The sequence below is a fragment of the Aegilops tauschii genome, chromosome 6, assembly GCF_002575655.3.
Source record: "Aegilops tauschii subsp. strangulata cultivar AL8/78 chromosome 6, Aet v6.0, whole genome shotgun sequence".
Taxonomy (NCBI): domain Eukaryota; kingdom Viridiplantae; phylum Streptophyta; class Magnoliopsida; order Poales; family Poaceae; genus Aegilops; species Aegilops tauschii.
This window is the reverse complement of record NC_053040.3, coordinates 85,678,257-85,750,345: the sequence shown is the minus strand read 5'-3', so window position 1 is coordinate 85,750,345 and position 72,089 is coordinate 85,678,257. Positions and strand designations below refer to the sequence as shown.

The following is a 72,089-nucleotide window of genomic DNA, read 5'->3' as shown; positions in this document are numbered from 1 at the left end:
AATTTCTCTTCTTCATGCTCTGAAAGGTTGGCACTAATAATAACAAGATATATCTTCTTTTCATCTAGATAAGCATATTTAAGATTATCAGGTAAAGGTTTAAGCTCAAACACGGGATCACCCTTGGGTGGAGGAGGATCCCCTAGGATGTCAACAGGCAAGTTGTGTTTTAGAATAGGTCCCTGTTTAAAGAATACTTCATCTATTTCCCTTCTTTCATTCATAAACATATCATTTTCATGGTCTAGCAAATATTATTCTAAAGGATCACTAGGAGGCACGGCAATAGAAGCAAGACCAATAATTTCATCCTTACTAGGCAGTTCCTCTTCACGGTGTTGTCTACGAAATTTAGAAAAATTAAACTCATGAGACATATCACCCAAACCAATAGTAACAACATCCTTTTCGCAGTCTATCTTAGCATTAACAGTGTTCAAGAAGGGTCTACCAAATATAATGGGACAAAAGCTATCTTGTGGGGACCAAGAACAAGAAAATCAGCAGGATATTTAGTTTTCCCACACAAGACTTCAACATCTCTAACAATCCCAATTGGTGAAATAGTATCTCTATTAGCAAGCTTAATGGTAACATCAGTATCTTCTATCTCAGCTGGTGCCATATCATGCATACATTCTTTGTATAAGGAAACAGGTATTGCACTAGCATTAGCACCCATATCGCACAAGCCATGATAACAATGATCTCCTATTTTAACAGAAATAACAGGCATGCCTACCACAAGTCTATGTTTATCTTTAGCACCCGGTTTAGCAATTCTAACAGTTTCGTCACAGAAGTAAATAACATGCCCATCGATATTATCAGCCAAGAGATCTTTAACAATCGCAATATTTGGTTCAACTTTAACTTGTTCAGGGGGTGTATAAGTTCTAATATTACTTTTATGAACCACAGTTGAAGCTTTAGCATGATCCTTTATTCTAACAGGTAAATGTCGTTTCTCAACATAAGCAGTAGGAACAATAGGATCATTATAAGTGATAGTCTTTTCTTCAACTTTCATAGGTGAAACTACTTTTACTTGTATGGGAGGATTATATTTAAACCACTTCTCCTTAGGGAGATCAACATGAGTAGCAAAGGATTCATAGAAAGAAGCTACTATCTCAGAGTCAAGTCCATATTTAGTGCTAAATTTACGGAAAACATCGGTATCCATAAAAGATTTAACACAATCAAACTTAGGTGTTATACCTGACTCCTTACCTTCGTCGAGATCCCAATTTTTAGAGTTGCGTTTAATTCTTTCCAATAAATCCCATTTGAATTCAATAGTCTTCATCATAAAAGAACCAGTACAAGAAGTATCGAGCATGGAGCGATTGTTGTCAGAAAGCCGAGCATAATTTTTTGAATAATCATTTCTTTTGAGAGCTCATGATTGGGGCATGAATATAACATTGACTTAAGCCTCCCCCAAGCTTGAGCGATGGTTTCTCCTTCGTGAGGCCAAAAATTATATAAATAATTACGATCACGATGAACAAGATGCATAGGATAAAACTTCCGATGGAATTCCAATTTCAACCGTTTGTAGTCCCATGATCCCATATCATCACATAGCCTATACCATGTCAATGCATCTCCCTTCAAAGATAAAGGGAAGACCATCTTCTTGATAACATCATCGGGCATACCTGCAAGCTTAAATAATCCACAAACTTCATCCACATAGATTAAGTGTAAATCGGGATGCAATGTTCCATCTCCTGCAAAAGGATTAGCTAGCAGTTTCTCTATCATACCTGCAGGAATTTCAAAGTAAACATTTTGATTTTCAGTAGGTTCAGTAGGTTGAGGAGCAACTCTTTGCTCTACTGGTCGAGGTGAAGATACCCCGAACAAGCCCCTCAAAGGATTACTTTCCATAGTAACAAGTGACAGTAAATTTCAGCACACTATATAAATTTTTCCTTACCAAATTCCACCTACCAAAGGCGCTTCACTCCCCGGCAACGGCGCCAGAAAAGAGTCTTGATGACCCACAAGTATAGGGGATCTATCGTAGTCCTTTCGATAAGTAAGAGTGTCGAACCCAACGAGGAGCAGAAGGAAATGACAAGCGGTTTTCAGCAAGGTATTCTCTGCAAGCACTGAAATTATAGGTAACAGATAGTTTTGTGATAAGATAATTTGTAACAGGTAACAAGTAACAAAAGTAAATAAAGTGCAGCAAGATGGCCCAATCCTTTTTGTAGCAAAGGACAAACCTGGACAAACTCTTATATAGGGAAAAGCGATCCCGAGGACACATGGGAATTATCGTCAAGCTAGTTTTCATCACGTTCATATGATTCGCGTTCGGTACTTTGATAATTTGATATGTGGGCGGACCGGTGCTTGGGTGCCGGTGGGGGATTCAATCACGGAGGGCTTCAACATCAACAACATAGCCTCTCCGATGATGTGTGAGTAGTTTACCACAGACCTTCGGGTCCATAGTTATTAGCTAGATGGCTTCTTCTCTCTATTTGGTTCTCAATACAAAGTTCTCCTCGATGTTCTTGGAGATCTATTCGATGTAATACTTTTTGCGGTGTGTTTGCCAAGATCCGATGAATTGTGGGTTTATGATCAAGATTATCTATGAACAATATTTGGTTCTTCTCTGAATTCTTATATGCATGATTTGATATCTTTTCAAGTCTCTACGAATTATCGGTTTAGTTTGGCCTACTAGATTGATCTTTCTTGCAATGGGAGAAGTGCTTAGCTTTGGGTTCAATCTTGCAGTGCTCGATCCCAGTGACAGAAAGGGAACCGACACGTATTGTATTGTTGCCATCGAGGATAAAAAGATGGGGTTTATACCATATTGCTTGCGTTTATCCCTCTACATCATGTCATCTTGCCTAATGCGTTACTCCGTTCTTATGAACTTAATACTCTAGATGCATGCTGGATAGCAGTTGATGTGTGGAGTAATAGTAGTAGATGCAGAATTGTTTCGGTCTACTTGACACAGACGTGATGCCTATGTTCATGATCATGCCTAGATATTCTCATAACTATGCGCTTTTCTATCAATTGCTCGGCAGTAATTTGTTCACCCACCGTAATATATGCTATCTTGAGAGAAGCCACTAGTGAAACCTATGGCCCCCGGGTCTATTTTACATCATATTAGTTTATCATCAACTTGCCAATTTCTGTTGCCGTTTATTTTGCAATCTTTACTTTCCAAACTATACGACAAAAATACCAAAAATATTTATCTTATTATCTTTATCAGATCTCACTTTTGCAAGTGGCCGCGAAGGGATTGACAACCCCTTTATCGCGTTGGTTGCAAGGTTCTTGATTATTTGTGCAGGTACTAGGCGATTTGCGTGTAGTCTCCTACTGGATTTATACCTTGGTTCTAAAAAACTGAGGGAAATACTTACGCTACTTTGCTGCATCACCCTTTCCTCTTTAAGGGAAAACCAACGCATGCTCAAGAGGTAGCAGGGTGCGAGGGAGCAATATGGACCGTGGAAGCGAAGCAACATCGTACACTATGCCTATAGCGCGACATTGCATTGCAGTGCAGCCCTTAGTTAGATCCTAGAGAAAGATTATGACTTTGGGTTACTATAATAGACATGTTTGTGCCTGAGGCCAGCCTTCAACACTACTAATATATATGTATGCTTAATTGTTGGAGGAAGCTAGCTTCTCATTCACTTCTTAAATAACTCACTTGAAGGAAATATGCTCTAGAGGCAATAATAAAGTTGTCATTTATATTTCCTTATATCATGATAAATGTTTATTATTCATGCTAGAACTGTATTAACCGGAAACTTAGTACATGTGTGAATACATAGACAAATAGAGTGTCACTGGTATGCCTCTACTTGACTAGCTCGTTAATCAAAGATGGTTAAGTTTCCTAGCCATAGACATGAGTTGTCATTTGATGAACGGGATCACATCATTAGAGAATGATGTGATTGACTTGACCCATCCATTAGCTTAGCACTATGATCGTTTAGTTTATTGCTATTGCTTTCTTCACAACTTATACATGTTCCTATGACTATGAGATTATGCAACTCCCAAATACCATAGGAACACTTAGTGTTCTATCAAACGTCACAACATAACTGGGTGATTATAAAGATGCTCTACAGGTGTCTCCGATGGTGTTTGCACTCCGATTGTCGGAGAGGTATCTCTGGGCCCTCTCGGTAATGCACATCATTATAAGCCTTGCAAGCACTGTGACTAATGAGTTAGTTATGGTATGATGCATTACGGAACGAGTAAAGAGACTTGCCGGTAACAAGATTAAACAAGGTATGATGATACCAACGATCGAATCTCAGGCAACTAACATACCGATGACAAAGGGAACAACGTATATCGTTATGCGGTTTGACCGATAAGATCTTCCTAGAATATGTAGGAACCAATATGAGCATCCAGGTTCCACTATTGTTTATTGACCAGAAGTGAGTATTGGTCATGTCTACATAGTTCTCGAACCCGTAGGGTCCGCACGCTTAACGTTCGATGACGATCGATATTATGAGTTTATATGTTTTGATGTACCGAAGGTAGTTCAGAGTCCCGGATGTGATCATGGACATGACGAGGAGTCTCAAAATGGTTGAGACATAAAGATTGATATATTGGAAGGTTATGTTTGGACACCGAAAAGGTTTCGGATGAGTTCGGGCATTTTCCGGAGTACCGGGGGGTTACCGGAACCCCCCGGGGAGTTAATGGTCCTTAATGGGCCATAGTGGGAGAGAGTAGGAGGCGGCCAATGGGAGGCGCCCCCCCAAGCCCAATCCGAATTGGGGAGGGGGCCGGCCCCCCTTTCCTTCTCTCCTTCTCCCTCTTCCTTCTTCTCCTACTCCAACTAGGGAAAGGGGGGAAACCTACTCCTACTAGGAGTAGGAACCCCCCTTGGGGCGCGCCATAGAGAGGGCCGGCCCTCCCCTCCTCCACTCCTTTATATACGGGGGAGGGGGCACCCCATAGACACACAAGTTGATTGTTTAGTCGTGTGCGGTGCCCCCTCCACAGATTTCCACCTCGGTCGTATCGTTGTAGTGCTTAGGCGAAGCCCTGCGTCGGTAACTTCATCATCGCCGTCGTGCTGACGAAACTCTCCCTCGGCCTCAGCTAGATCAAGAGTACGAGGGACGTCACCGAGCTGAACGTGTGCAGATCGCGGAGGTGTCGTGTGTTTGGTACTTGATCGGTTGGATCACGAAGACATTCGACTACATCAACCGCGTTACTTAACGATTCCGTTTTCGGTCTACAAGGGTACGTGGACACACTCTCCCGCTTGTTGCTATGCATCACATAGATAGATCTTGCGTGATCGTAGGTAAATTTTTTGAAATACCACGTTCCCAACAGTGGCATCCGAGCTAGGTCGATGCGTAGATGTTATATACACGAGTAGAACACAAAGAGTTGTTGGCGATAATAGTCATACTGCTTACCAGCATGTCATACTTTGATTCGGCGGTATTGTTGGATTAACCGGCTCAGACCAACATTACTCGTACGCTTATGCGACACTGGTTCTACCGACGTGCTTCGCACACAGGTGGCTAGTGGGTGTCTGTTTCTCCAATTTTAGTTGAATCGAGTGTGACTACGCCCGTTCCTTGTTGAAGGTTAAAACAGCAAACTTGACAAAAAAATTTTGTGGTTTTGATGCGTAGGTAAGAACGGTTCTTGCTAAGCCCGTAGCAGCCACATAAAACTTGCAACAACAAAGTAGAGGACGTCTAACTTGTTTTTACAGGGCATGTTGTGATGTGATATGGTCAAGACATGATTATATAAATTTTTGTATGGGATGATCATGTTTTGTAACACAGTTATCGGCAACTGGCAGGAGCCATATGGTTGTCGCTTTATTGTATGAAATGCAATCGTCATGTAATTGCCTTACTTTATCACTAAGCGGTAGCGATAGTCATAGAAGCAATAGTTGGCGAGACGACAACGATGCTTCGATGAAGATCAAGGTGTCAAGCCGGTGACACTGGTGATCATGACGGTGCTTTGAAGATGGAGATCAAAGGCACAAGATGATGATGGCCATATCATATCACGTATATTGATTGCATGTGATGTTTATCCTTTATGCATCTTATTTTGCTTAGTTCGGCGGTAGCATTATAAGATGGTCTCTCACTAAATTTCAAGGTATAAGTGTTCTCCCTGAGTATGAACCGATGCTACAGTTCACATACAACGGGTGCAAGCAAATTTTACACACGCAGAATACTCGGGTTAAACTTGACGAGCCTAGCATATGCAGATATGGCCTCGGAACACTGAGACCGAAAGGTCGAGCATGAATCATATAGTAGATATGATCAACATAGTGATCTTCATCATTGAAAACTACTCCATCTCATGTGATGATCGGACATGGTTTAGTTGATTTGGATCACGTGATCACTTAGATGATTAGAGGGATGTCTATCTAAGTGGGAGTTCTTAAGTAATATGATTAATTGAACTTTAATTTATCATGAACTTAGTACCTAATAGTATTTTGCATGTCTACGTTGTCTTGATAACCCACAAGTATAGGGGATCAATTGTAGCCTCTTTCGATAAGTAAGAGTGTCGAACCCAACGAGGAGCTAAAGGTAGAACAAATATTCCCTCAAGTTCTATCGACCACCGATACAACTCTACGCACGCTTAATGTTCGCTTTACCTAGAACAAGTATGAAACTAGAAGTACTTTGTAGGTGTTGTTGGATAGGTTTGCAAGAATATAAAGAGCACATAAATAAAAACTAGGGGCTGTTTAGATAAAGACACAACTAAATTAGTTTTAGTAAAGAGCTTTTTGTCACGAGAAAGTTATTTGTCCCTAGCCAATCGATAACTAGACTGGTAATCATTATTGCAATTTTATTTGAGGGAGAGGCATAAGCTAACATACTTTCTCTACTTGGATCATATACACTTATGATTGGAACTCTAGCAAGCATCCGCAACTACTAAAGATCATTAAGGTAAAACCCAACCATAGCATTAAAGCATCAAGTCCTCTTTATCCCATACGCAAACAACCTACTTACTTGGGTATATGCTTCTGTCACTCACGCCACCCACCATAAGCAAATCATGAACATATTGCAACCCCTACAGCGGGAATCCCTCACGCTTGCGCGACACGGAGGGCACCGTAGGACAGCACCAATAATAAAACATGCAACTCAAACCAATCACGATCATCAATTAACCCATAGGACAAAACGGATCTACTCAAACATCATAGGATAGCCATACATCATTGGGAAATAATATATAGCGTTGAGCACCATGTTTAAGTAGAGATTACAGCGGGTAAAAGAGGGGTTACACCGCTGCATAGAGGGGGGAAGAGTTGGTGATGATGGCGGTGAAGTTGTTGGTGAAGATTGCGGTGATGATGATGGCCCCTGGTGGCACTCCGGCGCCACCGGAAGCGAGGGAGAGAGAGCCCCCTCCTTCTTCTTCTTCCTTGACCTCCTCCCTAGATGGGAGAAGGGTTTCCCCTCTGGTCCTTGGTCTCCATGGCATGGGAGGGGCGAGAGCCCCTCCGAGATTGGATCTGTCTCTCGGTCTCTCTCTGTTTCTGCGTTCTGGGATTCTTCCCTTTCACCGTTTCTTATATATCCGGAGATCCATAACTCCGTTTGGATTGAAACCTTTGCCCAGATTTTTCTCCGAAAATTAGCTTTCTTGCAGCCAAAGAAGAGCAGCAACCGCCTTACGGGGGGCCCACGAGGGTCAGCGGCGCGCCCAGGGGGCAGGCGCGCCCCCTACCTCGTGGCCACCTCGGGCACCGTCTCGCGTTGATTCTTCTTCCCATATTTCCCAAATATTCTCCGTCTGTTTTTATCCCGTTTGGACTCCGTTTGATATGGGGTTTCTGCGAAACATAAAACATGCAACAAACAGGAACTGGCACTGGGCACTAGATCAATATGTTAGTCCCAAAAAATAGTATAAAAAGTTGCCAAAAGTATATGAAAGTTGTATAATATTGGCATGGAACAATAAAAAATTATAGATACGGCGGAGATGTATCAGCATCCCCAAGCTTAATTCCTGCTCGTCCTCGAGTAGGTAAATGATAAAAAAGATAATTTTTGATGTGGAATGCTACCTAGCATAATCTTGATCATGTAATCTAATCATGGCATGAATATTAAGACACGAGTGATTCAAAGAAATAGTCTATCTTTTGACATTAAGACAATAATACTTCAAGCATACTAATAAAGCAATCATGTCTTTTCAAAATAACATGGCCAAAGAAAGTTATCCCTACAAAATCATATGGTCTGGCTATGCTCCATCTTTACCACACAAAGCATTCAAATCATGCACAACCCCGATGACAAGGCGAGCAATTGGTTCATACTTTTTAACGCGCTTCAGCCTTTTCAACCCTCACGCAATACATGAGCGCAAAACATGGATATAGCACTATGGGTGGAATAGAATATGATGATGGATGTTGTGTGGAGAAGACAAAAAAGGAGAAAGTCTCACATTGACGCGGCTAATCAACGGGCTATGGAGATGCCCATCAATTGATGTCAATGTGAGGAGTAGGGATTGCCATGGAACGGATGCACTAAGAGCTATAAGTGTATGAAAGCTCAAACTGGAAACTAAGTGGGTGTGCTTCCAACTTGCTTGCTCATGAAGACCTCGGGCATTTGAGGAAGCCCATCATCGGAATATACAAGCCAAATTCTATAATGAAAATTCCCACTAGTATATGGAAGAGATAACTCAAGAGACTCTCTATATGGAGAACATGGTGCTACTCTGAAGCACAAGTGTGGTAAAAGGATAGTAACATTGCCCCTTTTTCTCTTTTTTTGAATGGGCTTCTTTGGCCCCCTTTTTTATTTAGGCTTCTTTGGCCTCTCTTTTTTTTCTTGGGGCAATGCTCTAATAATGATGATCATCACACTTTTATTTACTTACAACTCGATACTAGAACAAAGATATGACTCTATATGAATGCCTCCGGCGGTGTATCGGGATGTGCAATGATCTAGCGTAGCAATGACAAACCCGCTGCAGGAGCAACGCCAGATGTTATGAACGTCTGGCAGAGCAAAGCTGATGACTACTCGATAGTTCAGTGTGCCATGCTTTACGGCTTAAAACCGGGACTTCAACGATGTTTTGAACATCATGGAGCATATGAGATATTCCAGGAGTTGAAGTTAATATTTCAAGCAAATGCCCAGATTCAGAGATATGAAGTCTCCAATAAGTTCTATAGCTGCAAAATGGAGGAGAATAGTTCTGTCAGTGAACATATACTCAGAATGTCTGGGTACCACAATCACTTGACCCAGCTGGGAGTTAATCTTCCAGTTGATAGTGTCATTGACAAAGTTCTTCAATCACTGCCACCAAGCTACAAGAGCTTCGTAATGAACTATAATTTGCAAGGGATGGATAAGACGATTCTCGAGCTCTTCACAATGCTAAAGGCTGCGGAGGTAGAAATCAACAAGGAGCATCAAGTGGTGATGGTCAACAAGACCACTAGTTTCAAGAAAAAGGATAAAGGGAAGAAGGGGAACTTCAAGAAGAACGACAAACAAGTTGCTGCTCAAGTGAAGAAGTCCAAGTCTGGACCTAAGCCTGAGACTGAGTGCTTCTACTTCAAAGGGACTGGTCACTGGAAGCGGAACTGCCCCAAGTATTTGGCGGAGAAGAAGGATGGCAAAGTGAAAGGTATATTTGATATACATGTTATTGATGTGTACCTTACTAATGCTTGCAGTAGCGCCTGGGTATTTGATACTGGTTTTGTTGTTAATATTTGCAACTCGAAACAGGGGCTACGGATTAAGCAAAGATTGGCTAAGGATGAGGTGACGATGCGCGTGGGAAATGGTTCCAAAGTCGATGTGATCGCCGTCGGCACGCTACCTGTACATCTACCTTCGGGATTAGTTTTAGACCTGGATAATTGTTATTTGGTGCCAGCGTTATGCATGAACATTATATCTGGATCTTGTTTGATGCGAGACGGTTATTCATTTAAATCAGAGAATAATGGGTTGTTGTTGTTGCCTTAAGAAACGGGCTAAGTGGTCAACAGGTGGTGGTGGCGGTGGGTTGTTGTTGTTGTTGTTGTTGCCTTGGTTCTGAACTAACACTTGCATCAAGGCATTCTGTTGCTGAATCAACTGGGTGATCTCTAGCGGAAAAACAAATCCGGTGTCGCGTCTCGGAGGCATCTGGTAGGTTTAGAAAAGATGAGAATTGAGAATAGAATGAGGTCTAGAGAGAAAACACTACCCATATGCTCATGAGACAAATTCAATCAATATCACTCAATCAATCCAAACAAGGCAAAACAACCGATCTAACTAGCGTTACAAAGTGCTTGAGCTATACTACTAAATGGGGGAAAAACTACTACTGATATGGTAGTCTACTAAAAATTCTGATCCGTTGAAGACTCCATGATATCGGCTCCAGCTTCATCAATCCATTCCTCTTCACTTGGTTCCGAGTCGGTGTCGTCGATGATGATGTAGTTATCCGGACAAGTGCATTCGTCGACTTCTGCTTTTGGCACTGGATTTCTCACGAATGCTCCAATCTTATTCTCCAGGTCGTCAATCTTCCCGACTAGTGCGTTGATTTCCTCCAGATAATCTTTGCGTGTAGTCTTGAGTTCTTCTTGGAGTTCCTTGATCTTCGTGAATGCCTTCTTCAGTTCTTCCTTGTCCGTGCATATCTGGTTCTCCTGGCGTCGAATATGTTGGTTCTGCTCCTGGATGAAAGCTGCAATTGATCCATCCTTCTTGGTCTTGATCATCTCCCATTGTGCGTCTCGACGTCCACAAATTTGATAAATCGTATCCTTAAGCTCCTGGTGATAGACTTCTCCAATGCGTCCCATGGCGATGTGTGCGGCCATGCTCTTCCCTAAACTCCAAGTTGGTGCTTCGAAAACCAATCTCATGGGTTCCGTAATTGGCGCAAACGTCCTTCCTGGAATGATAACTTGAATCTTCCAGCTCTCCTCTTCAGGTAATGTAGCGTTGCAGGTTCCGGTGATGCTTGGTATTCCTATGTTCAAGTACTTGGTGACTTCCTTCAAATGTCGTCCAAATGGCGTGTCTTCATCTGGTTGCATGAACTTGCTCCTTGCATTCGCCATTCCTAAAAGAGTAGAAAGTGGAGAGGGGTCAGAAATGAGAAGAGAGAAGTTTTCTAGGGCTTAAGCTTAGTGGTCGTGTCCTATAGTCAGCGTGTGCTCTGATACCAACTTTGTAGTGACCAGACCTCAAATGGCCTGTGCTGCTGTGCACCAGTGTCATCCCTGGATCAGTAATGCTGACACGCACAGTACAAATGGAGGATTTATAACAGAGTAGCAATCACACACTTATTACATCGAATATCTCCAAAGAGATTAAGTGTAACAAACATGGCTTAAGGCCATCTAATAACGATAACAGCGGAAGACTTGGAAGATAAGTGAGTCCATCAACTCCAGCGGCATCACTGAGTATAAGACCACGACCTAAGGCACCTTACTCGTCGTCTGAAAAGTCTGCAACATGAAACGTTGCAGCCCGAAAACGGGTCAGCACATAGAATATGCTGGCAAAGCAACACATAGAGAACAATGAACAATAATAATGCTATACTATATGCATATGTGGCTGGTGGAAAGGCTTTATGGTTACAGTTTTGCGAAAAGCCAATTTTATCCTACTGCAAAGGAATAAATTTTATTTAACTATCATGGTGGTTGAAACATTGAGAAGGTACCTCCAACTCAATCCCAATTAAGTATCATCATTAACCCGACAAAATTAATTATAAGAATCACGGTGATGAGATTCAAATGAAAATCCAGGTACTAGATACTCAAGTTGTCCATAACCGGGGACACGGCTAATCATGATCAGTTTGTACACTCTGCAGAGGTTTGTGCACTTTTCCCACAAGACTCGATCGCCTCCGCTTGATTCTCGCACTGCATGATGTTTGAGAAACGGATGACCGAGACACAGTCTTTCAGAAATAGTCACTCTCTACTCTGGATGGACCGGTACACCTACTTTCCCCTACATCTGCTAGTCCACCTCTTCAAGAGATCCTGTAACCTACTCAGCTATGCTAGAGCCCATAATAGCTTGCGACTGCACACGGAAGTTTCTAGCATGAACAATCTTATGATCCCTTTGAGCCTGGGTGGCGGTCCTTATACAAACAGACAACACTGGGTTCTCCAGGTGCCTCAATCCACCCAGATGTGAGTTTTAGTTGCCACCTTAAGTTGAACCATTATTAAACACTCACATCTGTCATGAATATCTCTCAAACCCAATCCACGTCTACGAGCATAGCATGGCAATAATAAAAGCAACGTAGAAGTAACTCCCGAGGGTTTGATAAGAAAACAGGTAATAGGTACTACCTCAACTACTTCCCAATACCCACAGTTTGATTAGATCCTAATCATGCAATGTGTTTGAGGAAATAGATCTAATGCAATAAAACTGGGTATGAACGGGGTATGATCAAAGTGTTACTTGCCTTGCTGATGATCCGCAAAACCTAGCGAGTCGAAGTAACAAGCGGCACACTCCGGGTACTCTATCGCAAACAAACAAGCATACAATCAGTACTCATCTAATGCACAGGTAAAACTCAAAAGAAAGATCAAACCAGAAAGTTCAACTTAAGAACTCCGGTTTGCAAAAAGAATCAACTCGAAAGAAGCAACGAAAGTCAAACGGCGAAAGAAAGAAACTTCGTTTGCTAATCTGGATCTAGGTCAAATTTTACTGTAGCAAAAACTTGTTTGAGTAGGTTAAACGGAAAGAGAATTTCGAGACGAAACTCTAGGCGCTTGAATCACCTGATTCCGATAAACGAGCGAGAAGTTAAACAGATTCGAAATTTCGATCAGAAATCGAATCTGAGAAAATAACGAGAAAATCCGACGAAAAAGAAAAACGGACGAACGGTTAAATAACGGACGTTCGTTAACAGAGAAAAACCGACGAACGCGTTCGTTAAAACGAACAGTTCGGTGAACGCTCGTGAAATAAGAAAACCGAAAAAAACCGATCTAGGGTTTTTTTTAAACAAAAGTTTTTTTTAAATATGTTCCGCGGAAAATATTGCGTAGAAAAATAAATAAAAATTAGAACAATATGAAATAAATTTTCCCCGTCTAGTTAGAAAATCTAGAATAGGGTGAACATTTTTAAAATCAAAAATAAATATTTTGAAAACATGCATATTTTTAAATGCAATAAAAATTGCAAATAAAATCCAATAAATTCCAAATAATGATTTTAACATTTTTCCTCCAGTATTTCAAATGTTTTGGAGAATTCATATTTTCTCCTCTCGTTTATTTTTAAAATGAAATATTTTTCCGGAGAGAAAATAATTAAAATCCCAATCCTCGTTTGAAAGTCAAATAAGAAAATTTGAGAAAATCCCCAACTCTCTCCAAGGGTCCTTGAGTTGCTTAGGATTTATCGAGGATTTGTCAAAATGCAATAAAACATGATATGCAATGATGATCTATGTATAACATTCCAAATTGAAAATTTGGGATGTTACAGTGATAGAGCGTATCGTATCACGGGGTTTGGATGCACTGGCGAAGTTTGCACCAACTCTCGAGGTGAGAAAGGGCAATGCACGGTACCGAAGAGGCTAGCAATGATGGAAGGGTGAGAGTGCGTATAATCCATGTACTCACATTAGTCATAAAGAACTCATATACTTATTGCAAAAGTTTATTAGCCCTCAAAGCAAAGTAGTACTACGCATGCCCCTAGGGGGATAGATTGGTAGGAAAAGACCATCGCTCGTCCCCGACCGCCACTCATAAGGAAGGCAATCAATAAACACCTCATGCTCCAACTTCGTTACATAACGGTTCACCATACGTGCATGCTACGGGTATCACAATCCTCAACACAAGTATTTCTACAATCCACAACTACCTACTAGCATGACTCTAATATCAACATCTTTATATCGCAAAACTATTGCAAGGAATCAAACATGTCATATTCAGTGATCTACAAGTTTTATGTAGGATTTTATGACTAACCATGTGAATGACCAATTCCTGTCATCTCCCTAAATAGATATAAGTGAAGCAAGAGAGTTTAATTCTTTCTACAAAAGATATGCCCACGCTCTAACAAATATAAGTGAAGCAAAAGAGCATTCTACAAATGGCGGTTTTCTATGTGAAGAGAAACAGGCAATCCAAACTTCAAATGGTATAAGTGAAGCACATGAAGCATTCTATAAAGCCATACTCAAAAGATATAAGTGAAGTGCAAAGAGCATTCTGTAAATCAACCAAGGACTATCTCATACCAGCATGGTGCATAAAAGAAAAATTGAAAACTAAATGCAAAAGATGCTCCAAGATTCGCACATATCGCATGAACGAAACGAATCCGAAAACATACCGATACTTGTTGAAGAAAGATGGGAGGCCTTCCAGGGCATCCCCAAGCTTAGACGCTTGAGTCTCCTTGAATATTTACTTGGGGTGCCTTGGGCATCCCCAAGCTTGATCTATTGCCTCTCCTCCTTATCCTCATATCGAAACATCCTCGATCTTCGAACACTTCATCCACACAAAACTTCAACAGAAAACTCGGTAAGATCCGTTAGTATAATAAAGCAAATCACTACTCTAAGTACTGTTGCAAACCAATTCATATTTTGTTTTGGCATTGTGGCTACTGTAATATAACTTTTCCATGGCTTAATCCACTGATAGAAATTGATAGTTTCATCAAAACAAGCAAACTATGCATCAAAAACAGAATCTGTCTAAAACAGATCAGTCTGTAATAATCTGAACATTCACCATACCTCTGGTACTCCAAAAGTTCTACCAAAATTAGGAAAAATAAAAAATTTGTATAGAAAGACAGTGCAAAAAGTTTAAGAACCATTTGACGTTCCAGTAAAAAATGTAAAATCGCGCACTACAGCCAAAGTTTCTGTCCTGCACCGCACAAACCAACAAGCATTGTAAACCTTGGCACATTATTTTTATTAAACAATGGAATTTTACAAGGGGATAATTATTTTTGTTGAAAAGTTTCTGTAATCAAGATTCACAAAGTTTTCGTGAGCATGAGCAAAGTTCAAGGAGCTCCCCCACTTCAACAATGCTTGTCTCTCTCACTTTCACTTTCCTTTTTGAAAAGTTTTGAGTTCCCCTCTTTATTTTTTTTGTTTTTAAACTATATAAAAGCACTCAACAGAAATAAATGACTCTCTAAAACTTACGGGTTGTCTCCCTGGCAGCGCTTTCTTTAAAGCCATTAAGCTAGGCATATAGTGCTCAAGTAATGAATCCACCCGGATCCCAAGGTATATCAAAGCCAATTTTAATTAACAATGATTTAGCATTTTGTAGTGAGAAAAAAGTAACATATATCAAGCAATAACGAAGTCTAACTCTCTTCCTATGCATCGGCATATCATAAAAGAATAATTCATGCACACATAGTAAAGACCAATGCATAGTATAAACAGTTTCTTGCAAATTTTTCGTGTTGGAAACATAGAGAGGTGGAGATATAGTTCCTCTCTCATAATAATTGCAAGTAGGAGCAGCAAGCACATGCATATTATATCTATCAAAATCATCATGTGCAATAGTAAAACGCAACCCATCAATATAATCCTTAATAAGGGCAAACTTCTCCGATATAGTGTAGTCGGGAGAACTCAAAAAGATAATAGGACTATCATGCGCGGGTGCAATAGCAACAATTTCATGTTTAACATAAGGAACTATAGCAAGTTCATCTCCATAAGCCTAATTCATATTGGCATCTTGGCCACAAGCATAGCAAGCATCATCAAAAAGGGATATTTCAAGAGAATCAACGGAATCATAACAATCATCCTTCGGTAAGCACGAAGGGAAATTAAACAATGTATGAGTTGAAGAGTTACTCTCATTAGAAGGTGGGCACGGGTGATAAATCCGCTCTTCCTCCTTTTGTTCTTCGCTCTCCTCCTCATCTTTTTCATCCAATGAGTTCACAATGTCATTAATTTCTTCTTTCCATAGACTCCTGCAAAATATTAGTCTCTTCTTGGACAGCGGAGACTTTCTCAATAAATTCATCAATATCAGAATTGAATTCATAATTCTCATAGCAATATTTAAGGACAGCTAAATTTTCAGGTCTATAAACAACATCATAAAGATTTTCACACTCTTTGAACAAAGATTCAATTCCATAAGCACCCATAAAAGCAACAAATTCGTCTATTTATTCCACATCATAGTAATCATATATACCATTAGCATAAGAAGCTAAAGTTTTATTATCATTAAATTTTCAAGAAAAGGGAAGGTATGGAGCCTTCATCCTAGAGCAACAAGTATAATCATATCTCAAGCATAGTTGCCGAGCATACCATTTCAACATATAAATTTGATCCCATAATAGTTTCCCTTTTTGAGTCAAGCAATAATCCCTAAAGTATTCACGTTGATCCAACGTGTCTCCCATTACCAAATTGAATGGGGTTTTCTCAGGATTATCAAAGTAGTACATAATATCTATCACATAACGAGCATCGAGGGTTTTAGGAGCTTCCCCATCTCCATGAGTAGCAAGTACACCTAATTTTTTTGGTATTTCGTGTTCCATATCCATAACTAAAGATAGAGAACAACTTAGAACATCAAATAAAAACTACTTAGTGATAAAGCAAACAAGCACACACACGAGAATATTCACCCCACGCTATGACTCCCCGGCAACGGCGCCAGAAAAAGGTCTTGATAACCCACAAGTATAGGGGATCAATTGTAGCCTCTTTCGATAAGTAAGAGTGTCGAACCCAATGAGGAGCTAAAGGTAGAACAAATATTCCCTCAAGTTCTATCGACCACCGATACAACTCTACGCACGCTTAACGTTCGCTTTACCTACAACAAGTATGAAACTAGAAGTACTTTGTAGGTGTTGTTGGATAGGTTTGCAAGAATATAAAGAGCACGTAAATAAAAACTAGGGGCTGTTTAGATAAAGACACAACTAAATTAGTTTTAGTAAAGAGGTTTTTGCCACGAGAAAGTTATTTGTCCCTAGGCAATCGATAACTAGACCGGTAATCATTATTGCAATTTTATTTGAGCGAGAGGCATAAGCTAACATACTTTCTCTACTTGGATCATATGCACTTATGATTGGAACTCTAGCAAGCATCCGCAACTACTAAAGATCATTAAGGTAAAACCCAACCATAGCATTAAAGCATCAAGTCCTCTTTATCCCATACGCAAACAACCTACTTACTCGGGTATATGCTTCTGTCACTCACGCCACCTACCATAAGCAAATCATGAACATATTGCAAACCCTACAGCGGGAATCCCTCACGCTTGCGTGACACAGAGGGCACCATAGGACAGCACCAATAATAAAACATGTAATTCAAACCAATCATGATCATCAATTAACCCATAGGACAAAACGGATCTACTCAAACATCATAGGATAGCCATACATCATTGGGAAATAATATATAGCATTGAGCACCATGTTTAAGTAGAGATTACAGCGGGTAAAAGAGGGGTTACACCGCTGCATAGAGGGGGGAAGAGTTGGTGATGATGGCGGTGAAGTTGTTGGTGAAGATTGCGGTGATGATGATGGCCCCTGGTGGCACTCCGGCGCCACCGGAAGCGAGGGAGAGAGAGCCCCCTCCTTCTTCTTCTCCCTTGACCTCCTCCCTAGATGGGAGAAGGGTTTCCCCTCTGGTCCTTGGTCTCCATGGCATGGGAGGGGCGAGAGCCCCTCCGAGATTGGATCTGTCTCTCGGTCTCTCTCTGTTTCTGCGTTCTGGGATTCTGCCCTTTCACCGTTTCTTATATATCCGGAAATCCATAACTCCGATTGGATTGAAACCTTCGCCCAGATTTTTCTCCGAAAATTAGCTTTCTTGCGGCCAAAGAAGAGCAGCAACCGCCTTACGGGGGGCCCACGAGGGTCAGGGGCGCGCCCCCTACCTCGTGGCCACCTCGGGCACCGTCTCGCGTTGATTCTTCTTCCCATATTTCCCAAATATTCTCCGTCTGTTTTTATCCCGTTTGGACTCCGTTTGATATGGCGTTTCTGCGAAACATAAAACATGCAACAAACAGGAACTGGCACTGGGCACTAGATCAATATGTTAGTCCCAAAAAATAGTATAAAAAGTTGCCAAAAGTATATGAAAGTTGTATAATATTGGCATGGAACAATAAAAAATTATAGATACGGCGGAGATGTATCAGCATCCCCAAGCTTAATTCCTGCTCGTCCTCGAGTAGGTAAATGATAAAAAAGATAATTTTTGATGTGGAATGCTACCTAGCATAATCTTGATCATGTAATCTAATCATGGCATGAATATTAAGACACGAGTGATTCAAAGAAATAGTCTATCTTTTGACATTAAGACAATAATACTTCAAGCATACTAATAAAGCAATCATGTCTTTTCAAAATAACATGGCCAAAGAAAGTTATCCCTACAAAATCATATGGTCTGGCTATGCTCCATCTTTACCACACAAAGCATTCAAATCATGCACAACCCCGATGACAAGGCGAGCAATTGGTTCATACTTTTTAACGCGCTTCAGCCTTTTCAACCCTCACGCAATACATGAGCGCAAAACATGGATATAGCACTATGGGTGGAATAGAATATGATGATGGATGTTGTGTGGAGAAGACAAAAAAGGAGAAAGTCTCACATTGACGCGGCTAATCAACGGGCTATGGAGATGCCCATCAATTGATGTCAATGTGAGGAGTAGGGATTGCCATGGAACGGATGCACTAAGAGCTATAAGTGTATGAAAGCTCAAACTAGAAACTAAGTGGGTGTGCTTCCAACTTGCTTGCTCATGAAGACCTCGGGCATTTGAGGAAGCCCATCATCGGAATATACAAGCCAAATTCTATAATGAAAATTCCCACTAGTATATGGAAGAGATAACTCAAGAGACTCTCTATATGGAGAACATGGTGCTACTCTGAAGCACAAGTGTGGTAAAAGGATAGTAACATTGCCCCTTTTTCTCTTTTTTTTGAATGGGCTTCTTTGGCCCCCTTTTTTATTTAGGCTTCTTTGGCCTCTCTTTTTTTTCTTGGGGCAATGCTCTAATAATGATGATCATCACACTTTTATTTACTTACAACTCGATACTAGAACAAAGATATGACTCTATATGAATGCCTCCGGCGGTGTATCGGGATGTGCAATGATCTAGCGTAGCAATGACAAACCCGCTGCAGGAGCAACGCCAGATGTTATGAACGTCTGGCAGAGCAAAGCTGATGACTACTCGATAGTTCAGTGTGCCATGCTTTACGGCTTAAAACCGGGACTTCAACGATGTTTTGAACATCATGGAGCATATGAGATATTCCAGGAGTTGAAGTTAATATTTCAAGCAAATGCCCGGATTCAGAGATATGAAGTCTCCAATAAGTTCTATAGCTGCAAAATGGAGGAGAATAGTTCTGTCAGTGAACATATACTCAGAATGTCTGGGTACCACAATCACTTGACCCAGCTGGGAGTTAATCTTCCAGTTGATAGTGTCATTGACAAAGTTCTTCAATCACTGCCACCAAGCTACAAGAGCTTCGTAATGAACTATAATTTGCAAGGGATGGATAAGACGATTCTCGAGCTCTTCACAATGCTAAAGGCTGCGGAGGTAGAAATCAACAAGGAGCATCAAGTGGTGATGGTCAACAAGACCACTAGTTTCAAGAAAAAGGGTAAAGGGAAGAAGGGGAACTTCAAGAGGAACGACAAACAAGTTGCTGCTCAAGTGAAGAAGTCCAAGTCTGGACCTAAGCCTGAGACTGAGTGCTTCTACTTCAAAGGGACTGGTCACTGGAAGCGGAACTGCCCCAAGTATTTGGCGGAGAAGAAGGATGGCAAAGTGAAAGGTATATTTGATATACATGTTATTGATGTGTACCTTACTAATGCTTGCAGTAGCGCCTGGGTATTTGATACTGGTTCTGTTGTTAATATTTGCAACTCGAAACAGGGGCTACAGATTAAGCAAAGATTGGCTAAGGATGAGGTGACGATGCGCGTGGGAAATGGTTCCAAAGTCGATGTGATCGCCGTCGGCACGCTACCTGTACATCTACCTTCGGGATTAGTTTTAGACCTGAATAATTGTTATTTGGTGCCAGCGTTATGCATGAACATTATATCTGGATCTTGTTTGATGCGAGACGGTTATTCATTTAAATCAGAGAATAATGGTTGTTCTATTTATATGAGTAATATCTTTTATGGTCATGCACCCTTGATGAGTAGTCTATTTTTACTAAATCTTGATAGTAGTGATACACATATTCATAGTATTGAAGCCAAAAGATATAAGTTTAATAATGATAGTGCAACTTATTTGTGGCACTGCCGTTTAGGTCATATTGGTGTACAGCGCATGAAGAAACTCCATGCTGATGGGCTTTTGGAATCACTTGATTATGAATCACTTGATGCTTGCAAACCATGCCTCATGGGCAAGATGACTAAGACTCCGTTCTCCGGAACAATGGAACGAGCAACAGACTTGTTGGAAATAATACATACTAATGTATGCGGTCCGATGAGTGTTGATGCTCGCGGCAGGTATCGTTATTTTCTGACCTTCACAGATGATTTGAGCAGATATGGGTATATCTACTTTATGGAAGATAAGTCTGAAACATTTGAAAAGTTCAAAGAATTTCAGAGAGAAGTGGAGAATCGCCGTAACAAGAAAATAAAGTTTCTACGATCTGATTGTGGAGGAGAATATTTGAGTTACGAGTTTGGTCTTCATTTCAAACAATGCAGAATAATTTCGCAACTCACGCCACCCGGAACACCACAACGTAATGGTGTGTCCGAACGTCGTAATCGTACTTTATTAGATATGGTGCGATCTATGATGTCTCTTACTGATTTACCGCTATTCTTTTGGGGTTATGCTTTAGAGACGGCTGCATTCACGTTAAATAGGGAACCATCTAAATCCGTTGAGACGACACCATATGAACTGTGGTTTGGCAAGAAACCCAAGTTGTCATTTCTTAAAGTTTGGGGCTGCGATGCTTATGTGAAAAAGCTTCAACGTGATAAGCTCGAACCCAAATCGAAGAAATGTGTCTTCATAGGATACCCAAAGGAGACTGTTGGGTACACCTTCTATCAAAGATCCGAAGGCAAGATATTCGTTGCTAAGAATGGATCCTTTCTAGAGAAGGAGTTTCTCTCGAAAGAAGTGAGTGGGAGGAAAGTAGAACTTGATGAGGTAACTGTACCTGCTCCCTTATTAGCAAGTAGTTCATCATAGAAATCAGTTCCAGTGATTCCTACACCAGTAAGTGAGGAAGCTAATGATGATGATCATGAAACTTCTGATCAAGTTACTACCGAACCTCGTAGGTCAACTAGAGTAAGATCCGCACCAGAGTGGTACGGTAATCCTGTTTTGGAGGTCATGTTACTTGACCATGACGAACCTACGAACTATGAGGAAGCGATGATGAGCCCAGATTCCGCGAAAAGGCTTGAGGCCATGAAATCTGAGATGGGGTCAATGTATGAGAACAAAGTATGGACTTTGGTTGACTTGTCCGATGATCGGCAAGCCATAGAGAATAAATGTATCTTCAAGAAGAAGACTGACACTGACGGTAATATTACTATCAACAAAGCTCGACTTGTTGCGAAAGGTTTTCGACAAATTCAAGGAGTTGACTACGATGAGACCTTCTCACCCGTAGCTAAGCTTAAGTCCATCCGAATCATGTTAGCAATTGCCGCATTTTATGATTATGAAATTTGGCAAATGAATGTCAAAAACTGCATTCCTTAATGGATATCTTAAAGAAGAGTTGTATATGATGCAACAGGAAGGTTTTTTCGATCCAAAAGATGCTAACAAAGTGTGCAAGCTCCAGCGATCCATTTATGGACTGGTGCAAGCCTCTTGGAGTTGGAATATACGCTTTGATAGTGTGATCAAAGCATATGGTTTTATACAGACTTTTGGAGATGCCTGTATTTACAAGAAAGTGAGTGGGAGCTTGATACGTCTCCGTCGTATCTACTTTTCCAAACACTTTTGCCCTTGTTTTGGACTCTAACTTGCATGATTTGAATGGAACTAACCCGGACTGACGCTGTTTTCAGCAGACTTTCCATGGTGTTATTTATGTGCAGAAACAAAATTTCTCGAAATGACCTGAAACTCCACAGAACGTCTATTTGGAAATAATAAAAAATCCTTGCAAAAGATGAAGACCAGGGGGCCCACACCCTAGCCACGAGGGTGGGGGGCGCACCCGCGCCTGCCCCCCTAGGGCGCGCCCCCTACCTCGTGGGTCCCCTGGAGCTCCTCCGACCTCAACTCCAACTCTATATATTTTCTTTCGGGGAGAAAAAAATCAGGGAGAAGGATTCATCGCGTTTTACGATACGGAGCCGCCGCCAAGCCCTAAAACCTCTCGGGAGGGCTGATCTGGAGTCCGTTCGGGGCTCCGGAGAGGGGAATCCGTCGCCGTCGTCATCATCAACCATCCTCCATCACCAATTTCATGATGCTCACCGCCGTGCGTGAGTAATTCCATCGTAGGCTTGCTGGACGGTGATGGGTTGGATGAGATCATTCATGTAATCGAGTTAGTTTTGTTAGGGTTTGATCCCTAGTATCCACTATGTTCTGAGATTGATGTTGCTATGACTTTGCTATGCTTAATGCTTGTCACTAGGGCCCAAGTGCCATGATTTCAGATCTGAACCTATTATGTTTTCATGAATATATGTGAGTTCTTTATCCTATCTTGCAAGTCTATAGTCACCTACTATGTGTTATGATCCGGCAACCCCGAAGTGACAATAATTGGGACCACTCCCGGTGATGACCATAGCTTGAGGAGTTCATGTATTCACTATGTGCTAATGCATTGTTCCGGTACTCTATTAAAAGGAGGCCTTAATATCCCTTAGTTTCCATTAGGACCCCGCTGCCACGGGAGGGTCGGACAAAAGATGTCATGCAAGTTCTTTTCCATAAGCACGTATGACTATATTCGGAATACATGCCTACATTACATTGATGAATTGGAGCTAGTTCTGTGTCACCCTATGTTATGACTATTACATGATGAACCGCATCCGGCATAATTCTCCATCACCGATCCAATGCCTACGAGCTTTTCATATATTGTTCTTCCCTTATTTACTTTTCCGTTACTTTTGTTACTGTTACCACTACTATCATATTACTTTGCTACTAAATACTTTGCTGCAGATACTAAGTTATCCAAGTGTGGTTGAATTGACAACTCAACTGCTAATACTTGAGAATATTCTTTGGCTCCCCTTGTGTCGAATCAATAAATTTGGGTTGAATACTCTACCCTCGAAAACTGTTGCGATCCCCTATACTTGTGGGTTATCAAGACTATTTTCTGGCGCCGTTGCCGGGGAGCATAGCTCTATTCTTTGAGTCACTTGGGATTTATATCTGCTGGTCACTATGAAGAACTTGAAAGACGGGAAGACAAAAATCTATCCCTCAACTACGAGGGGAGGTAAGGAACTGCCATCTAGCTCTGCACTTGATTCACCTTCTGTTTTGAGTAAGCTTGCGACACCTAAACCTGCTTCTGCTATTCGTTCTGATATGTCGCATGTTATTGATGATGCCACTTCTGCTATGCATGATACTTATGATGAAACTAATTCTATGCTTGATACTACTATGCCACTTAGTGAATTTCTTGATGAACAAATTGCTAGGGCTAGAGAGAAAGAAATTATTGAAACTGATTATATTGATGAAAGTGATGATGAAGACTTGCGTGTTATTCCTGAGGGTTATGTTTTTGATAAAGAAGCTACTTTAGCTATTTTAGCTTGCAAAGATAGATATGAGCTCAAGAGGTTATTAGCTAAATGGAAGCAGCAATCTCTTAATGCTAGAATGAAACCTGACCCTGCTTTTGCTACTTCACCTATATGTGTTACTGATAAGGATTATGAATTCTCTATTGATCCTGATATAATTACTTTGGTTGAATCTGATCCTTTTCATGGCTATGAATCTGAAACTGTTGTGGCACATCTTACTAAATTAAATGATATAGCCACCCTGTTCACTAATGATGAGAGATCTCGCTACTTCTATATCCTTAAAATATTTCCGTTCTCATTAAAGGGTGATGCTAAGATATGGTTTAATTCTCTTGATCCTGGTTGTGTGCGTAGTCCCCAGGATATGATTTATTACTTCTTTGCTAAATATTTCCTTGCTCATAAGAAACAAGCTGCTTTAAGGGATATATACAATTTTGTGCAAATTGAAGAAGAGAGTCTCCCACAAGCTTGGGGAAGGCTTCTCAAGTTACTTAATGCTTTGCCTGATCATCCTCTTAAGAAAAATGAAATACTTGGTATCTTTTATAGTGGACTAACCGATGCTTCCAGAGATTACCTGGATAGTTGTGCTGGTTCTGTTTTCAGGGAAAGAACACCAGATGAAGCTGAAATTCTATTGAATAATATGTTGACAAATGAAAATAATTGGACACTTCCTGAGCCAATTCCTGAGCCTATTCCTAAACCAACTCCGAAGAAGAGAGGTGTCTCAGTCCTGAAGATATGCAAGAGGCAAAGAAATCTATGAAAGAAAAGGGTATTAAAGCTAAGGATGTTAAGAATTTACCTCCTATTGAAGAAATACATGGTCTTAATTTACCGCCTGTTGAAGAAATTTATGATCTTGATCCATTACCTATTGAAGAAACTCATGGTCTTGATAACCCGACACAGGTAGTAAAGGTAAATTCTCTCTATAGATATGATAAAGCTGAAATCCCTCCTACTAAAATTGCTAGCCAATGCTTGGATGAGTTTGATAACTTTATGGTTAAGCAAGAAGATTTCAATGCTTATTTTGGTAGACAATTAAAGCAAAATGCTTATATGCTTGAACACTTGGGTGATTATATGGCTAATGTTAAAGGTGAACTTAAACTCATTAGTAAACATGCTTCTATGGTTACCACTCAAGTAGAACAAGTACTTAAAGCTCAGAATGATTTGCTCAATGAAATGAATAGTAAGAAAAATGATTATGCTATTAGAGTGGCTACTAGAACTGGTAGAATGACTCAGGAACCATTGTATCCTGAAGGCCACCCTAAGAGAATTGAGCAAGATTCTCAGAGAAATAATATTGATGCACCTAGTCCTTCTAAAAAGAAGAAAAAGAAAAATGATAGGACTTTGCATGCTTCTAGTGAACCTATTGCTGAACCACCTGAGAATCCAAATGATATTTCTATTTCTGATGCTGAAACACAATCTGGTAATGAACATGAACCTAATGAAAATGCTAATGATAATGTTCATGATGATGCTCAACCTAGTAATGATAATGATGTATAAATTGAACCTGCTGTTGATCTTGATAACCCACAATCAAAGAATCAACGTTATGATAAGAGAGACTTTGTTGCTAGGAAACACGGTAAGGAAAGGGAACCATGGGTTCAGAAACCTATGCCTTTTCCTCCTAAACCATCCAAGAAAAAGGATGATGAGGATTTTGAGCGCTTTGCTGAAATGATTAGACCTATCTTTTTGTGTATGCGATTAACTGATATGCTCAAAATGAATCCTTATGCTAAGTATATGAAAGATATTGTCACTAATAAGAGAAAGATACCTGAAGCTGAGATTTCCACCATGCTTGCTAATTATACTTTTAAGGGTGGAATACCTAAGAAACTTGGGGATCCAGGAGTACCTACTATACCATGCTCCATTAAAAGAAACTATGTTAAAACAGCTTTATGTGATCTTGGAGCCGGTGTTAGTGTTATGCCTCTCTCTTTATATCGTAGACTTGATTTGAATAAGTTGACACCTACTGAAATATCTTTGCAAATGGCTGATAAATCAACTGCTATACCTGTTGGTATTTGTGAGGATGTGCCTGTTGTGGTTGCAAACGTTACTATTTTAACGGACTTTGTTATTCTTGATATTCCCGAGGACAATAGTATGTCGATTATTCTTGGAAGACCTTTTCTAAATACTGCAGGGGCTGTTATTGATTGCAACAAAGGCAATGTCACTTTTCATGTTAATGGTAATGAGCATACGGTACACTTTCCGAGAAAACAACCTCAAGTCCACAGTATCAACTCTATTGGAAAAATTCCATCGATTATTTTTGGAGGTTTTGAATTTCCTCTTCCTACTGTCAAGAAGAAATATGATATTCTTATTATTGGGGATGTGCATATCCTCGTTGAGGTAACATAGTGTTATTCGAAATTTCTCCGGTTCCATGTTATTCGGAATGAGTTTGTTAACAAGACATGATCAACCTTGTTAGTGGATTCCTTTTGATGAGCATGAGATGGATGAAACTAGAAGCACAATCTTCTGTACCCTCTCTCTACTTTCTGTTATTTAGTTGAAATAAAGTAAAAATAGTATTTTTTCTGTCTGTTTTCTGATTTATCCGTGCAATATAAAAATACCCCAAAAATAAAAGTTCTCCAAATGCCCTGAAAATGGAATATGATTTTTTCTAGAATTTTTGAGAATATCTGGCACTGAGAACACAGCAGGAGGGGCAAGCACCTGGCCACGAGGGTGGAGGGTGCGCCCCCTGCCTCGTGGGCCCACAGTGGCTCCCCTCCACTTATTCATGCACCCACACACTCCTTCTTCCTCCCAAAAAAACACTATCCAGCTCAAGCACGAGTTCTAGCTCATTTTGCTGCGATTTTCGATCTCCTTGCTCAAAGCACCTCTCACAAAACTGCTTGGGGAGATGGTTCCTTGGTATGTGACTCCTCCATTGGTCCAATTAGTTTTTGTTCTAGTGCTTTATTCATTGCAAATTTGTGCTGCCTAGGTGACCATGTTCTTGAGCTTGCATGTCAAATTTATATGGTTCCAAGTAGTTCCAATGCATGATATAGGCTCTAGGCACTTGTAGGAGTAGTTGCTATCAATTTTGTGGAGTTTGGTTCACTTTTATTTGAAGTTACTAAAAATTTCAGAAATTTTTTAGAGGAAGAAATATGCTTAGGAAAATGTTCCAAGGTGGTTTGTTGAGGAAGCAAGGACCCAGACTTGCAATGCGTGATGCTGACGATGAGCCACCAAGGGACGCTCCAGTGCGGCCTTGTGAGTGGCCTTCAGAAAACTTTATGGATCGAGCGGGAATCAAGGAAGAATTTAACGCATATTTGCGTAACGCTGATCTTGTGAGCATCGAGGCAGACAAATGCTGCCAGTACCACTATCTCACTAGTACATTTGTGAGGAGGTTTGAATTTTCATCTTCACGTAATTCTCTAACTGTCCTGTTTGATCTTTATGAAAAATCTTATACCATGGACTTAGAGGATTTTACCGCTGCTTGCAAACTTCCACAATGGGGTAGTGCTAGTGAACCTCGCAAATTTGAATTTAGAAATTTTCTTGCTAGTATAACTGTGGGGGAATCTAGAGATATAGCACAAGCTACCATAGGGAGCATTCATTTTCCCGCTATACCTTATTTTGCTCTCTTCATAGGTAGGTGCATAAATGGTAAAGATGAAGCATGTCACATGTGTGTCCCTGATCTCAGTATTCTTAGGAGTGCTGTGCTAGGAGACAAAACTTATAACTTGGGAGCCATTGTTGCACGTAGGTTGCATCATAATAGATTTAATGGAGATTTCTTTGGAGGAATTTATGCAACCTGCTTAGCTGATTTTCTTGGTGTGGACATTCGTGAGGATGATATTGAGTTGCCTCCTACTTATTTAGACTATAATGCTATGGTCCACCACCAGTTTATCGAGAGGAATGAATCACCTCTCCGATATCGCTTAATCTTTGACAAACGTCGTGTTGTCCGTATTACTCTCCCTGCTCCTGTCTTCTTCGATTATCAGGCAAAAGGAAGATATGTTATTACCACAGAGGAGGCAGATGAGTACGAGAGGAGGGCGGAGGCAGCTCGCCGCCACGCTGCAGCTCAGGAGGCAATAACTGCCACAGCTCAGTACGACCCCAGGTACAACTATGGATATCCGCCAGGCCATCCGTGGCAATAAACCAACTTAGGCCAAAAGCCTAAGCTTGGGGGAGTGCCTATTTCCCACCGACAATACATTTATGTTCACACACTCATTGCTAGATGTCGGTGCTCATACTTTTTCACTGTAATATCCATGCTAGTTTATTTTCTTGTTCCTGCTTTCTTCTTGTGTGTTTAATAAACTTTAAGAAAACCAAAAAAAATTAGTGTAGCTTTTAGTTAGTTTACTTTTCTTGCTGTAGTAGTAATAATTAAAAGAAAACCCAAAAAGATTTCCCGTTCTTCTTTTGCTTGTTGGGAGCTTTCCCGTGTAAATAGTTTTATTTCTTTTCTTTTCTTTGGGGGTCGATAGGAAGAAGACCATAATTAAATTGTTGAAGTGGCTCTTATATGCATTATTGCTGATTTAACCAAGAGCCCATATTGCCTTGTCTTCTCCTATTTATTGAATGCTCGCAGATTCCAGCTTAGTCCAATGCACGTGCACTCTTATTATTATACACACCGTTCGGTCGTGCAAGTGAAAGGCAATAATGACAATATATGCTGGACTAATTGAGATGAGAGAAGCTGGTACGAACTCGACCTCTCTTGTTTTTGTAAATATGATGAGTTCATCGTTCCTGATTCAGCCTATTATGAATAAACATGTTTGCAATGACAATTAGAGATCATAGTTGCTTATGCCATGCTTGATTAGCTATGAGTTATAATGGTTTATCTTGCGTTCCAACATGCTATTAAAATGGTTGTGATGTGGTATAGTGGGGTGGTATCCTCCTTTGAATGATTTAAGTTACTCGACTTGGCACATGTTCACACATGTAGTTGAAACAAATCAACATAGCCTTCACGATATTTATGTTCATGGTGGATTATATCCTACTCATGCTCGTACTCAATGTTTATCAATTTTAATGCATGTTCATGACTGTTGTCGCTCTCTAGTTGGTCGCTTCCCAGTCTTTTGCTAGCCTTCACTTGTACTAAGCGGGAATACTGCTTGTGCATCCAATCCCTTAAACCCCAAAGTTATTCCATATGAGTCCACCATACCTTCCTATATGCGGTATCTACCTGCCGTTCCAAGTAAATTTGTATGTGCCAAACTCTATACCTTCAAATAAACATTCTGTTTTGTATGCTCAAATAGCTCATGTATCAACTAGGGTTGTCCGTATCTTCCATGCTAGGCGGGTTATTCTCAAGAGGAGTGGACTCCGCTCCTCACTCACGAGAAAATGGCTGGTCACCGGGATGCCCAGTCCCATGCTTCATGCAAACAAAATCAAAATAATTGCAAACAAAACTCCCCCTGGGACTGTTGCTAGTTGGAGACACTCGTTGTTTCGAGCAAGTCATGGATTGATGCTTGTTGGTGGAGGGGGAGTATAAAATTTACCATTCTGTTTGGGAACCGCCTATAATGTGTGTAGCATGGAAGATATCGCCATCTCTTGGTTGTTATGTTGACAATGAAAGTATGCCGCTCAAAATATTATTTATCTCTATTTCAAAACCGAGCTCTGGCACCTCTACAAATCCCTGCTTCCCTCTGCGAAGGGCCTATCTATTTAATTTTATGTTGAGTCATCACCCTCTTATTAAAAAGCACTAGCTGGAGAGCGCAGCTGCCATTTGCATCCATTATTATTAATTTATATTGGGTATGACTATGACTGGATCTCTTTTACCATGAATTACAATGTCTAGTCAGTCCTTGATCTTTAAAGGTGCTCTGCATTTATGTTTTGCGGTCTCAGAAAGGGCTAGCGAGATACCATCCTGTTATATCATATTATGATGGTTTTGAGAAAGTGTTGTCATCCGAGATTTATTATTATCACTCGCTAGTTCATTATGCCATTGATATGAGTAAACATGAGACCTGGGAGTTATTCCAAATGTGGTTAGTCATAATCTTTGCTGAAAACTTGAATGCTGGCTTTACATATTTACAACAACAAGAGCAAACAGAGTTTGTAAAAGTTTTTCTTTATCACTTTCAGTTTATCAACTGAATTGCTTGAGGACAAGCAAAGGTTTAAGCTTCGGGGAGTTGATACGTCTCCGTCGTATCTACTTTTCCAAACACTTTTGCCCTTGTTTTGGACTCTAACTTGCATGATTTGAATGGAACTAACCCGGACTTACGCTGTTTTCAGCAGACTTTCCAAGGTGTTATTTATGTGCAGAAACAAAAGTTCTCAGAATGACCTAAAACTCCACGGAACGTCTATTTGGAAATAATAATAAATCCTTGCAAAAGATGAAGACCAGGGGGCCCACACCCTAGACACGAGGGTGGGGGGCGCGCCTGCCCCCCTAGGGCGCGCCCCCTACCTGGTGGGCCCCCTGGAGCTCCTCCGACCTCAACTCCAACTCTATATATTTGCTTGCGGGGAGAAAAAAATCAGGGAGAAGGATTCATCGCATTTTACGATACGGAGCCGCCGCCAAGCCCTAAAACCTCTCGGGAGGGCTGATCTGGAGTTCGTTCGGGGCTCCGGAGAGGGGAATCCGTCACCATCGTCATCATCAACCATCCTCCGCCACCAATTTCATGATGCTCACCGCCGTGCGTGGGTAATTCCATCGTAGGCTTGCTAGACGGTGATGGGTTGGATGAGATCTATCATGTAATCGAGTTAGTTTTGTTAGGGTTTGATCCCTAGTATCCACTATGTTCTGAGATTGATGTTGCTATGACTTTGCTATGCTTAATGCTTGTCACTAGGGCCTGAGTGCCATGATTTTAGATCTGAACCTATTATGTTTTCATGAATAGATGTGAGTTCTTGATCCTATCTTGCAAGTCTATAGTCACCTACTATGTGTTATGATCCGGCAACCCAGAAGTGACAATAATCGGGACCACTCCCGGTTATGACCATAGTTTGAGGAGTTCATGTATTCACTATGTGCTCATGCTTTGTTCCAGTACTCTATTAAAAGGAGGCCTTAATATCCCTTAGTTTCCATTAGGACCCCACTGCAATGGGAGGGTCGGACAAAAGATGTCATGCAAGTTCTTTTCCATAAGCACGAATTGACAACTCAACTGCTAATACTTGAGAATATTCTTTGGCTCCCCTTGTGTCGAATCAATAAATTTGGGTTGAATACTCTACCCTCGAAAACTGTTGCGATCTCCCATACTTGTGGGTTATCAAGACTATTTTCTGGCGCCGTTGCCGGGGAGCATAGCTCTATTCTTTGAGTCACTTGGGATTTATATCTGCTGGTCACTATGAAGAACTTGAAAGACGGGAAGACAAAAATCTACCCCTCAACTACGAGGGGAGGTAAGGAACTGCCATCTAGCTCTGCACTTGATTCACCTTCTGTTTTGAGTAAGCTTGCGACACCTAAACCTACTTCTGCTATTCGTTCTGATATGTCGCATGTTATTGATGATGCCACTTCTGTTATGCATGATACTTATGATGAAACTACTTCTATGCTTGATACTACTGTGCCACTTAGTGAATTTCTTGATGAACAAATTGCTAGGGCTAGAGAGAAAGAAATTATTGAAACTGATTATATTGATGAAAGTGATGATGAAGACTTACCTGTTATTCCTGAGGGTTATGTTTTTTATGAAGAAGCTACTTTAGCTATTTTAGCTTGCAAAGATAGATATGAGCTCAAGAGGTTATTAGCTAAATGGAAGCAGCAATATTTTAATGCTAGAATGTAACCTGACCCTGCTTTTGGTACTTCACCTATATGTGTTACTGATAAGGATTATGAATTCTCTGTTGATCCTGATATAATTAATTTGGTTGAATCTGATCCTTTTCATGGCTATGAATCTGAAACTGTTGTGGCACATCTTACTAAATTAAATGATATAGCTGTTGGAAATATGCCCTAGAGGCAATAATAAAATGGTTATTATTATATTTCCTTGTTCATGATAATTGTCTATTGTTCATGCTATAATTGTGTTATTCGGAAATCGTAATACATGTGTGAATACATAGACCACAACATGTCCCTAGTGAGCCTCTAGTTGACTAGCTCGTTGATCAACAGATAGTCATGGTTTCCTGACTATGGACATTGGATGTCATTGATAACGGGATCACATCATTAGGAGAATGATGTGATGGACAAGACCCAATCCTAAGCATAGCACAAGATCGTGTAGTTCGTTTGCTAGAGCTTTTCCAAATGTCAAGTATCATTTCCTTAGACCATGAGATTGTGCAACCCCCGGATACCATAGGAGTGCTTTGGGTGTGCCAAACATCACAACGTAACTGGGTGGCTATAAAGGTGCACTACGGGTATCTCCGAAAGTGTCTGTTGGGTTGGCACGAATCGAGACTGGGATTTGTCACTCCGTATGACGGAGAGGTATCTCTGGGCCCACTCAGTAATGCATCATCATAATGAGCTCAATGTGACCAAGTGTTTGGTCACGGGATCATGCATTATGGTACGAGTAAAGTGACTTGCCGGTAACGAGATTGAACAAGGTATTGGGATACCGACGATCGAATCTCGGGCAAGTAACGTACCGATTGACAAAGGGAATTGTATACGGGATTGATTGAATCCTCGACATCGTGGTTCATCCGATGAGATCATCGTGGAACATGTGGGAGCCAACATGGGTATCCAGATCCCGCTGTTGGTTATTGACCGGAGAGTCGTCTCGGTCATGTCTGCATGTCTCCCGAACCCGTAGGATCTACACACTTAAGGTTCGGTGACGCTAGGGTTGTAGAGATATTAGTATGCGGAAATCCGAAAGTTGTTCGGAGTCTCGGATGAGATCCCGGACGTCACGAGGAGTTCCGGAATGGTCCGGAGGTGAAGAATTATATATAGGAAGTCCAGTTTCGGCCACCGGGAAAGTTTCGAGGGTCACCGGTATTGTACCGGGACCACCGGAAGTGTCCCGGGGGTCCACCGGGCGGGGCCACCTATCCCGGAGGGCCCCATGGTCTGAAGTGGGGAAGGAAACCAGCCCCTAGTGGGCTGGTGCGCCCCTCTTGGGCCTCCCCTGCGCCTAGGGTTGGAAACCCTAGGAGTGGTGGGGCGCCCCACTTGACTTGGGGGGCAAGTCCCCCCCTTTGGCCGCCGCCGCCCCATGGAGATGGGATCTCCTAGGGCCGGCGCCCCCCCAGGGGCCCTATATATAGAGGGGGGGAGGGAGGGCAGCCGAACCCAAGCCCCTGGCGCCTCCCTCTCCATCCCGTGACACCTCTCCCTCTCGCTGAGCTTGGCGAAGCCCTGCCGAGATCCCCGCTACTTCCACCACCACGCCGTCGGGCTGCTGGATCTCCATCAACCTCTCCCTCCCCCTTGCTGGATCAAGAAGGAGGAGACGTCTTCCCAACCGTACGTGTGTTGAATGCGGAGGTGCCGTCCGTTCGGCGCTCGGTCATCGGTGATTTGGATCACGACGAGTACGACTCCATCAACCCCATTCACTTGAACGCTTCCGCTCGCGATCTACAAGGGTATGTAGATGCACTCTTTTCCCTCTCGTTGCTAGAAGACTCCATAGATTGTTCTTGGTGATGCGTAGAAAATTTTAATTTCTGCAACGATCCCCAACAATAGCCACCCTGTTCACTAATGATGAGAGATCTCGCTACTTCTATATCCTTAAAATATTTCCGTTCTCATTAAAGGGTGATGCTAAGATATGGTTTAATTCTCTTGATCCTGGTTGTGTGCGTAGTCCCCAGGATATGATTTATTACTTCTCTGCTAAATATTTCACTGCTCATAAGAAACAAGCTGCTTTAAGGGATATATACAATTTTGTGCGAATTGAAGAAGAGAGTCTCCCACAAGCTTGGGGGAGGCTTCTCAAGTTACTTAATGCTTTGCCTGATCATCCTCTTAAGAAAAATGAAATACTTGATATCTTTTATAATGGACTAACCGATGCTTCCCGAGATTACCTGGATAGTTGTGTTGGTTCTGTTTTCAGGGAAAGAACACCGGATGAAGCTGAAATTCTATTGAATAATATGTTGACAAATGAAAATAATTGGACACTTCCTGAGCCAATTCCTGAGCCTATTCCTAAACCAACTCCGAAGAAGAGAGGTGTTCTATTTCCCATTCCTGAAGATATGCAAGAGGCAAATAAATCTATGAAAGAAAAGGGTATTAAAGCTGAAGATGTTAAGAATTTACCTCCTATTGAAGAAATACATGGTCTTAATTTACCGCCTGTTGAAGAAACATATGATCTTGATCCATTACCTATTGAAGAAACTCATGGTCTTGATAACCCGACACAGGTAGTAAAGGTAAATTCTCTCTATAGATATGATAAAGCTGAAATCCCTCCTACTAAAATTGCTAGCCAATGCTTGGATGAGTTTGATAACTTTATGGTTAAGCAAGAAGATTTCAATGCTTATTTTGGTAGACAATTAAAGCAAAATTCTTATATGATTGAACACTTGTGTGATTATATGGCTAATGTTAAAGGGAACCATGGGTTCAGAAACCTATGCCTTTTCCTCCTAAACCATCCAAGAAAAAGGATGATGAGGATTTTGAGCGCTTTGCTGAAATGATTAGACCTATCTTTTTGCGTATGCCATTAACTGATATGCTCAAAATGAATCCTTATGCTAAGTATATGAAAGATATTGTCACTAATAAGAGAAAGATACCTGAAGCTGAGATTTCCACCATGCTTGCTAATTATACTTTTAAGGGTGGAATACCTAAGAAACTTGGGGATCCACGAGTACCTACTATACCATGCTCCATTAAAAGAAACTATGTTAAAACTGCTTTATGTGATCTTGGAGCCGGTGTTAGTGTTATGGCTCTCTCTTTATATCGTAGACTTGATTTGAATAAGTTGACACCTACTGAAATATCTTTGCAAATGGCTGATAAATCAACTGCTATACCTGTCGGTATTTGTGAGGATGTGCCTGTTGTGGTTGCAAACGTTACTATTTTAACGGACATTGTTATTCTTGATATTCCTGAGGACGATAGTATGTCTATTATTCTTGGAAGACCTTTTCTGAAAACCGCAGGGGCTGTTATTGATTGCAACAAAGGCAATGTCACTTTTCATGTCAATGGTAATGAGCATACGGTACACTTTCCGAGAAAACAACCTCAAGTCCACAGTATCAACTCTATTGGAAAAATTCCATCGATTATTTTTGGAAGTTTTGAATTTCCTCTTCCTACTGTCAAGAAGAAATATGATATTCTTATTATTGGGGATGTGCATCTCCCCGTTGAGGTAACATAGTGTTATTCGAAATTTCTCCGGTTCCATGTTATTCGGAATGAGTTTGTTAACAAGACTTGATCAACCGTATTAGTGGATTCCTTTTGATGAGCATGAGATGGATGAAACTAGAAGCACAATCTTCTGTACCCTCTCTCTACATTCTGTTATTTAGTTGAAATAAAGTAAAAATAGTATTTTCTGTCTGTTTTCTGATTTATCCCTGCAATATAAAAATACCCCGAAAATAAAAGTTCTCCAAATGCCCTGAAAACGGAATATGATTTTTTCTAGAATTTTTTAGAATATCTGGCACTGAGAACACAGCAGGAGGGGCAAGCACCTGGCCACGAGGGTGGAGGGCGCGCCCCCTGCCTCGTGGGCCCACGGTGGCTCCCCTCCACTTATTCCTGCACCCACACACTCCTTCCTCCGAAAAAAATCACTATCCAGCTCAAGCACGAGTTCTAGAGATAGATCAAGACGCTTAGTTGGACTTTCACAAAACACATACCTTGATAAAGTTTTGAAGAAGTTCAAAATGGATCAAGCAAAGAAAGGGTTCTTGCCTGTGTTACAAGTTGTGAAGTTGAGTCAGAGTCAATGCCCGACCACCTCAGAAGATAGAGAGAAAATGAAAGTCATTCCCTATGCTTTAGCCATAGGTTCTATCATGTAAGCAATGTTGTGTACCAGACCTGATGTGTGCCTTCCTATTAGTTTAGCAGGGAGGTACCAAAGTAATCCAAGAGTGGATCACTGGACAGCGGTCAAGAACATCCTGAAATACCTAAAAAGGACTAAGGATATGTTTCTCGTTTATGGAGGTGACAAAGAGCTCGTCATAAACGGTTACGTCGATGCAAGCTTTGACACTGATCCGGATGACTCTAAGTCACAAACCGGATACGTATTTTTATTGAATGGTGGAGCTGTCAGTTGGTGCAGTTCCAAGCAGAGCGTCGTGGCGGGATCTACATGTGAAGCGGAGTACATAGCTGCTTCGGAAGCAGCAAATGAAGGAGTCTGGATGAAGGAGTTCATATCCGATCTAGGTGTAATACCTAGTTCATCGGGTCCAATAAAATCTTTTGTGACAATACTGCTGCAATTGCCTTGGCAAAGGAATCCAGATTTCACAAGAGAACCAAGCACATCAAGAGACGCTTCAATTCCATCTGTGATCAAGTCAAGGAGGGAGACATAGAGATTTGCAAGATACATACAGATCTGAATGTTGTAGACCCATTGACTAAGCCTCTCTCACGAGCAAAACATGATCAGCACCAAGACTCTATGGGTGTTAGAATCATTACTATGTAATATAGATTATTGACTCTAGTGCAAGTGGGAGACTGAAGGAAATATGCCCTAGAGGCAATAATAAAGTTGTTATTTATATTTCCTTATATCATGATAAATGTTTATTATTCAGGCTAGAATTGTATTAACCGAAAACTTAGTACATGTGTGAATACATAGACAAACAGAGTGTCACTAGTATGCCTCTACTTGACTAGCTCGTTAATCAAAGATGGTTAAGTTTCCTAGCCATAGACATGAGTTGTCATTTGATGAACGGGATCACATCATTAGAGAATGATGTGATTGACTTGACCCATCCGTTAGCTTAGCACTATGATCGTTTAGTTTATTGCTATTGCTTTCTTCATAACTTATACATGTTCCTATGACTATGAGATTTTGCAATTCCCGAATGCCGGAGTAACACTTAGTGTGCTATCAAACGTCACAACGTAACTAGGTGATTATAAAGATGCTCTACAGGTGTCTCCGATGGTGTTTGTTGAGTTGGCATAGATCGAGATTAGGATTTGTCACTCCGATTGTTGGAGAGGTATCTCTGGGCCCTCTCGGTAATGCACATCATTATAAGCCTTGCAAGCAATGTGACTAATGAGTTAGTTACGGTATGATGCATTACAGAACGAGTAAAGAGACTTGCCGGTAACGAAATTGAACTAGGTATGATGATACCGACGATCGAATCTCGGGCAAGTAACATACCAATGACAAAGGGAACAACGTATATCGTTATGCGGTTTGACCGATAAAGATATTCATAGAATATGTAGGAACCAATATGAGCATCCAGGTTCCGCTATTGGTTATTGACCGGAAGTGAGTCTCGGTCATGTCTACATAGTTCTCGAACCCGTAGGGTCCGCACGCTTAACGTTTTGATGTACCAAAGGTAGTTCGGAGTCCCGGATGTGATCACGGACATGATGAGGAGTCTCGAAATGGTCGAGACATAAAGATTGATATATTGGAAGGTTATGTTTGGACACCGGAAAGATTTCGGATGAGTTCGGGCATTTTCCGGAGTACCGGAGAGTTACCGGAACCCCCCGGGGAGTTAATGAGCCTTAATGGGTCATAGTGGGAGAGAGGAGGAGGCGGCCAAGTGGGAGGCGTGCCCCCCCCCCAAGCCTAATCCGAATTGGGGAGGGGCCCGGCCCCCTTCCCTTCTCTCCTTCTCCTTCTTCCTTCTTCTCCTATTCCAACTAGGGAAAGGGGGAAACCTACTCCTACTAGGAGTAGGAATCCCCCTTGGGGCGCGCCATAGAGAGGGCCGGCCCTCCCCTTCTCCACTCCTTTATATACGAGGGAGGGGGTGAGGGAGTCCTAGACTAAGGGGTCCTCGGGCGTCCGGCCTGTTTGACATGGGCCGGACTGATGCGCTGTGAAGATACAAGACCGAAGACTCTCACCCGTGTCCGGATGGGACTCTCCTTGGCGTGGATGGTAAGCTTGGCGTTCGGATATGAAGATTCCTTTCTCTGTAACCGACTTTGTACAACCCTAGTCCCCTCCGGTGTCTATATAAACCGGAGGGTTTAGTCCCTAGAGACGATCATAATCATATAGGCTAGACTTCTAGGGTTTTGGCCATTATGATCTCGTGGTAGGTCAACTCTTGTAATACTCATATTCATCAAGAACAATCAAGCAGGAAGTAGGGTATTACCTCCATAGAGAGGGCCTGAACCTGGGTAATCATCGTGTCCCCTGTCTCCTATTACCATCGACCTTAGACGCACAGTTCGGGACCCCCTACCCGAGATCCGCCATTTTTGACACCGACAGGGGGCACCCCATAGACACACAAGTTGATTGTTTAGCCGTGTGCGGTGCCCCTTCCACAGATTTCCAACTCGATTATATCGTTGTAGTGCTTAGGCGAAGCCCTGCGTCGGTAACTTCATCATCACCGTTATCACGCCGCCGTGCTGACGAAACTCTCCCTCGGCCTCAGCTGGATCAAGAGTACGAGGGATGTCACCGAGCTGAATGTGTGCAGATCGCGGAGGTGCCGTGCGTTCAGTACTTGAACGGTTGGATCGCGAAGACGTTCGATTACATCAACCGCGTTACTTAACGCTTCTGTTTTCGGTCTACGAGGATACGTGGACACACTCTCTCGCTTCTTGCTATGCATCACATAGATAGATCTTGCGCGATCGTAGGTAATTTTTTTTGAAATACTACGTTCCCCAACATCACTATCCCCCTAAAGTGTTAATGTCTGCTTCAGAGAGCATGAGAAATCATCAGGTGAGGCTGCAGCGGCGGAGCTATGTTCAAAGCTGCAGGGGGCCATGGTCCCACCAACTTTGATAAAATATGTGAAAATATATTTATTTTTTGAAGGGAAAGATTCAGAAAAATAGTCTTTTGCCCCCACACCCCCCAACATCCATATTTATGTTTGGCCCCCCAATGGATCTTAGCTAGCACTAGTACAAAACAGGGCTTTCGTCACAGGGCAATATTCACATTAGTCCCGGTTCAGTCACGAACCGGGACTAATGTGAGCATTGGTCCCGGTTCGTGTGGCTAAGGCATTAGTCCCGGTTCACCTGGGCCCTTTAGTCCCCGTTGGTGCCACGAACCGGGACTAAAGGGTGCGATGCCCATTAGTACCGGTTGGTGGCACCAACCGGGACTAAAGGTTAGTCCTTTAGTCCCGGTTGGTGCCACCAACCGGTACTAATGGGCTTTGAGGCATTAGTACCGGTTCATGGCACGAACCGGTACTAAAGGGCCCATCAAACTCTACCCCCCCCCCCCCCCCCCCCCGTGGACCGCCTTTTCAGTTTTAGAAAAAACAAAAGAAAATGATGGAAATGTCAAAAAAATAAAATAAAATAAGTTTCCCATGTGATATGTGGTCTAGTTGTTGGGAAAATTAACAAATATGAATTTCGACTTTATTTGCAAAATCTCTCTGGAATTTCTTAAAATGGGCATAACTTTTGCATACGAACTCGGATGAAAAAGTTTTTTATATGACAAATCATCTACTCGAAAAGTTACATCCGAATTTAACCGGGGAAACCTCGTTAAACATTTTCAAAATCCTCAAAAACCTAACAGAAAAAAACATACGGGGCTTTTAAGATCTGGAGAGACAAAAATTTCAAAAAATTTCAAATTGTGGTCAAACTGTGGTCAAACAATGGTCAAACTAATTATTCTAGAATATTAGTGTTACTAAATAATTATTTTAGTTTTTTTGAATTTTGGTCAAATCTGGTCAAACTGTGGTCAAACAGTGGTCAAACAGTGGTCAAACAATGGTCAAACTAATTATTCCAGAAATATTAGTGTTACTAAATAATTATTGTTTTTAAAACAATAGTTTCAAACTCAAACAGTGAAATGTGTCACTTCATGCTCAAGCTAAATTCCTGAGGGTTAATAGAATTGACATCTTACTATTGTGAGGAAAACAACAAGTGCAGACTTGGAAACGAGGGAGAATAGAACCCGGAAGTTAAGCGTGCTCAGGCTGGAGTAGTGAGAGGGTGGGTGACCGTCCGGAAAGTTAGATGATTTGGAATGATGAGGGGTAATTAGAGATTAGAGGATAAATTGAGCAGTGATGAGGGGTGGTGATTAGAGATTAGAGGTTAAAATAATTCAGAAATTTGAAAATAAAAAAAAATTAAAAAAATCGCAAAAAAAATTTTAAAAAAAATATCATAAAATTTCCTTTAGTCCCGGTTGGTAACACCAACCGGGACTAAAGGTGGAGCTCCAGGCTGCGTCCACGTGGACGGCCTTTAGTCCCGGTTCGTGTAAGAACCGGGACTAAATGGGGAAGGCATTAGTAACGACCCTTTAGTCCCGGTTCAAAAACCGGGACTAAAGGCCCTTACCAACCGGAACAAAAGCCCCCTTTTCTACTAGTGTAGCTCTGCCGGTGTGAGGTTTGACAAAAGGAAGTGTCACGTCAAGACATGAGTTGAAAATGCAGACGGCAACGGCTAGCTACATTAGCATCTGCCCCTACCATTGTGTCTTTAGATATGACTATCTTTTGTTCACCTCATGTGGGAGGAGTCTTCATGGCCCCAACCTGCTGCAAGAGCAGAGAGGAAACCGCGGACGAGAAGAAATGTTGTTGAAGAGAGAGGTCGAGGTCGGTGAGATTAAAATGTAGCCGTAGATTCTGGTGGCGGTTCTGTTGTGTGTGTCGCTGTTGGTGGGGCTTGAGTATGTTCTAGGGAAAACGCTTCCTTCCAACCGATGGATTTCTCGCTCGCGTACGCCGTCTTCAGCGCGCGCCACGCGTCCGATGGGCCCACGCGCCGCTTATCTCTCTTCCTCCCTTATCTCTTCCGCCCGATGCGCTGAGCCACTTGTTCTTTCTTCCTTTTCTTCTTCCTTCACCACACCGCCCCACACAACAGCGTGGTCGCCCGTCGCCGTAGACCAGCGCCACCACCACCGCGCGTTGCTGCACCGCTGCTACAAACTGTACCGCTGCTGCAAATCGCTGCGGCCGCACACCTCGTGCTGCCGTAGGCTAGCCTGGGCGGAAGCTGCTGCCATGGCCGGCGGGAGCTGCGTACAATAGGTGAAGTAGAGCGGGCTCACTGGCGTTGCGATGAAGCAAAGCGGAGGCTGCCGGAGCTGCAGTGAAGCGCCTCCGGAGCTGCAATGAAGCGCCGCCGGAGTTGATACAAGCGCTGCCGGAGTTGCAACGAAGCTCGCCGGAGTTTCAAGGAAGCACCATGGAGCCGTTGAAGCTTCGTCGGCGCTGCAATGGAGCGTGGCTGGCTGCATTGAAGCGCCGGGGATCGCCGGAGTTGCAATGAAGCGCCGCGGCGGGTTGTTGGAGGTGCAATGAGCGCCACCCGGGCGCCGTCGGTGCTGCCTTGGAGTTGTTGCCATGACTTGGTCGTGGTGTTGTCCGATCCTGCGGCTGGGAGTGTCAGATCGGACGGCTGTGGGGGCGACCTAAATTTGTAACAAATCATCCGGCTTACGCCTAGCATCGCCCTTGTTCTAGCCCTCCTTCGTCCTTGTATATATTTTTTGAAAGTTTTCATCATTTTATATGACTCTTTCTCTTCTTAATCATAATGATGAGCAACGCGGCGTTGCTTGTTCTTGAAAAAATAATAGATCTTCTGATTCTTTGATTTTATTTTAAATAGAAAAGAAAAACTAAATCGCAGTCCGTCCGTTCCACGCACAAAATAAAAAGGTATTGCAGTCCGGTTCGGTCCCGCACTAGTTGGGCGCCCAGGCCGTACTAGTATATATGAAACAGAAATCATGAGCTACGTACGAGCAATCAGTTGAATCGACTCTCGGCATCGCGGTATCGCGCACGTGCAGCTCATCAGTTGAATCGACACGGCGACGGCGCACGAACTTGACACCTCACGATGGCAACGACGGCGCACCTGATCCTGCTCGCCGTCGCCGTGTTGTTGATGCTGCAGGCCGCCGCCGTGTCGGCGGCGCCATCGTCGGGATCCCGCACCGGCGTTACGCTGCGCGTGGATGGTAGACAGGTACGCTTATCTGGCATGGCTAGGCTACTTGCTCGTTGTTGCCGCGCGTTCATGGATCGAATTCGTATGTGAGAGGCTTCTGACAGCTAGCCGTGTTATCTGCATTTTTTTTCAAAGTACCTGCATGTTAATTATATCTCGACTTTTTTTTCTGCCATATGCAATCAAACGTTTTAAGCTGCATGCATGTACGGATGTACATATATGCATATGACTCCGTATATACGTATATAACTTACATACCAAGTACGTACGTACGTGTGCAGGTGGTGGTGGACAACGGCCTGGTGCAGGTGACGCTGTCGAGGCCCGGGGGCCACATCACCGGCGTCCGCTACGGCGGGGATCGGACCAACCTGCTGCACTCCACCAGAAGCAGAAACACTGGCGGGTTAGTGCATGCTTCATGCTTGCTTATGTCTATAGATGGATGCACATTCGTATTAACTTGATTAATCATCTGTGATTTGTGAAAAACTTCGTGCAGGTACTGGGATATGGTGTGGAACATCCCCGGCTCCGATCAACGAGGCTTGCTCAATTCGTACGTGATCGCTAATTAACTTAACACCTCTTAACTTAATCGCATTGTCTGAGAAATATATGAAGTGCACATACTAAGCTAGAATCGCTGTACTGTGTATGTATGCAGACTGGATGGCTCGGAGTTCAGGGTAGTAACGCAGAGCGACGACAAGGTAGAGCTGTCGTTCCGGAGCACGTACAGCCCGGGACGTCGGAGCGGCGTCCGGCTCAACTTCGACAAGAGGCTGGTGATGCTCAAGGGCAGCTCCGGGTTCTACAGCTACGCCATCCTGGAGCACGGCGCCGACACGCCGGCCATCGACATCAGCCTGGCCCGGCTCGCCTTCAAGCTCAACACGGACAGGTTCAACTACATGGCCGTCTCGGACGACGTCCAGCGGTACATGCCGCGGGCGGCCGACCGCGAGGCGCCCCGCAGCTCCCCGCTGGCGTACAAGGAGGCCGTGCTGCTGGTCGACCCGTCGGAGCCGGAGTTCAGGGGGGAGGTGGACGACAAGTACCAGTACACGCTGGACACCAAGGACAACCGGGTGCACGGGTGGGTCACCGGCGGCCAGCCGAGCCACGTCGGCTTCTGGGTCGTCACCCCCAGCAGCGAGTTCAAGAGCGGCGGGCCGCTCAAGCGCGACCTCACCTCGCACGTCGGCCCGACGTGCATGAGCGTGTTCCATGGGTCGCACTACGTCGGGGACGACATCGTGGCGCGCATCGGGGACGGCGAGCAGTGGAAGAAGGTCATGGGCCCCGTGTTCGTCTACCTCAACTCTAACTCGGAGAAGGGAGACCCGCGCGCGCTCTGGGAGGACGCCAAGGCGACGGCCCAGGCCGAGGCGGCCAAGTGGCCCTACAGCTTCCCGGAGTCGCCGGACTTCCACAAGGCCAGCGAGAGAGGCTCCGTCACCGGCCGATTGCTCGTAAGGGACAGGTACGTGAGCAGGGACAACATGCCGGCTCGGGCAGCTTACGTTGGCCTGGCCGCGCCCGGGCAGCCTGGCTCGTGGGCGACGGAGAGCAAGGGCTACCAGTTCTGGACGACGGCGTCGAACACTTCCGGCGAGTTCACCATTGACAACGTCCGGGCAGGGGAGTACAACCTCTACGCGTGGGTTCCCGGGGTTCTCGGCGATTACATGAACACCACCCGCGTCACCGTAACACCCGGTTAGTACTGCTGGATACTGCTACTAGCTAGCGTCTCAGTTTGCAGATTTATTTCAAAGTCTGCAAGATCCAACACCAACTCTGTACTGTTTTTGTTGACGATGTGGTTTGTTCGATTTTCAACTTTGAAACAGGCGGTGCAATCAACCTCGGCGATCTTTTGTACGAGGCTCCGAGATCAGGGCCGACGCTGTGGGAGATCGGCGTTCCTGACCGCAGCGCGGCGGAGATGTTCGTCCCCGACCCCGACCCGAAGTACCTGAACAAGCTCTTCCAGAACAAAGACAGGTTAGTTCAGAAAATTCAGATAGCTTAACTAACAAATCGAGCCAGTGAGCCTTAGTAGCCATTGGTCTGATCTGAATGGTTCAATTGGTTGGTTCCACAGGTACAGGCAGTACGGGCTGTGGGAGAGGTACGCCCAACTGTACCCGACGGACGATCTCGTCTATACCGTCGGCGAAAGCCACCACTCGAAGGACTGGTACTTCGCACATGTCACAAGGTAACACACATACATGCATGGGTGCATTTCCACTTCAGTCCAAGCCAAAACGGCGTATGTACTGACCGACGTTGATCTGTCGTGCAGAAAGGTCGGCGACGACATCGTGCCGACGACGCGGCAGATCCGGTTCCGCATGGGCCGCGTCGTGCCCGGCGGCACCTACACCTTGCGCGTCGCCCTCGCGGCCGCTCACGCGGCGAGGCTGCAGGTCCAGGTGAACGGGGCGACGAGGCGTGTGGGCGGGGTCTTCGGGACGCCGGCGTTCGGGGACGGCAACGCGATCGCGAGGCACGGCGACCATGGCACACAGTGGAGCTTCGATTTCCCGATCAGCGGGAGGCTGCTCCGGGAAGGGGACAACACCATCCATATCACGCAGACGAGGGCGAACAGCATATTCTTAGGGGTCATGTACGACTACATACGGTTCGAAGGACCTCCTGGTTCATAGGCCCGGAGACATCATACGCGAGGGGCAAAGACATGTTTTGGCTTACGGCACCAAGCTCTAGAACAGGTTTTTTTTTTGGAATGGTTTAGAACAGAGTTGCTTGTTGAGATGTTATGGGACACTAAATTGAACATATGTATGTAAATATTTCCTGGTTTAAATTGTTAATGTGTGCCAGTGTGTGATGGTCCCATGGCCCCACAATCGAGCCGCCTATCTTATGACAACTCCCAATGCAGTGCGACAAAACGTCCGCAAATGTCCGGACCATATTGTCAGGACACGTTAGATCATCCAACGTCGTGCATCAAATATCGACGGCATGGTCCGGAGGTTTGAAATCCCACAAACTGGAAGCAGGGGGAGGTTTGCGGTGGTGCAGACGTCTGCCATGTACGCCTCCGACACCCACATCCAACACAAAAAACCCATTCGGAGCCGTGATTTTCTTGCTCCGTCTCTGCTTGCTCTGTATCTGTGTAGTCCAAGATCGACGTTGCTGTTTCACTCTGCCGCCTAGGCCTTGTCGGACCTCCACCACTCCACTCGGGCATCGGCCCCTACTTGCTTATGCCTTCTTTCAACCCTGGTCCAGCTGCCGCCCAGGTACACTTTGCCCTTGCACATTGCCATCCATAGTGAACACAACGCCTGACAAGTGTTCGGTCAAATGTCATAGCCAAAATTACTGACATTTTTGTTGTTTACATTGAAGCCAACATGATGGATTGAGACGCGGAGTACTTTTACGTCGAGTTCAATGATATGTCATTCTCAGATGTGGATGAATGTCAGGATGAAATGGCGATGATTCTTTTCGAAAAGGGGGTTATCCCCCGGCCTCTGCATCAGAACGATGCATACGGCCGACAAAAGGTTCAACAAAAGTCTTCAGGTCTCAAAAAGGAAAAAGGCTCACAAAGAGCATAAACAAAATAACAGGATAGCCACAACCGGCCAATAAAAAATAAGATAGGAAACATTAATCGCCTATCCTATTACATGACCGCCATCCAAACCGGTTGAAGATAGCCCGTGCTACCGTCTTCCATCGGATAGATCCAGTAACCATACGCTCCCTGGCCTCCGTCGGAGTAAGTAGCGACCACATACGGATCAGTGCAATGGCCCGGAAAATAACCTGCAAGAAATGAATATTTGTTGTTCCGTTAAAAACCAAATCGTTTCTGCAGTTCCAAACTGCCCATAATAAAGCACATACTCCTACACGGATATGTCTCGCTGTTTCTGAATCTATCCCATCTAGCCACGTCTCAAATAACGTGTTGATAGTATTCGGAGGAGTAATATTAAATGCTATGTGGACCGACCGCCACAATTTTTTTGCCAATGGGCAGTCAAGAAAGAGGTGTTTGATGGATTCATCACGATCACAGAAGCTACATCTTGTAGATCCTGTCCAGTTGCGTTTTGCCAAATTGTCCTTAGTTAGAATGACTTGTTTATGGACAAACCACATAAACACTTTAATTTTTAAAGGCACTTTGACTTTCCAAACATGTTTCGAACGAGGAATAGAGCTAGAGTTGATAACATCCAAATACATGGATTTAACCAAAAACTCTCCATTCTTAGTTAGTTTCCAGCGCAACTGATCGAGCTGTTGAGATAGATGAACATCCATCAATCTTCTCACAAGATGGAGTCAAACTTCCCAACGGTTTCCCGCTAACGTCTTCCTGAATTGAATATTAAGAGGATTGGAGTCTCTTCGCTGAACAATATTATAGAGAGAAGGATATTGGAGTGCAAGGGGCGTCTCCCCTAGCCATGTATCCTCTCAGAATCTCATGGTAGTACCATTTCCAACTACAAATTTTGTCCTGTTGAAAAACTGATTTCACTCTCATCAGTCCTTTCCAAAAAGGCGAATCAGTTGGCCTTACCGTCACCTGAGATAAGGTTTTTGATTGAAGGTACTTATTACGCAGAATCTGGGCCCATGTGGCATCCGCCTCTATAGATAGCTTATACAGCCACTTTCTGAGAATACATCTGTTCTTCACCTCTAAATTTTCAATGCCGAGACCCCCTTGGTCTTTCGGCCAACAAATGATATCCCATTTAGCGAATCTGTACTTTTATTTTAATTCATTGCTCTGCCAGAAGAAGCGCGGTCGAAAGAAGTCAAGCCTTTTTCGGACTCCAACTGGTACCTCAAAAAAGGACAAGAGAAACATAGGCATACTCGTGAGTACTGAATTAATGATAATTAGTCGGCCTCCGTATGACATAAGATTGCCCTTCCAGCAGCTTAGTTTTTTTTCAAATCGATCCTCAATGCACTTCCATTCTTTGTTGGAAAGCTTGCGATGATGGATTGGAATACCCAAATACATGAAGGGTAAAGACCCCAATTCGCACCCGAACAATTGTTTGTAAGCTTCTTGTTCGTCTTTAGCTCTTCCAAAGAAAAACAATTCACTTTTATGGAAGTTAATCTTTAACCCCGACAGTTGTTCGAACAAGCATAACACAAGCTTCATGTCCCTTGCTTTTGCCAAATCATGCTCCATGAAGATGATAGTATCATCAGCGTACTGTAGGATAGACACTCCTCCGTCAACTAAATGCGGAACGAGGCCACACCTACCTGGCCAGCATCCTTAGCCCTTCCTATTAGGATTGTCAACATGTCGACCACTATGTTGAATAGAATCGGTGACATCGGATCTCCTTGCCTCAAACCCTTGTGTGTCTGAAAGTAATGACCTATGTCATCATTCAATTTGATTCCAACACTCCCTTTTTGCGTGAAAGAATCTACCTGGTTTCTCCAGGACTGATCGAATCTTTTCATACGCAAGGCCTGCTGAAGAAATGGCCATTTTACCTTATTGTACGCTTTCTCAAAGAAATGGCGATGATGCATGCTGCTATTGAAGATACCCAACATGAGGAGGAGCATGTTCTCAGTTCAAAGGATCAATTAAGGGACATCGTGTGATGAATCAGAATATACTATGCAGGCATATGATGCTGATGGACTACTACTTTGTCCCTGATGTGCTAGTCAAGCCTTGTTTTTGGCGCCAATTCCGGATGAGGCAATTTGTGTTTGATCGCCTCTACAATGGTGTCTGGGCATATGATGACTATTTCATCTTGAAGAAGGATGCCGATGGAAACATTTGATTCTCTAGTTATTAGAAGTGAACGGATGCATTGAGGATGTTTGCGTATGGCACAACCGCAGATTCATAGGATGTTGATGTGCTATCCGAAAGTACATGTCTCAAAGCCGTGGTCAGGTTTGCTATTGCGGTGGTCAAGGTGCGATGGCCAACCCGATGGAGAGGTTCGAAGAGATCTTGGTGAAGAAGGGAGAGGCATGCGTGAGGCGCTCATACATTAAGGAGGAGAGAAGGCGGAGATGTTCAAGCAGTTGATGGAGGCAACGGAGAAGAAGATCAAACTCGAAGAGAGGAGGACCATGATCGATGAGAGGAAGGCGACGCTCGAGTAGAAAAAGGCCACGATAGAGGAAAAGAGGGTGAAGATCGCCGCCAATACGGAGGACGCCAAGATGTTGACCCTGAATATCGACTTTTTGGATGCCGATACTAGAATTATCGCGCAATCCGTCCACAACCAGATGTTGAAGCGGCAGAAAGATGAGTTGGGGGCTGCGGAAGATGAGGACGCGATGAAGGCTGCCTATGCGGTAGCGATAACACCTCCTTGGTCGGGAAGCAGTTTACTGGGATGGCCGGTCCGGCGGGGCAGAAATGCATGGACTGCCGGACTAATATTCTTTTGTATTCAGGCATGTAAAGACTAAGCATATTTCCCTCTTTTTGGTTGTGATCGGAGAATGCGATCCCACGCGGGTGTGATCCGGCGCGTTGTGTGGATCAGCGTAGATTTGAATCTGAATTTGCTAACGGACAAAATGCGGCTACAGTTGGATGGTTGCCTCCCGCATCCATGTCCGCGGACTGGTCTCCCCTATCCACAGACGGTTGCGAGAGAATTATGAGCTGCAGTTGAAGATGCCCTTACAACCCCTCAAAAGAAAATTAATGTATAGCCAACGAATACACATTTTTTTCTTTTCTTTTTTGACCGGAACTTACGCATATATTTGATCAACGTTCACAAACGAAAAGGAATATAACACTGTCAAAATGCTAAAATTTCAACCACCTAGGTGGCCAGCACCCAGGATCCAAGACCTTAGACACTCTGTGATGCATCCAAAATTTCACTTGATTTACCTAAACCTGTGATACACCTAAAATTGCACATTGCTATTCCCAACATTGCAGTTTAGAAAACTGTGCAACATCACTATTCCAGCAAGAGTTACTGTGATTCATAGCCAATTGATCATGTACTAGTATATATATTGGTAAGGTGGAGTTGGATGTCCTGATCTTTCCTGAGCTTCTGCATGCCTGGTGAAGATGCCATGCATCATTTCATTGCCCGTCTTCTCCGTCCTTGATTAGGTTGCAGACGTCGGAGCACTCCACCAGGCTGCGGATATGTACGTACAGGAATTATTCAGAGCCTCACGCAGAAAATAAACATATGAACAGTGCGTCGATGTCGTTCAGAAGCCGCTAGAAGAGAATTTCATTGCGAAACGGTTCTGCATCAAGCACGTACCAGTACTGTCGACTGCGGAAACCTTCCTTGAACACCACGAGGGGTCTGGATGCATGCCATTCGATCCAACAATACATATGTCGTCAGTCACATACAGCAGCTGATCAGCTAGAACAAGCACGAAAAAGAGAAGAAGCATGGAGATGGACATGCAATCGATCGATCGATGGATAACTTGCTTAATTACCTTCGGACGTTGAAGGGCCCGCCGACGCCGGGTGCGCCGGCGCCGCCGAGGACGCAGGTGCTGACGCACTTGGAGGTGCACCGCGCCGCCTCGCGCGACCTCGGGTGCTTGATCCGCTCCGCCTCCTTGCCGTCCTCCCCGGACAGCGTCCGCGGCACGTCGCACATCGTGTCCTCCGGCGCCGTCTCCGCCGCCTTCTGCTGGGTCGGAGGGGTCGGAGGGGGTGCACCAGCTGGCCGAGCTTGCGCCGGCGACGCCACGGCGAGCACCGCGGCCAGCGCCACCACCGCCGGCGCCTGTAGCAGCCTGACGACGCCGGACGGCCGCCACTCTCCGGCGCCCGGCGGTGCCGACCTCGGCGTCAGGCCAGCTGGTTTCGTCGGGTGCATCAGTTCTCTCCGTGGCTTGTCCCTACTACCAGGGCCATGCGTGGCTCACATGATGCCGGTCTGAGCTCAGGAGAGCTGAGAGCCTCAAGCTTGCCTGCTTATGTGGACTCTCCGCAGCCACCTGCGCCTCCTATCTCTTCTACGCTCTCCATCGCATTTTTCATTTGCTATATTGGTTGCAAATGTTTGCGCTAGCCCACATCGAAAAAATACTAAATTGCGATTTACTCCCTCCGTTCCTTTATATAAGATGTATTTGTTTTTTGATAAAATTTCACAATGTAAGATACATTTCTTCTAATTCCTCATAACTCCATCATTAGCCTTTAAAAAAAGGAGAGTATCTCTCCCCCGATTGCATGCATCTCTTCTTGTAAAAAGAAAAAATGGAAGTATCTATCTCCAGATTGTGTTTATCTTCTACTTTCCTTGCCTAATGATTTAGTTGCCGCCAATCAATGATTTTGCCAAGGTTAATTTCCTCATAACATGTGTATAATTATGTATCTTGGTCACCATGCCGGAAGTAATACACCTTACATAAAGGAATGGAGGGAGTATAATACTCCAACTAGCTTTTTTTTAAACAAATGTACAGACTTTATTCAATTGAGACAACAGATACATCAATTATGAGGAATGGTACAATTCCATTTAGAGGCTCCTCAAAACAATGAACAATAGAGGAAAATTTAGTCAATCTAGCAAACTCATGGACAAACTTATTTGCTTCTATATTACAATGTTTGAACCTAGAAATAAGAAGATCACAAGCAATAAAGTAGTAATAATAAAAAACTGCCACCGTCATTCCTGCCGACCGTCCTTCATTATTCATGGTATCGATGACCTCCAAATTATCAGAATGAATGATAAGTCAATTGCATCCCGCCGTTGTGTCATGGATAGACCAAATCTAAGTGCTAGATCTTCCGCTGTGAGAACGTCCGCACACCAGTCAATTCTCCAGAAGCCTCCTGCAATGAATTTTTCTTTATCGTCCCTGAGGACCGCTCCAACCGTAACCTTAAAAAGGTCGTGATCAAAATAAGAATCACCATTAAGCTTCACAAAGCCAACCAGACGACAAATCCAACCCCCTCCTTTCAAAGAAGCGTTTAGAGAGGAAGCAACAATGTAATTAGTCGTAAAAGCTTTGTATCCCCATAGAAATCTAGTTAACGTCTTGGATTTTCTCCTTGTGCACTAGTTTACGTCTTTCCCACCACAAATACCAAATTGTGATGGCAATCATCTCACACGTATTCTGAGACCCCATAAAAGATAAATCTTGATCTGGCATATGTAGTAAGAATTCCAGGACTGCCTCACCCCCATGATCAACTTCACAAGCTCTATAAATTATTTTGTCCAATCCTAGTCTTCTCCAAACCTCCAACCAGGTATTTATTTTAAGTTTGTCTAGGGCTCATCTAGATGTGACATAACAATGTCACATGTAAGTGTGACATCATCGTCAATTCACCCAAAATAAATCCCACTCCCATCCTTTCTCTTTGATTTTTAGAATTCTCGCCAACTTTATTGATTTATAGAATATTCATCGGTACAAGACTTTGGTCCTGGGGTGCAACCAACCAAACATGGTGCCGTATACCTAGGCTACAACCGAATTAGGCGAGATTATGTGCTTCAAAACAAAAAATCTACGCTCATGAATAAAAGTACATGAAATAAAAGTATCTTTCCTAGCGTTAACTTCCTTGACGATAGCTCCATGAAGACCACCTGATCCTTGATGTATATCTTTCACCATGCCCTCGCAATCCGATGCCACATTTTGTTTTGGAAAAGGAGGCTTGCCCCCCGCCTCTGCATCTAAATGATGCATGCAACCATATTATTAAAAGTCTCAAAGTATCACAAAATCTTGAAAGTATTACAACTCGCAACGGAGCAAAGAAATATATAAGAAAGCTCAATACCACAACCAATATGAATAAAACGACAAGCTCCCTAGACTTCTATCTTGTTATGCGACCGCCATCCAAACCGGTTGAATATAGCCCGTGCTACCATCTCTCACTAGTTGCACCCAGTAACCAAAGGCTCCCTGGAGTCCGTAGGAGTGAGTAAGGACCACGTACGGATCCATGTCGTAGCTCTGAAGATGACCTGCAAGAAGGTTAACATATGTTGTCTGTTAAAAATCATATCATTCCTGCAGTTTCATATAGCCCACATGAGCGCACATATTCCAATCCGAATACGAGTTCAACCCCAACTAACCACGTCCCAGATAACGATTCAATGCTAGCTAGAGGAATAATGTTAAAGGCTATATGAATCATTCGCCAAAGTAATTTCGCGAGAGGGCAATCTATGAAGAGATGTTGTATTGTTTCATCATGATCACAAAAACAACATCGTGTACTGCCTACCCACCGTCGCTTTAGTAAATTATCCTTGGTGATGATCACTTGCTTGTGTACAAACCACATAAAGATTTTACCGTAAACCTTAACCTTCCAGATATGTATCGGTCCCGGGATTGGGCCAGAATTAGTTAGATCCATATAAAATGATTTTACCGTAAACACTCTGTTTCTAGCGAACTTCCGGTGCAGTGAGTCAGGTAGGCCGGATAATTGAACATCCATCAATCTCCGTACCAAGTGCATCCAGGAATTCCAACTCTCCCCAACTAAAGATCGCCTAAACTGAATATTCAAGGGTACCGATTGTAATATTGTGCCCACGTAATCCTCTTTACGTTGCACAATATTATAAAGGCTGGGATATTGTATGGCTAGTGGTGTCTCCCCTAACCACGTATCCTCCCAAAATCTTGTTGTCATCCCATTGCCAACAAGGAATTTGATCATAAGAAAAAACAAATCTTTCGTTCTCATAAGCCCCTTCCAGAATGGCGAATCAGTCGGCCTCGCGGTGACTTGGGCAAGATTTTTCGATTGCAGATACTTGTTGCGTAATATCTGTGCCTACATATTGTCAGTCTCTATTGATAACCTATAGAGCCATTTACTCATAAGGCATTTATTCTTAATTTCCAGGTTTTCAATGTCGAGACCTCCCTGATCCTTGGGTCAGCATATTATATCCCATCGTGCTAGGCGATATTTCCTCTTAGCCTCATCTGACTGCCAGAAAATTCGAGATCGAAAAAAGTCTAGTCTCTTCCACACCCCCTTGGGTACCTCAAAGAAGGATAACAGGAACATCGGCATACTAGTAAGTACTAAGTATTGAGTTAACAAGCACTAGCCGACCTCCATACGACATTAGCTTACCCTTCCAACGGCTAAGCCTTTTCTCAATTCGATCTTTGATGCATTTTCATTCTTTATTAGAAAGCTTGCGGTGATGAATCGTATGCCCAAATAACTGAAGGGCAACGAACCTAATTCACAACCGAACAATTGTCTATATGTGTCTTGCTCCTCTTTGGCCCTACCAAAGGAGAACAATTCGCTCTTTTGAAAGTTGATTTTTGCTACCTCTTGAGCACTGCGTTGGTTTTCCCTTGAAGAGGAAAGGGTGATGCAGCAAAGTAGCGTAAGTATTTCCCTCAATTTTTTAGAACCAAGTTATCAATCCAGTAGGAGACTACACGCAAGTCGCCTTGTACCTACACAAACAAATAAGAACCTTGCAACCAACGCGATAAAGGGGTTGTCAATCCCTTCACGACCACTTGCAAAAGTGAGATCTGATAGAGATAATAAAATAAATATGTTTGGTATTTTTACGATATAGATTGAAAGTAAAGATTGCAAAGTAAAATAGATTGGAAACTTATATGATGGAAAATAGACCCCGGGGCCATAGGTTTCACTAGTAGCTTCTCTCAAGATAGCATCTACGGTGGGTGAACAAATTACTGTCGAGCAATTGATAAAAAAGCGCATAGTTAAGAGAATATCTAGGCATGATCATGTATATAGGCATCACGTCCGTGACAAGTAGACCGAAACGATTCTGCATCTACTACTATTACTCCACACATCGACCGCTATCCAGCATGCATCTAGAGTATTAAGTTCATAAAAACAGAGTAACGCATTAGGCAAGATGACATAATATAGAGGGATAAACTCAAGCAATATGATATAAATCCCATCTTTTTATCCTCGATGGCAACAATATAATACGTGCCTTGCTGTCCCTGCTGTCACTGGGAAAGGACACCGCAAGATTGAACCCAAAGCTAAGCACTTCTCCCATTGCAAGAAAGATCAATCTAGTAGGCCAAACCAAACTGATAATTCGAAGAGACTTGCAAAGATATCAAATCATACATAAAAAAATTCAGAGGAGATTCAAATATTTTTCATAGATAATCTTGATCATAAACCCACAATTCATTGGATCTCGACAAACACACCGCAAAAAGAATTACATCAAATAGATCTCCAAGAGAATCAAGGAGAACTTTGTATTGCGATCCAAAGAGAGAGAAGAAGCCATCTAGCTAATAACTATGGACCCGAAGGTCTATGGTAAACTACTCACACATCATCGGAGAGGCTATGGTGTTGATGTAGAAGCCCTTCGTGATCGATTCCCCCTCCGGCGAAAATGCCCCAAGATGGGATCTCACGGGTACAGAAGGTTGCGGCGGTGGAAATAGGGTTTCGTGGTGCTCTCGGATGTTTTCGGGGTATACGAGTATATATAGGCGAAAGAAGTCGGTCAGGGGAGCCACAAGGGGCCCACGAGGGTGGGGGCGCGCCTACCCCGCCTGGGCGCGCCTCCCTGCCTCGTGGCCACCTCGTGGCTTCCTTGACGTGCACTCCAAGTCTCCTGGATTGCGTTTGTTCCAAAAGTCACTCTCCCAAAGGTTTCATTCCGTTTGGATTCTGTTTGATATTCCTTTTCCGCGAAACACTAAAATAGGCAAAAAAACAGCAATTTGCACTGGGCCTTTGGTTAGTAGGTTAGTCCCAAAAATAATATAAAAGTGTATAATAAAGCCCATTAAACATCCAAAACAGATAATATAATAGCATGGAACAATAAAAAATTATGGATACGTTGGAGACGTATCAAGCATCCCCAAGCGTAATTCCTGCTCGTCCTCGAGTAGGTAAATGCTAAAAACAGAATTTTTGATGTGGAATGCTACCTAACATAATTTTCAATATAATTTTCTTTATTGTGGCATAAATGTTCAGATCCGAAAGATTCAAGACAAAAGTTTAATATTGACATAAAAATAATAATACTTCAAGCATACTAACTAAGCAATTATGTCTTCTCAAAATAACATGGCCAAAGAAAGTTCATCCCTACAAAATCATATAGTTTGGTCATGCTCCATTTTCGTCACACAAAAATTCTCTCATCATGCACAACCCCGATGACAAGCCAAGCAATTGTTTCATACTTTAGTAATCTCAAACTTTTTCAACCTTCACGCAATACATGAGCGTGAGCCATGGACATAGCACTATGGGTGGAATAGAATATAATGATTAGGGATGGTAGTTTTGCCCATGGGTATGGGTACACGCGGGTACCCTACCCGAAAACAACGGGCATGGGCAAGACTTGAAGGGATTTTGTACCCACGGGTAATGGGTATCCATACCCGCAAAATATATGGGTAGGATATGGGTATGAAATTATGCCCATGGGTAACCCAATGGATACCTATGAAAAGTTAATAAATGAAAATAACGCCTATGACATGTGGGGTCAACATCCAACTCCTATGGCCCACCCTAAGTCTCGTATTCCATAAACCGTCCATAGCTCATAGGTGCGTAATCACCTGCTCGCAACTCGTACATCCTATGTGACTTCGAAAAGATGAAATCTCGACTCTTTGCTACCAGAGTCATGTCCAACTCTCAGTCGAGCGATACCCCACATTATCTAGCTTCCACCAACCACCACTCATACTCCCTTGATGCCTCCAAGAGACCACCCACCGGAGGAGATCGTGTCAGTGCTATACTGCTCGCCCATCATCACTTGAATTTTAAACTCATTTCTTGACATTTTAAAAATTCAAATGCTATATATTGTACCCATTGGGTATAGAATACCCGATGGGTATGGGCATGGGTGCCAATTTATGCCCATGGGTATTGAAGTGGGTGGGTATAGAAAGTTTCTATGGGTATGGGTTTGGGCAGAAGGAGGTTGTACCCGCCCATAACCTGCCCATTGCCATCCCTAATAATGATGGGGTTGTGTGGAGAAGACAAAAGGGAAGAAAGTCTCACATTGACGCGGCTAATCAACGGGCTAGGGAGATGCCCATCAATTGATGTCGATGCAAGGAGTAGGGATTGCCATGCAACGGATGCACTAAAGCTATAAATGTAAGAAAGCTAAACAAAAGAAACTAAGTGGGTGTGCATCCAACTTGCTTGCTCACGAAGACCTAGGGCATTTGGGGAAGCCCATTGTTGGAATATACAAGCCAAGTTCTATAATGAAAAATTTCCACTAGTATATGAAAGTGACAAAACAAGAGACTCTCTATCATAAAGATCATGGTGCTACTTTGAAGCACAAGTGTGGAAAAAAGGATAGTAGCATTGTCCCTTTTTATTTCTTTTCTTTTTCTTTTTTTGGGCCTTTCCTTTTTTTCGCCTTTCTTTTTTTATTTTTTTATTTGGGACAATGCTCTATTAATGATGATCATCACACTTCTATTTATTTACAACTCAATGGTTACAACTCGATATTAGAACAAAATATGACTCTATATGAATGCCTCCGGCGGTGTACCGAGATGGGAAATGAATCAAGAGTGACATGTATGATAAATTATGCATGGTGGCTTTGCCACATATACGATGTCAACTACATGATCAAGCAAGGCAATCTGACAATGACGAAGTGTGTCATAATAAATGAAACGGTGAAAAGTTGCATGGCATTATATCTCGGAATGGCTATGGAAATGCCATAATAGGTAGGTATGGTGGCTGTTTTGAGGAAGATATAAGGAGGTTTATGTGTGACATAGCGTATCATATCACAGGGTTGTGGGAAATATGCCCTAGAGGCAATAATAAAATGGTTATTATTGTATTTCCTTGTTCATGATAATTGTCTATTGTTCATGCTATAATTGGGTTATCCGGAAATCGTAATACATGTGTGAATACATAGACCACAACATGTCCCTAGTGAGCCTCTAGTTGACTAGCTCGTTAGTCAATAGATGGTTACGGTTTCCTGACCATGGACATTGGATGTCGTTGATAACGGGATCACATCATTAGGAGAATGATGTGATGGACAAGACCCAATCCTGAGCATAGCACAAGATCGTGTAGTTCGTCTGCTAAAGCTTTTCTAATGTCAAGTATCATTTCCTTAGACCATGAGATTGTGCAACTCCCGGATACCGTAGGAATGCTTTGGGTGTGCCAAACATCACAACGTAACTGGGTGGCTATAAAGGTACACTACAGGTATATCTGAAAGTGTCTGTTGGGTTGGCATGAATCGAGACTGGGATTTGTCGCTCCGTATGAGGGAGAGGTATCTCTGGGCCCACTCGGTAATGCATCATCATAATGGGCTCAATGTGACTAAGTAGTTAGTCGCGGGATCATGCATTACGAAACGAGTAAAGTGACTTGCCGGTAACGAGATTGAACGAGGTATTGGGATACCGACGATCGAATCTCGGGAAAGTAACGTACCGATTGACAAAGGGAATTGTATACAGGATTGATTGAATCCCCGACATCGTGGTTCATCCGATGAGATCATCGTGGAACATGTGGCAGCCAACATGGGTATCCATATCCCGTTGTTGGTTACTGGCCAGAGAGCTGTCTCGGTCATTTCTGCATGATTCCCGAACCCGTAGGGTCTACACACTTAAGGTTCGGTGACGCTAGAGTTGTTATGGGAATTAGTGTGCAGTTACCGAATGTTGTTCGGAGTCTCGGATGAGATCCCGGACGTCATGAGGAGTTCCGGAATGGTCCGGAGGTAAAGATTTATATATGGGAAGTCCTATTTTGTCCACCGGAAAATGTTCGGGATTTTTCGGTATTGTACCGGGAAGGTTCTAGAAGGTTCTGGAGTGGGGCCCACCTGCATGGGGAGACCCACATGAACGTGGGTAGTGGGGGCAATGCCCCACACCCCTGGTCAAGGCGCACCAAGATCCCCCCTTAGAAGGAATAAGATCATATCCCGAAGGGATAAGATCAAGATCCCCAAAAAAGAGGGATAACAATCGGTGGGGAAGGGAAATGATGGGATTTCTTTCCCCCACCTTTTCCAACGCCCCAATGGACTTCAAGGGCAAGTAACCAGCCCCCTCCACCCCTATATATAGTGGGGAGACGCATGGTAGCCGCACCCCTTCCCCTGGCGCAGCCCTCTCCCTCCCCAACACCTCCGTAGTAGTAGTGCTTGGCGAAGCCCTGCCGGAGAACTGCAAGCTCCACCATCACGCCGTCGTGCTGCCGGAGCTCTCCCTCAACTTCTCCTCTCCCCTTGCTGGATCAAGAAGGAGGAGACGTCCCCTGGCTGTACGTGTGTTGAATGCGGAGGCGCCGTTGTTCGGCGCTTAGATCGGAATCAAGCGTGATCTGAATCGCTGCGAGTACGACTCCTTCATCCGCGTTCTTGTAACGCTTCCGCATCGCGATCTTCAAGGGTATGAACATGCACTCCCCTATCTGTCGTTGCTAGTCTCTCCATAGATTGATCTTGGTGATGCGTAGATTTTTTTTTTAATTTCTGCAACGATCCTCAACAGTGGTATCAGAGCTAGGTCTATGCATAGTTTCTATGCACGAGTAGAACACAAGTTGTTGTGGGCGTTGATTTTGTCAATTACTTGCAGTTACTAGTCTTATCTTGATTTGGCGGCATCGTGGGATGAAGCGGCCCGGACCGACCTTACACATACGCTTACGTGAGACAGGTTCCACCGACTGACATGCACTAGTTGCATAAGGTGGCTAGCGGGTGTCTATCTCTCCCACTTTAGTCGGAACGGATTCGATGAAAAGGGTCCTTATGAAGGGTAAATAGAAATTGGCATATCACGTTGTGGTTTTGGCGTAGGTAAGAAACGTTCTTGCTAAGAAACCTATAGCAGCCACGTAAAAACTTGCAACAACAATTAGAGGACGTCTAACTTCTTGCAGCATATGCCGTGTGATGTGATATGGCCAAAAGGATGTGATGAATGATATATGTGATGTATGAGATTGATCATGTTCTTGTAATAGGAATCAGGACTTGCATGTCGATGAGTATGACAACCAGCAGGAGCCATAGGAGTTGTCTTAATTTATTGTATGACCTGCGTGTCAATGAAAACGCCATGTAATTACTTTACTTTATTGCTAACCGTTAGCCATAGTAGTAGAAGTAACAGTTGGCGAGACAACTTCATGGAGACACTATGATGGAGATCATGATGATGGAGATCATGGTGTCATGCCGGTGACGATGATGATCATGGCGCCCCGAAGATGGAGATCAAAAGGAGCAAAATGATATTGGCCATATCATGTCACTATTTGATTGCATGTGATGTTTATCATGTTTTTACATCTTATTTGCTTAGAATGACGGTAGCATAAATAAGATGATCCCTCATAAAATTTCAAGAAAGTGTTCCCCCTAACTGTGCACCGTTGCGAAAGTTCGTTGTTTCAAAGCACCACGTGATGATCGGGTGTGATAGATTCTAACGTTCGCATACAACGGGTGTAAGCCAGATTTACACATGCAAAACATTTAGGTTGACTTGACGAGCCTTGCATGTACAGACATGGCATCGGAACACAAGAGACCGAAAGGTCGAACATGAGTCGTATAGTGGATACGATCAACATGAAGATGTTCACCGATGATGACTAGTCCGTCTCACGTGATGATCGGACACGACCTAGTTGACTCGGATCATGTATCACTTAGATGACTAGAGGGATGTCTATCTGAGTGGGAGTTCATTAAATAATTTGATTAGATGAACTTAATTATCATGAACATAGTCAAAAGGTCTTTGCAAATTATGTCGTAGCACACGCTTTGGTTCTACTATTTTAGATATGTTCCTAGAGAAAATTTAGTTGAGAGTTGACAGTAGCAATTATGCGGATTGGGTCCGTAAACTGAGGATTGTCCTCATTGCTGCGCAGAAGGATTATGTCCTTAATGCACCGCTCAGTGTGCTGAACCTCGAGCGTTGGTTGTGGATGTTGCGAACATCTGACATACACGTTTTGATGACTACATGATAATTCAGTGCGTGATGCTAAATGGTTTAGAATTCAGGCACCAAAGACGTTTTTGAAACATCGCAGAACATATGAGATGTTCCAAGGACTGAAATTGGGATTTCAGGCTAGTGCCCACGTCAAGAGGTATGAGACCTCTGACAAGTTTCCTAAGCCTGCAAACTAAGGAGAAAAGCTCAATCGTTGAGCATGTGCTCAGATTGTATGAGTACTACAATCGCTTGAATCGAGTGGGAGTTAATCTTCCAGATGAGATAGTGATGGTTCTCCAAAGTCACTGCCACCAAGCTGCTAGAGCTTCGTGATGAACTATAACATATCAGGGATAGATATGATGATCCTTGAGCTATTCGCGACACCACAAAAGTAGAAATCAAATAGGAGCATCAATTGTTGATGGTTAGTAAAACCACTAGTTTCAAGAAGGGCAAGGGCAAGAAAGGGATACTTCCTGAAACGGCAAATCAGTTGCTGCTCTAGTGAAGAAACCCAAGGTTGAACTCAAACCCGAGACTAAGTGCTTCTGAAATAAGGGGAACTGTCACTGAAGCAGAACTACCCTAGATACTTGGTAGATGAGAAGGCTGGCAAGGCTGATAGAAGTATATTGGATATACATTATAATGTGTACTTTACTAGTACTCCTAGTAGCACCAGGGTATTAAAATACCGATTCGGTTGCTAAGTGTTAGTAACTCGAAATAAAAAGCTACATAATAAACGGAGACTAGCTGAAGGTGAGATGATGATATGTGTTGGAAGTGTTTCCAAGGTTGATGTGATCAAGCATCGCATGCTCCCTCTACCATCGAGATTGGTGTTAAACCTAAATAATTGTTATTTGGTGTTTGCGTTGAGCATAGACATGATTGGATTATGTTTATCGCAATACGGTTATTCATTTAAGGAGAATAATGGCTACTCTGTTTATTTGAATAATACCTTCAATGGTCTTGCACCTAAAATGAATGGTTTATCGAATCTCGATCGTAGTGATACACATGTTTGTGCCAAAAGATATAAGATAGTAATGATAGTACCACATACTTGTGGCACTGCCATTTGAGTCATATTGGTATAAAACGCATGAAGAAGCTCCATGTTGATGGATCTTTGGACTCACTCGTTTTTTTGAAAAGTTTGAGACATGCGAACCATGTCTATAGGTTTATACGCATGAAGAAACTCCATGCACATGGATCGTTTGGACTCACTTGATTTTGAATCACTTGAGAGATGCAAATCATACCACATGGGCAAGATGACTGAAAGGCCTCGTTTTCAGTGAGATGAAACAAGAGAGCAACTTGTCGAAAGTAATACATTTGATGTGTGCAATCCAATGAGTGTTGAGGCACGCAGTGAATATCGTTATGCTCTTACTTCACAGATGATTTGAGTAGATTCTAAGTATATTTACTTGATGAAACACTAGTCTGAATTATTGAAAGGTTCAAGTAATTTCAGAGTGAAGTTGAAGATCGTCGTGACAAGAAGATAAAATGTCTATGATATGATCATAGAGATGAATATCTGAGTTACGTGTTTGGTACACAATTAAGACATTGTGGAAATTGTTTCACAACTAATGCCGCCTGGAACACCATAGTGTGATGGTGTGTCCGAACATCATAGTTGCACCCTATTAGATGTGGTGCAAACCATGATGTCTCTTATAGAATTACCACTATCGTTTATGGGTTAGGCATTAGGGACTACCGCATTCACTTTAAATAGGGCACCACGTAATTCCGTTGAGATGACACCGTATGAACTATGGTTCAGAGAAACCTAAGCTGTCATTTTTTTAAAGTTTGGGGCTGCGACGCTTATTTGAAAAGGGTTTAGCCTAATAAGCTCGAACCCAAAGCGGATAAATGCATCTTCATAGGACACCCAAAACAGTTGGGTATACCTCCTATTTCGGATCCGTAAGCAAAAGTGATTGTTTCTAGAAATGGGTCCTTTCTCGAGGAAAACTTTCTCTCGAAAGAATTGGGTGCGAGGATGGCGGAGACTCGATGAGGTTATTGAACCGTCACTTCAACCAGTGTGTAGCAGGGCACAGGAAGTTGTTCCTGTAGCGCCTACACCAATTGAAGTGGAAGCTGATGATAGTGATCATGAAACTTCGGATCAAGTCACTACCAAACCTCGTAGGTCGACAAGGATGCGTACTATTTCAGAGTGGTATGTAATCCTGTCTTGGAGGTCATGTTGCTAGACAACAATGAACTTACGAGCTATGGAGAAGCGATGGTGCCCGGATTCCGACAAATGGCTCGAGGCCATAAAATCCGAGAGGATCCATGTGTGAAAACAAAGTATAGACTTTGGAAGAACTACTTGATGGTCGTAAGGCTATTGGGTACAGATGGATTTTAAAAGGAAGACGGACAATGATGGTAAGTATCACCATTAAGAAAGCTCGACTTGTCGTTAAGATGTTTTCCTACAAGTTCAAGGAGTTGACTACGATGAGACTTTCTCACTCGTAGCGATGCTAAGAGTCTGTTGGAATTGTATTAGCAGTTACTGCATTATTTATGAAATCTTGCAGATAGGATGTCAAAACATTGTTTCCTCGACAATTTTCTTGAGGAAAGGTTGTATGTGATACAACCAGAAGGTTTTTGTCAATCCTAAAAGATGCTAACAAGTATGCAAAGCTCCAGCAATCCTTCTAAGGACTGGAGTAAGCATCTCGTAGTTGGAATATACGCTTTGATGAGATGATCAAAGATTTTGGGTTTATACAAAGTTTATGAGAAACTTGTATTTCCAAAGAAGTGAGTGGGAGCACTATAGAATTTCTGACGAGTATATCTTGTTGACATATTGTTGATCAGAAATGATGTAGAATTTCTGGAAAGCATATAGGGTTATTTGAAAAGTGTTTTTCAATGGAAAACCTGGATTAAGCTACTTGAACATTGAGCATCAAGATCTATAAGGATAGATCAAAAACGCTTAATAGTACTTTCAAATGAATACATACCGTGACAAGATTTTGAAGGAGTTCAAATAGATCAGCAAAGAAGGAATTCTTGGCTGTGTTATAAGGTGTGAGCATTGAGTGAGACTCAAGATCTGACCACGGCATAAGAGAGAGAAAGGACGAAGGTCGTCCCCTATACTTTAGACGTAGGCTCTACAGTATGCTATGCTGTGTACCGCACCTGAAGTGTGCCTTGCCATGAGTCAATCAAGGGGTACAAGAGTGATCCAGGAATGGATCACATGACAACGGTCAAACTTATCCTTAGTAACTAGTGGACTAAGGAATTTTCTCTATTCTGGAGGTGGTAAAAGAGTTCGTCGTAAAGGGTTACGTCGATGCAAACTTTGACACTAATCCGTATGACTCTGAGTAGTAAACCGGATTCATATAGTAGAGCAGTTATTTGGAATAGCTCCAAGTAGCGCATGGTAGCTGCATCTACAAGATGACATAGAGATTTGTAAAGCACACACGGATCTGAAAGGTTCAGACCCGTTGACTAATAACCTCTCTCACAAGCGAGATATGATCAAACCCTGTGGGTGTTGGATTCATTACAATCACATAGTGATGTGAACTAGATTATTGACTCTAGTGCAAGTGGGAGACTGTTGGAAATATGCCCTAGAGGCAATAATAAACTGGTTATTATTGTATTTCCTTGTTCATGATAATTGTCGATTGTTCATGCTATAATTGTGTTATCCAGAAATCGTAATACATGTGTGAATACATAGACCACAACATGTTCCTAGTGAGCCTCTAGTTGAATAGCTCGTTGATCAATAGATGGTTACGGTTTCCTGACCATGGACATTGGATGTCGTTGATAACGGGATCACATCATTAGGAGAATGATGTGATGGACAAGACCCAATCCTGAGCATAGCACAAGATCGTGTAGTTCGTCTGCTAAAGCTTTTCTAATGGCAAGTATCATTTCCTTAGACCATGAGATTGTGCAACTCCCGGATACCGTAGGAATGCTTTGGGTGTGCCAAACGTCACAACGTAACTGGGTGGCTATAAAGGTACACTACAGGTATATCTGAAAGTGTCTGTTGGGTTGGCACGAATCTAGACTGGGATTTGTCGCTCCGTATGACGGAGAGGTATCTCTGGGCCCACTCGGTAATGCATCATCATAATGAGCTCAATGTGACTAAGTAGTTAGTCGCGGGATCATGCATTACGAAACGAGTAAAGTGACTTGCCGGTAACGAGATTGAACGAGGTATTGGGATACTGACGATCGAATCTCGGGCAAGTAACGTACCGATTGACAAAGGGAATTGTATACAGGATTGATTGAATCCCCGACATCGTGTTCATCCAATGAGATCATCGTGGAACATGTGGGAGCCAACATGGGTATCCAGATCCCGTTGTTGGTTATTTGCCAAAGAGCTGTCTCGGTCATATCTGCATGATTCCCGAACCCGTAGGGTCTACACACTTAAGGTTCGGTCACGCTAGAGTTGTTATGGGAATTAGTGTGCAGTTACCGAATGTTGTTCGGAGTCCCGGATGAGATCCCGGACGTCACGAGGAGTTCCGGAATGGTCCGGAGGTAAAGATTTATATATGGGAAGTCCTATTTTGGCCACCGGAAAATGTTTGGGATTTTTCAGTATTGTACCGGGAAGGTTCTAGAAGGTTCCTGAGTGGGGCCCACCTGCATGGGGGGACCCACATGAACGTGGGTAGTGGGGTCAAGGCCCCACATCCCTGGTCAAGGCGCACCAAGATCCCCCCTTAGAAGGAATAAGATCATATCCCGAAGGGATAAGATCAAGATCCCTAAAAAGGGGGGATAACAATCGGTGGGGAAGGGAAATGATGGGATTTCTTTCCCCACCTTTTCCAACGCCCCAATGGACTTGGAGGGCAAGTAACCAGCCCCCTCCACCCCTATATATAGTGGTGAGGTGCATGGGAGCCGCACCCCTTCTCCTGGCGCAGCCCTCTCCCTCCCCAACACCTCCGTAGTAGTAGTAGTGCTTGGCGAAGCCCTGCCGGAGAACTGCAAGCTCCACCATCATGCTGTCGTGCTGCCGGAGCTCTCCCTCAACTTCTCCTCTCCCCTTGCTGGATCAAGAAGGAGGAGACGTCCCCGGGCGGTACGTGTGTTGAACGCGGAGGCGCCGTTGTTCGGCGCTTAGTTCGGAATCAACCGCGATCTGAATCGCTGCGAGTACGACTCCTTCATCCGTGTTCTTGTAACGCTTCCGCATCGCGATCTTCAAGGGTATGAAGATGCACTCCCCTCTCTCTCATTGCTAGTCTCTCCATAGATTGATCTTGGTGATGCGTAGAATTTTTTTAATTTCTGCAACGATCCCCAACAGGGGTTTGGATACACCGGCGAAGTTTGTACCAACTCTCAAGGTGAGAAAGGGCAATGCACGGTACCAAAGAGGCTAGCAATGATGGAAAGGTGAGAGTGCGTATAATCCATGGACTCAACATTAGTCATAAAGAACTCACATACTTATTGCAAAAATCTACAAGTCATCAAAAACCAAGCACTACGCGCATGCTCCTAGGGGGATAGATTGGTAGGAAAAGACCATCGCTCGTCCGCGACCGCCACTCATAAGGATGACAATCAAAGAACACCTCATGTTTCAAATTGTTACATAACAGTTACCATACGTGCATGCTAGGGACTGGCAAACTTCAAAAGAAGTATTTCTCAAATTCACAATTACTCAACTAGCACAACTTTAATATTACCATCTTCATATCTCAAAACAATCATCAAGTATCAAACTTCTCATAGTATTCAATGCACTTTTTATGAAAGTTTTTATTATACCAATCTTGGATGCCTATCATATTAGGACTAATTTTATGGTCAAAGAAAATTACCATGCTGTTCTAAAGGACTCTCAAAATAATATAAGTGAAGAATGAGAGATCAATAATTTCTATAAAATAAAACCACCACCGTGCTCTAAAAAGATATAAGTGAAGCACTAGAGTAAAACTATCTAGCTCAAAAGATATAAGTGAAGCACATAGAGTATTCTAATAAATTCCGATTCATGTGTGTCTCTCCAAAAGGTGTGTACAGCAAGTATGATTGTGGTAAACTAAAAAGCAAAGACTCAAATCATACAAGACGCTCCAAGCAAAACACATATCATGTGGTGAATAAAAATATAGCATCAAGTAAAGTTACCGATGGACGAAGACGAAAGAGGGGATGCCTTCTGGGGCATCCCCAAGCTTAGGCTTTTGGTTGTCCTTGAATTTTACCTTGGGGTGCCTTGGGCATCCCCAAGCTTAGGCTCTTGCCACTCCTTATTCCATAATCCATCAAATCTTTACCCAAAACTTGAAAACTTCACAACACAAAACTCAACAGAAAATCTCATAAGCTCCGTTAGTGCAAGAAAACAAACCACCACTTTAAGGTACTGTAATGAACTCATTCTTTATTTATATTGGTGTTAAACCTACTGTATTCCAACTTCTCTATGGTTCATACCCCCCGATACTAGCCATAGATTCATCAAAATAAGCAAACAACACACGAAAAATAGAATCTGTCAAAAACAGAACAGTCTGTGGTAATCAGATTTGTTCGAATACTTATGGAACTCCAAAAATTCTTAAAAACTTGGACAACCTGTAAAATTTGTATATTGATCTACTGCAAAAAGAATTGGTATTTTATCACGTTCTGTGAATTTTAACAATTATTTTTGTGAGCGCAAAGTTTCTGTCTTTTTCAGCAAGATCAAGCAACTATCACCCAAGAAGATCCTATTGGTTCTACTTGGCACAAACACTAATTAAAACATAAAAACACATCTAAACAGAAGCTAGATGAATTATTTATTACTAAACAGGAACAAAAAGCAAGGAACAAAAATAAAATTGGGTTGCCTCCCAATAAGCGCTATCGTTTAACGCTCCTAGCTAGGCATTGAGATTTCAATGATGCCCACATGAAAGACAAGAATTGAAGCACAAAGAGAGCATCATAAAACACGTGACAAACACATCTAAGTCTAACATACTTCCTATGCATAGGCATCTTATAGGCAAAAAAATTATCAAGGCAAGCAAAAACTAGCATATGCAAGGAAGCGGAAAGAAACAATAGCAATCTCAACATAATGAGAGGTAATTTAGTAACATGAAAATTTCTAAAACCATATTTTCCTCTCTTATAATAATTACATGTATGATCATAAGAAAATTCAACAATATAGCTATGACAAAACATATTCTTAACACGATCCACATGTATGCAGAGTTGACACTCTTCCAAAATAGTGGGATTAATATTAACTAAAGTCATGACCTCTCCAAATCCACTTTTATCAAAAACTTCATAAGATTGAAAATTCTCGAATATGTGGGATCTAAAGTTGACACTCTTCCAAACCCACTTTCAATATTATTGCAAACACTGTTATCAATCTCATATTCATCATGGGGCTTAAATAAAATTTCAAGATCATAAGAAGAATCACCCCAATCATGATCATTGCAACAAGTAGTAGACATAGCAAAACTAGCATCCCCAAGCTTAGGGTTTTGCATATTATTAGCACAATTGACATAAAAAAATTTATAGTAAAATCATTGCAATCATGCTTTTTATCGAAGGAACTGCCAAGTATGGGTGCAATAGCAACGATCTCATGTTTAACATAAGGAACTATAGCAAATTCATCTTCATAAATATTGGCATCATGGCCACAAGAATAGCAAGCACCATGTTCATCAAGGGATATTTCAATCAAATAATCAGAAACATCATTATCTATATATTCATGCATATCATTATTTTCTTCCAAAGCAACGGTCATTCTCTCAATAAATTCTTTGACATAGACATTATGGGCATAGTTTTCATAGCAATATTTAAGAATGTCAAAATTTTCAGATTCGTAGAGAGTAATATCATACTTTTCAGTCAAAGAAGCAACTTCATAAGCACCCTTAAAAGCAACAAATTCTTCAATTTGTTCGATATCATAGTAACTATAAACACCCTTAGCATAAGAAGATAAGATTTCATTTTCATTAAACTCACATAGGTAGGGAAGGTGTTTTGTAGGGTTCTTAGAGCAACAAGTAAAATCACAAATTTCACAAAGATTCCAAGCATAACAGAACACTCTGTTTATTTGATCCCATAAGAGTCTCCCTTTTTCAAACAAACGGTGACACACAAAGTGAGCATGCTCATCTAAAGATTTCCCATCAACTAGGCTAGTTGGGCTTTCAGCACGAGTGCATAAGGATCGAAGATGATCCAAGTAGAACACTTTAAGTGGATCCATATTAATAGATTTTTAGCAAGCAAAGATGCAAGCAAATAGAAGGCACGTGGAAACACAAACAGAAAGACATACGGGAAGAAGGCAAAGAAAAGGCAACGGCAAAGTGGGGGAGAGGAAAACGAGAGGCAAGTGGCAAATAATGTAATATGAGGGATAAGAGTTTGTGATGGGTACTTGGTATGTCTTGACTTGACTTGACTTGGCGTAAGCCTCCCCGGCAACGGCGCAATAAATCTTTCTTGCTACCTCTTGAGCACTGCGTTGGTTTTCCCTTGAAGAGGAAAGGGTGATGCAGCAAAGTAGCGTAAGTATTTCCCTCAGTTTTTGAGAACCAAGGTATCAATCCAGTAGGAGACTACACGCAAGTCGCCTTGTACCTACACAAACAAATAAGAACCTTGCAACCAACGCGATAAAGGGGTTGTCAATCCCTTCACGGCCACTTGCAAAAGTGAGATCTGGTAGAGATAATAAAATAATTTTTTTGGGTATTTTTATGATATAGTTTGAAAGTAAAGATTGCAAAGTAAAATAGATTGGAAACTTATATGATGGAAAATAGACCCAGAGGCCATAGGTTTCACTAGTGGCTTCTCTCAAGATAGCATCTATGGTGGGTGAACAAATTACTGTCGAGCAATTGATAGAAAAGCGCATAGTTATGAGAATATCTAGGCATGATCATGTATATAGGCATCACATCCGTGACAAGTAGATCGAAACGATTATGCATCTACTACTATTACTCCACACATCAACTGCTATCCAGCATGCATCTAGAGTATTAAGTTCATAAGAACAGAGTAACGCATTAGGCAAGATGACATGATGTAGAGGGATAAACTCAAGCAATATGGTATAAACCCCATCTTTTTATCCTCGATGGCAACAATACAATCCAAAGCTAAGCACTTCTGCCATTGCAAGAAAGATCAATCTAGTAGGCCAAACCAAACTGGTAATTCAAAGAGACTTGCAAAGATCAAATCATACATAAAAGAATTCATAGAAGATTCCAATATTGTTCATAGATAATCTTGATCATAAACCCACAATTCATCGGATCTCGACAAACACACCGCAAAAAGAATTACATCGAATAGATCTCCAAGAGAATCAAGAACTTTGTATTGAGATCCAAAGAGAGAGAAGAAGCCATCTAGCTAATAACTATGGACCCGAAGGTGTGTGGTAAACTACTCACAGATCATCGGAGAGGCTATGGTGTTGATGTAGAAGCCCTCCGTGATCGATTCCCCCTCCGACGGAGCGCCGGAAAAGGCCCCAAGATGGGATCTCACGGGTACAGAAGGTTGCGGCGGTGGAAATAGGGTTTCGTGGTGCTCTCGGATGTTTTCGGGGTAAATGAGTATATATAGGCGAAAGAAGTCGGTCAGGGGAGCCATGAGGGTGGGGGGCACGCCTCCCTGCCTCGTGGCCACCTCGTCGCTTCCTCGACGTCCACTCCAAGTCTCCTGAATTGTGTTTGTTCCAAAAATCACTCTCCCGAAGGTTTCATTCCGTTTGGATTTCGTTTGATATTCCTTTTCTGCGAAACACTGAAATAGGCAAAAAAACAGCAATTTGCACTGGGCCTTTGGTTAGTAGGTTAGTCCCAAAAATAATATAAAAGTGTATAATAAAGCCCATTAAACATCCAAAACAGATAATATAATAGCATGGAACAATAAAAAATTATAGATACGTTGGAGAGGTATCAATTTTTAGCCCCAACAATTGTTCGAAGAGACATAAAACTAATTTCATATTCCGAGCTTTCGCCAAGTCATGTGATGCGGAGCATCCTACGGACATCACCATGTCAAGAGTCCATTTGGCAAGTGACACGTGCGACATCTACTTCACACACATAAAGGTGAATCATCTCCTTTACACGTGTGCACTTTACCCCTTCGAGGATAGTATACTACTTGACACCCCTCTCGTGTGCATGCATAGGTATTGTCGGAACGCTACGGACGTCGAGGAGGAGTGCAAGCGCCAAGGAACACCTACACCATCCGCGAGGGAAGCATGGAAGAGAAGACGGAAGAAGCGGATCAGCCAAGTCTGGGATGAGCGGTACTACCGCCCACACCAAGCGGTACTACCGCCCGATGTCCGGTACTACCGCCCCGCCTGTGTGCGCAGCCGCGGGCCTTTGGCCATGTATCCCTTTCCCACTTACCCCTTCATGGCTTAGACGATAAATAGACCACCTCCACCTCCTTTCTAGGGAAAGCGAAGAATAGACACAAATCATAGAGCTTAGCTCATGTACCTCCCCTTGTGGGATTCCTCTTGAGAGAGAAGACTCCATTGGAGTACAAGACCTCCATTGGAGAAGATCCCTAGGGATTCAAAACCCCCTTGAGGGAAGGATCTACCTAGATCATCAAGCCCTCATCTCCTTCATAGGATTTGGGATGAACTCTACCATGTATCTTGTTTCCCTTTGATTGTTCATGTACCTTGTGGATCTTGTGTGTTTGTTGGTCTAGTGGATGTGTGATTGGACTTGTTCTTGAGTGTTCCTCTTGTTTTCTCTCTTGTGTTCATCTTGTTCTTGGGGATTCCCCCTCCAATTCGTGAAAGATCTTCACTTAGGGTTCCACCCTACAACATCTTGGTATCATGAGCCACGTTTATCACGAATTTGGAGTCCTCGCCACCGTTTTCTAGCCTTGTTTTGTGTGATTTCGTCCTAATTTCGAAAATTTCCCCACCAAAAATAGCCCCCAATTTTTTTTGTGATTTGTTGGTTTGATGATGTTTTGTTGATTTTGATCCATGGATTCGCTTGGTTTCGCTTGGTTTCGAGTGGATCTAGCATCTCCCCAAGTTTCCCCACTTCCCATCCACGAAATCCATCAAATTTTGCCTCCGAAATCATCCATTTCCGCCCCAAAATCGCGCCCCGATTCGATCTGCGAATTTTCCCGACACCAGCGGTACTACCGCCCCCCTGGCAGTACTACCGCTTAGCACCTCCAAGCGGTACTACCGCCCTTCCAAGCGGCACTACCGCCCCTCCCAGAGCTAGATTTTGCGGGAAAAAAACCCGACATGAGCGGTACTACCGCCCATTCCAAGCGGTACTTCCGCCCCTCCCAGTTTCAGCATTCCGAGTTTCACCATTTCGGCCATAACTTTCGCTCCCGGAGTCCGATTTTGACGTTCTTTAGCTCGTTGAGTAGCTATTGACACCCCCCATCCATCTAGATAGGTTCCATCACCATTGGACTCCATCAAAAATTTAGCATTTTGGCATCTTTGCATAGGCCATCCACTATATCATCCGCCAAACCACCACAGCTTTCCGCAACCTAACCCAATTTTTGCTTCTTATAGCATTTGTGGTTGCTTGAGTGGTGACTTGAGTCTCCTAAGGTGTTTCGGCTACTTAGGGACGGTCACTTCGTCATCACCCACCACCACCACTTC

The 72,089-nt window shown here is 42.9% G+C and overlaps 2 protein-coding genes across 2 annotated transcripts; one reads left to right on the top strand and one right to left on the bottom strand.

Moving 5' to 3' along the window:
* The first annotated feature begins 42,121 nt into the window (after nucleotides 1-42,121).
* LOC109773218 (uncharacterized) lies at nucleotides 42,122-44,916 on the top strand. Its single transcript, XM_020331917.2, has 7 exons — nucleotides 42,122-42,250; nucleotides 42,517-42,641; nucleotides 42,738-42,794; nucleotides 42,903-43,957; nucleotides 44,092-44,245; nucleotides 44,346-44,462; nucleotides 44,550-44,916. Exons 1-7 carry the CDS (start codon nucleotides 42,122-42,124, stop codon nucleotides 44,914-44,916), a joined length of 2,004 nt encoding a protein of 667 aa, XP_020187506.2.
* A 4,104-nt stretch (nucleotides 44,917-49,020) lies between these two features.
* Nucleotides 49,021-50,277, bottom strand: LOC109773209 (uncharacterized). The gene is made up of 3 exons (XM_020331906.4): nucleotides 49,736-50,277; nucleotides 49,549-49,593; nucleotides 49,021-49,416 (listed from the first exon to the last, which is right to left on the bottom strand). Exons 1-3 carry the CDS (start codon nucleotides 50,122-50,124, stop codon nucleotides 49,359-49,361), a joined length of 492 nt encoding a protein of 163 aa, XP_020187495.1. The 5' UTR covers nucleotides 50,125-50,277; the 3' UTR covers nucleotides 49,021-49,358.
* Nucleotides 50,278-72,089: the final 21,812 nt, after the last annotated feature.

Coding starts and splice junctions, on each gene's coding strand:
- LOC109773218 (XM_020331917.2), top strand. CDS start 42,122: ATGGCAACGACGGCGCACCTGATCCTGCTCGCCGTCGCCGTGTTGTTG. Junction 43,958..44,091: donor CCGCGTCACCGTAACACCCG/GTTAGTACTGCT, acceptor ACTTTGAAACAG/GCGGTGCAATCAACCTCGGC. Junction 44,246..44,345: donor CTCTTCCAGAACAAAGACAG/GTTAGTTCAGAA, acceptor TTGGTTCCACAG/GTACAGGCAGTACGGGCTGT.
- LOC109773209 (XM_020331906.4), bottom strand. CDS start 50,124: ATGCACCCGACGAAACCAGCTGGCCTGACGCCGAGGTCGGCACCGCCG. Junction 49,594..49,735: donor GGGCCCTTCAACGTCCGAAG/GTAATTAAGCAA, acceptor GCATGCATCCAG/ACCCCTCGTGGTGTTCAAGG. Junction 49,417..49,548: donor TTCCGCAGTCGACAGTACTG/GTACGTGCTTGA, acceptor ACATATCCGCAG/CCTGGTGGAGTGCTCCGACG.